At 38.9% G+C, this 57,259-nt stretch overlaps 2 protein-coding genes, 1 long non-coding RNA gene and 1 pseudogene across 4 annotated transcripts; all 4 read right to left on the reverse strand.

Annotated features, from left to right (window-relative positions):
* Positions 1-5,903: 5,903 nt before the first annotated feature.
* On the reverse strand, positions 5,904-14,172 carry LOC146647699 (SLAM family member 5-like). Its single transcript, XM_085390180.1, has 6 exons — positions 14,115-14,172; positions 10,025-10,324; positions 9,662-9,937; positions 9,312-9,416; positions 8,495-8,538; positions 5,904-6,490 (listed from the first exon to the last, which is right to left on the reverse strand). Exons 1-6 carry the CDS (start codon positions 14,170-14,172, stop codon positions 6,254-6,256), a joined length of 1,020 nt encoding a protein of 339 aa, XP_085246306.1. The 3' UTR covers positions 5,904-6,253.
* An 8,079-nt stretch (positions 14,173-22,251) lies between these two features.
* LOC146647700 (uncharacterized) lies at positions 22,252-25,264 on the reverse strand. Its single transcript, XM_085390182.1, has 4 exons — positions 25,133-25,264; positions 23,039-23,338; positions 22,679-22,957; positions 22,252-22,343 (listed from the first exon to the last, which is right to left on the reverse strand). Exons 1-4 carry the CDS (start codon positions 25,188-25,190, stop codon positions 22,255-22,257), a joined length of 726 nt encoding a protein of 241 aa, XP_085246308.1. The 5' UTR covers positions 25,191-25,264; the 3' UTR covers positions 22,252-22,254.
* Positions 25,265-34,296: 9,032 nt separating this feature from the next.
* On the reverse strand, positions 34,297-38,833 carry LOC146647701 (uncharacterized). The gene is made up of 2 exons (XR_014908608.1): positions 38,246-38,833; positions 34,297-36,061 (listed from the first exon to the last, which is right to left on the reverse strand). It is a non-coding gene; the product is annotated as an uncharacterized LOC146647701 (long non-coding RNA).
* Positions 38,834-43,742: 4,909 nt separating this feature from the next.
* On the reverse strand, positions 43,743-56,899 carry LOC146647702 (uncharacterized; annotated as a pseudogene). The gene is made up of 6 exons (XR_014908604.1): positions 56,842-56,899; positions 47,373-47,672; positions 47,007-47,291; positions 46,558-46,641; positions 45,332-45,381; positions 43,743-44,903 (listed from the first exon to the last, which is right to left on the reverse strand). The product of XR_014908604.1 is annotated as an uncharacterized LOC146647702 (transcript).
* Between the last annotated feature and the right edge of the window lie 360 nt (positions 56,900-57,259).

Below are 57,259 nucleotides of genomic sequence, written 5' to 3' on the forward strand. Positions count from 1 at the left end.
TTCAAGTGAATCAACAAATGGCGAAATGAAAAGCCGAACAAATGCTATTTTTTTTAGAGAGTCTTAGCTTACGTGTGTTTATTTCATATTTTCAGTTCTTACCCTCCCCGACTAAATCGGTTTCAGTAATGCACTGAAATATAAGAATGGACATTAGAGGGTTCTTTCAAAGAAAAAACTCAGGTAAATGTTGTTTTATATATTATGCTTTGTATGTTGTTCAGTATATTTCTATGCAAAACAAGAGGGATTTCAGTACACAGCAGGATATTCACATTTGTAACCAGATATTTACATACACTTTAGGGAGAAAACATAAAACATTTTTACTGTACAACATCAATTTAGAGTAAACTTTTGTTTTAGATAAATATTGAAATATATTTTGAATTAGTTAAATGTCAGAATAAAGAGAGACAGAGCTGTCTATTTTTTATCACTTTCATTAAATTTAGGAGTACATATACACTAAGTTTATTATTAATTAATAAGAAAACTCCAGAGGATTCCATTCTGAGCTGAAGAAGCTTCTGATAGGTTAGTAGAGTCCATGTGAGTAAATTGGTGGCACAGCTGTGGATGCATATAAGGCAAAACACAGAGCCTGTTTCTTTGACATGGGAATATCAAGAGATGTCAATCAAAACACCAGGAAAAGAACTGTGGAGCTCCATAAATGTGGCTCAATTTTGAATACAATTTGGTGCCATTTGCAATTAAGAAATACAGATAGTTTCTCTCTTTACTCTTAAAGTTAACAAATATGTTTTTTATATTTATCAATCTAAAAAAATAAGCATTTAGTCTGATTTGATCTTACAATTAAAAAAGTGTTTGTGTTTTGATCTGAAGAGTACATAAATATGTGGTTTCAACTGTATATTTGATGATTGTCAGCACAAAGAGGGAGAGAGAGGAACAGAGAGGGAGATGGAGAATGAGGACAGAACAGAGATGGAACAAGAGCAGGTGAGACACACATGTTAGTCAAATGGTTGCTTACCAAAAGTATCACTGTATCATAGGTACTCATGTATCTAGTACCTAGTGTTTCTTTTTAGGTTTGCTATTTTTCAAATTCTATATTTATTAAGTTATGCAGGCTTGTTTGCACAACAAGGCTAAATAATTATATAAACTTTTCTCAATCTAAATAGTGGACTTTGGTAGAATTAAAAAAATAAGTGTAGTGCAGGTCTATGATGATTTTTAGTGCTACTATCATCTAGTTCTGATTCTGGTTCTGTCTTGGTTAAGTCCTCAGTAGTCCTGAATTTGAACTCTTGTAGTCCTGTTTTAATTCCGGATCAGTTCTGGGTCTGGTTGAATCGGGGTTTAGTCCCTGTGTCTTGATACAGCCCCGATTTTGTTCTGCCTTGCTGCTTAATTAAAAAACTAGTTTAAGGTGTCCTGCACATGTGATATATATTTCTTCCCTATATGAAGTCATTCTTTTTTGAACAAAAGTCAAAACAGAGCCTATTAATCTTTCAGTCATTTCTACCCCCCCCCCCCCCAAAAAAAAAAAAAAAAAAAAAATCCCACATGCATACTACCCTTTAGGGCTAAGCCCCGGGTGTTTCAAATGTCTGGCTCCGCCTCTGGTGGAAACATCATGCTATGGGGCTGTTTTTCTGCCAAGGGGACAGGACGACTGATCCGTGTTAAGGACAGAATGAATGGGGCCATGTATCGTGAGATTTTGAGCCAAAACCTCCTTCCATCAGTGAGAACTTTGAAGATGAAACGCGGCTGGGTCTTCCAACATGACAATGATCCAAAACACACCGCCCGGGCAACAAAGGAGTGGCTCCGTAAGAAGCATTTGAAAGTCCTGGAGTGGCTTAACCAGTCTCCAGACCTCAACCCCATAGAAAATCTGTGGCGGGAGTTGAAAGTCCGTGTTGCTCGGCGACAGCCCCAAAACATCACTGCTCTCGAGAAGATCTGCATGGATGAATGGGCCAAAATACCAGCTACTGTGTGTGCAAACCTGGTAAAGACCTATAGTAAACGTTTGACCTCTGTTATTGCCAACAAAGGTTATGTTACAAAGTACTGAGTTGTATTTTTGTTATTGACCAAATACTTATTTGCCACCCTGATTTACGAATAAATTCTTTACAAATCCTACCATGTGAATTCATGGATTTTTTTTTTCACATTCTGTCTCTCACAGTTGACGTGTACCTCTGGTGCAAATTACTGACCTCTGTCATCATTTTAGGTGGGGGAACTTGCACAATCGGTGGCTGACTAAATACTTTTTTGCCCCACTGTACAAAGTGGACTTGGATTCAGCTCCATCTCTGCTCATCATCAGCATTGCCATATTGTCTTATAATTCTGAGAAGGATTTGGACTTCCATGGTTTTCTTTAGTGGATTGCAGCTCACTTTGAGAAGATTTGGGGTCCCTTTGTATTTCAGGAGGACAAGAGTTGGCTACTAAACATAAAAGTGATGTTAAATCACCAACATATGCTCCTCTTCACAAAGCAGGAGTAAGCAGCCACAATGCACAGCTCACTAATTGCAGAGAAGAGTCAGCTACACAAAAAAAGGCCGCACCTACTGTAAGGCAGGAAGCAGACATACAGGGTCAAAATCACAGGAACACAGTCATATATGGGATAATGAAGACAGAATCATATTTACACCCAAAAAAATGTATCATTTTAACATCAACATTGCTCTATACTCGACTCAAAACCACCCAGTTACCCTCTGACATGTGTTTTTAGGTTTTACATATAGGTGTTGGCAGTAAAACTGGTGTATATTATTATAAATCATAAGCTCTCCCCAATGACAATAAACTCATTAGCTGAAATAGTGAAGCAGTGCTATCAGACTCTGTTACCTGTTACCTGTAACAAAGTAGTTTGTTCTTACATTGGCAGTAATAACACGGTGTCAAGCATGGCTCTGCTTTCCTGATCTAATTAACTCAGAACATAAAATATGAAACAGAGTTTTCACAAAACAAATTTACTTTCTATGCAACATTAGTCCGCTTATAGTCCCTCAGATTTATGTTCTGCAACTACATCATCAGACTGAGCTCTTGATTATAGAGGCAGGGGGGACTGCAAAGCATTCTGATTGGCTAGTGGTTAATCGGAACTATTGGTCCCAGTGTAAATAATGATCAACCCATGCAGGTAATACAAGAGATGATAAGATGGAGTTTTTAAGAACTATGAATGCATAAAGGCATAATAGACATGCTGGTCCAGTGTATCCATTTCACACTTTGTCTCTCCAAAGAATGACATGACATGGACACACATGCAGAACTTCCTGAGCGAACAGGAAAGGGAAATGGATTTTGAAATGAGGAGTGGAATCGCCATTTTAAAAAGCATTTAGAAAATCACTTTATTAAATTGGAATTCAAAAAAAGTTTTTGAAATGAAGTTTTTAAAAAGCATTTTGAAAATCAGTTTATTAAACTGGAATTCAAAAAATGAATTTACAAATGCAGAATTCATTCCACAATTCATTATTTAAGCACAGAATTCTTTATTTCGATGCGTGTGACTCTTGTGTTTCTCCATAGAAACGTAAGGTCTGTAATCAGAAACACCCCACAATCTTATATATCCACTCCAAGCAGAGGGAAAGTGTTTCGGTGCAAACTAAAGGAGAAGAAGAACCACCAGATGAAGGTCCTTCGTGTGCTGTTCAAAGCAGTCTCACAAGCATCTCACTGATCACTGCTGCCGTATTGTAGATCAGCTTGTTAGTCTCGGTAAGCGTGGCTGTAGGTATCATCCATAGTGCTGCATTAACATCATCGAGTAGACCTTCTGAGGGTACTTCACGTAATCTTGGTAACCGGCTACGGGGGATCCAGGTTTCAAGCTTTCTGAAGAGATTTTAGGATCTGGGATGAATTTCTACCTGGGCATACAAGCTCTCGGGCAAAGCTTTGCTTCTGGCCTCAGTGGATCTGTTGGGTCCAGAGTGAGGTCTCACAAAGCTATAGGTGGATGTTGGAGAAGTATCACTGATTGGACTCTGTTCCATGGGTGGTGTTGTTCGGATAACCTGGAAAATAAATTATAGATAGCTTCAGACTTAATAGAAAGACTTTATTTGTAAATAGTGCCATTAACATAAGCAGGAATTTTACTGTGATTAACAAAAGATCACCTGTATCCATGACTGCAAAAGAAAATTACAATAATTTTTTTTATCCAAATACATTTTATTAAAATGTGTTCAACACATACTTTTAAGATATTCTTAATCAACAGTGCAATGACCTGCAAGTGCACTTCAGAGGCTAAGAATAATTTACAAGAATTAGGGAGAGTCTTCAACTCAGCACTAGACTTAGCCAGACCTACACTAGCAATTTGTGGCTGAGGTAATTTGGCTCTAAAGCTAAACTCCACCATTGTGTCTTTTTCTCCCACTGTCTGTCTTCCACATAAAGGAATTACTATATCTTAGACCATGCACTATTAGCTGGGAAGATAGCTCTGGAGGACTGGAGGCACTGGATGAAGGGGGCAAGCATCAGACTGGCCACAGGAGTATATCATTCTTGCAAAATCTAATGATTAAACTCCAGGCAGGCTAGATAGTCACTGTTTTGGGGTCATTTTAATTTCGCTAACACTCTGGTTCATGAAACATTCAATCAGATGCTGTCTCAGCAGTTCTCCACCGAATCTAGTTAACCAGCTAAAGAGACCACTTTGTCACTATCTTGTGCGTTGGGAGGTATAAAGTTTGTTTAACCAGATGTTTAATCTATTGAGCCAGATTCCAGCTCAAGCCCATCCTAGCAAACTCTATAGGTCATTCTCAATACACTCATGGATTATCCATTGGGCCCACACTGCCAAGTTCACCTGCCACTTGGTGGACCACTCTAGATAAGGACACCCACAAATATTTTTGCTAGAAATAAAACTGTTTCCTAACCCACCTCAGGTTAGTTACAGTCCTTGCTGACTCACATAACTTCAGACCTTGTCTCCTGCTTACTTTGATCACAAGGCAACAGCGTTATCTTCACTGTAGATTTGTATTCTGAAAAAGATCATTTCAAATCAGGTCCAAACTGAAAGACTAAATTAAGGGTTTGAAGCTGTTTTATACATGGATAGAATATGCACACAATGCTCTAACGTCTGGTGCAGCTGGTCTCTCTTCCTTTCATTCTTTACTTCCATACCAACCTTCTGTTGAAGTAACAGTTGTCTCTGTTTTCAGAAGATTTTCTTTTAAAACTACCTGCTGCCCAAATTAATGCTACATTTCATGTTCTTCCACTGAAAAACTGTCTACAGCTGCCTGGAGGCGAAGGGAAGATGTTGTAATGGTACTGCTGGGTTGGATTTGTGGCCTGTGGGGGGGGTTTTTTTTGTTGTTGTTGTTTTTTTGGCTGTCCTCCCTGTTTAACTTTTAAGTTTCAGATGAAATTGTTAGTTTTGCTTTGTGCTGGTGATTCACCAGTGAGGGGAGTCTTTTTTATTTTTTCCATGTTTTTCCATGCTTCCGACAGCTGAATAGAACAATCAAGTGTGGGTTATTCTAAGGCTGGAGGGTGCCACAGCCTTTTTTTTGGCTGTTTGTTTCAGTTAATAGTTAATAGCCTTTCTGTCCTTCCTCTAGTTGTCCAGTTAGTAACCAAACTATGACATTTGCTTGTGTCACTTGTTCTTATAACTGGATATTTGTCAATGCAATTGGCACTCTATTCTCGACGAGAAGCCTGGGTTCGGGAGAGCCCTGGAGGGACGTTCCCTGCTGGATAATCGATGGACGAGTGGCAGAAGTGGCACATCGTGTGCCTGGTTGGACTGTCTATTGAGGACATTGAAGACATCTTCCTGTTCGGAACCATGATAACGGGGTTCTTGCTGATCGGAGCTGGCTTGGCCCTGGCTTATCAGAAATTGAAGAAAGTGGTGAATGCCTTTCAAAACCCCACAAGGCTGGCCGCTATTATCGAAAATGTGGGAAGAGCTGTGAGTACTCAGACTGTTCTTACTGAACGCAATATGGGAAAGATCTTGGAGGAGCTCACGGTTCTAAAACAGATGATACAACAGGAGACCAGTGATGGACATTAAGAACAACTGTAAAATTGATACAGTTTGTTCATCCCAAAACAACATTTACAACACCCCCACCCCGACGGCGCCAGCTGGACAATGCTTGAAGGTTGATGCCGAGGAGAACAACAACAATTCTTCCCAGAGATACAATACCAAGAACGAACTGACTCTCTTGCCCTATTCCACAAGGCCACCTGCGTAGGCTGCGCACTGTTGATTTTCACCTAATAGTCGAAAGGACACTCTCTCAGGCTGAACACAGGATACACATCCCCACACAGATGCACACACGTACACTGATACTGATACGCCCTCACCCAACGCCTCCCATGCTTTCCTCCCATCCGATGTGGACATCGGCTCAGCCGGAGGCGCAATCGCGAGATTGCAGCGTCCCAGATGCAACTGTTCACACTGGAATATTTTCCCATGTACCTTGTCTGTGATTTATTGTGTTATGGTGTCATGATATCTGTGTTTTCTTTGTGTGTTATGGAGTTTTTGTTTTTTTTCCTCATGCTGACTCCCTTTTGGGGACCAGTATGAGAGGAATTTCTTTTTTTCAATAAAAGATTATAAGCACAGGCAAACTAATTCAGTGATCTGATAACACATTAACTATATGAAGAAAGGCATTTTAGATTAAATGGTTTACTTTCCAGACTGAACCCTCTGGGTTCAGTCTGGAAAGACCAAGACCAGAGGGTATCGAGACCAAGACCAAGACCAAGTTGAGACGAGACCAAGACCGAGACAAAAAAAGTCTTTAAACTGCAGCCAGATGCTATTCTATATACATATGCAGGACACCTTAAACTAGTTTTTTAATTAAGCAGCAAGGCAGAACAAAGTCGGGCCTGTATCAAGACACGAGGACTAAACCCCAATTCAACCAGACCCAGAACTGATCCGGAATTAAAACAGGACTACAACAGTTCAAAATCAGGACTACTTAGGACTTAACCAAGACAGAACCAGAATCAGAACTAGATGATAGCACTAAAAATCATCATAGACCTGCACTACACTTATTTTTTAATTCTACCAAAGCCCACTATTTAGATTGAGAAAAGTTTATATAATTATTTAGCCTTGTTGTGCAAACAAGCCTGCATAACTTAATAAATATAGAATTTGAAAAGGAACAAATGGTATCTAAAAAGAAACACAAGGTACATGTTCTGATGAGTTTTGTCAAACAACCATTTGACTAACATGTGTGTCTCACCTGCTCTTGTTCATCTCTGTTCTGTCGTCATTCTCTCTCTCCCTCTCTGTTCCTCTCTCTCCCTCTTTGTGCTGACAATCAAGCCAAACACCAACATCATCAAATATACAGTTGAAACCAGATATTTACAAACTCTTCAGATAAAAACACTTTTTAATTGTAACATCAAATCAGACTAAATGTTTATTTTTTTAGATTGATAAATATAAAAAACATATTTGTTAACTTTAAGAGTAAAGAGAGAAACTGTCTGTATTTCTTAATTGCAAATGGCACCAAATTGTATTCAAAATTGAGCCACACTTATGGAGCTCCACAGTTCTTTTCCTGGTGTTTTGGTTGACATCTCTTGATTTTCCCATGTCACAGAAACAGGCTTTGTGTTTTGCCTTATATGCATCCACAGCTGTACCACCAGTTTACTCACATGGACTCTACTAACCTATCAGAAGCTTCTTCAGCTCAGAATCGAATCGTCTGGAGTTTCTTATTAATTAACAATAAACTTAGTGTACATGTGCTCCTACATTTGATCAAAGTGATTAAAATAGACAGCTCCCTCTTTTTATTCTGACATTTAACTAATTCAAAAGATATTTCAACATTTATTTATCTAAAACAAAAGTTTACTCTAAATTGATGTTTAACAGTAAAAAAAAATTATGTTTTCTCCATAAAGTGTATGTAAATATCTGGTTTCAGCTGTGAATATACTGCTGTGTATTGAAATTCCTCTTGTTTTGCATAGAAATATACTGAACAACATACAAAGCATAATATATAAAATAACATCTACCTGAGTTTTTTCTTTGAAAGAAGCTCCTTATGTCCATTGTTGTGTATCAGTACACAATTGAAACCGATTTAGAGAGTTTGTTTAGCCGTGGAGGGTAACAACTGAAAATATGAAATGCAAGCTAAGACTCTCTAAAAAAATCAGCATTGCTGTTCGGCTTTTTATTTATCCATTTGTTGATTCACTCGAAGAGCAAGTAACGCAACCAAGTGATCAGTTTGATATCAACCTTTTGTGATACACCGTCATATTTACATTATTAGTTCAGTACGAATGATTTGCTTTGATACCTGGTCAAACTTAAGCTCTCCTCTGTCTGCAGCAAACTCGCAGGCAGCAGCTTCTCCCCCCTCCCACCCTTCTACCTAAGTCAAATCTCATTTACCACACTTACCTCAGGAACTGCATACACTGTGTTTTCAATGGTTTCCCTGGTATCTGGTGGTCAGACATGAATAAATAAATATGTAGTGATTTGCTTTAACTTATATTTTTCTTTGCAGGCTTTAACTGACGGTTTCTATTATTCTGCATTCCTAAGTCATTTCAGCTGATGTTACATTATATCCAAATTTTATCAAAATAATTGAATTCTCACACATAAACTAGACCTGGCATGGCACTCCAACCTGATATCACGGCAGAGCATGTAATAGACACACCAGTCCACTGCGTCCATTTCAAGCTTCGCCTTTCCAAAGTGTAAAAAAGACACACATGCAGAAGTTTCATTACTGTATGCGAACGCTGCAGTACCAGCAGAATAAGATAAAATATTTAAAGCAACAAAGTCAGTAGTGAGGGAAAAGGTATGATGAAGTACATTCCAGGGTTCTTAATATATGTATACACGTGTAAATGTATTAATAATGTCCATTTAAATGCTTTCAGATAATTATTTTCATGTTGGCTTGAAATAAAATATCTCCCTCTGCTGTTGTTGCAATTTCTACATGCATGTAGATTTCACATTTCAGCAAGGCAAAGCGTGGAATGGACACAGTGGTCACACATAGTTGGGATCAGTTTCAGTTTCAATTTTATTTCTATAGCACATTTAAAAGTCTCAGGTACATCAAAGTGCTTCACAGAAAAGCCACATTTGTGGGGTTAATAACAACAAGCAATGTATTTTGCAACAACAAGTATTTTGACGATTTTTTTATTTATTTACTTTTGCAATATCTTGATAAATACTTGCTTGGACTTACTTTTATGTTTCGTTCGATGATGAATATAACCTATAACGAGGATTATGATGATGGCAGCAACAACAACACACACAGTCACAGTGGTATTGTTGGCATCTATGTGGCCTGTAAAGGAAAAACAAAACTGATTACAAAGGCACTGTACAATTCTAAGTTGATATTATTAATACAAAAAATAATAATAATAGATATTTATGGCAGGTTTTTTTTTTTTTTGCTAGAGTAGAAAACTCAATCTTCAAATATTTTTATTTTTAGAGTTTGTATTTCACTAAAGTTCTGTTGCATGACATCTTTAAAAGGATATCTTTTAAATTTTCATTCGTTATTTCTTTGGCATCTAATCTTACCTGACTTCGTGTCACATTGAGATTTTAGCACCATCATGCTATTTTCCCAGCTTACTTCATTGCTATGATTACAAAAGACAGTGTCTTGCTGCAGGTAAACAATCAGAGAGGGAAGCATGTTTGTGGTGCTGGGATTTTCTTCCAACAGAGAGCAGTTGTGAGCACCACATCTAAAAGTACGGCTGATGTTCAGGTCCACTATAGTGCAGGTTACAGTCAGGTTACAGGAGTCTGAGCTGCTGGAGGTCAATGTCAGATTAACTGGAGACACTGGATCTGGGAATTAAAAGCAGGTGTGAATAGAATTAACACAGATATATGCTGTGTCAATATTTGAAATGAAAATGACAAAAATAAACCTACCTTGGACTATGACCTTGATTTCACCTACCCTTTGCTCTTTTCCCCCAGTCACTACTGCAGTATAATCTCCACTGTCATTGTGTTTTACATTTTTCAATACCAAAGAGTAATTTTGGCCAAAAAAATCAGCTCTTACTTCATAGCTGTCAAACAATACTGACTCTTTATTATAACTGATTTTACCAACATAATTACTGGTATTAAACTTCCAGAAAAAGTCAGTCTTTTTGTCAAGTTTAACAGGTTTCTCTACATCCAAGTGTAAGTCCTTTCCGTGCAGTACAAACACATGTTGGAGCCCTAAAAGAAAAGAAACCAAAAAGTATCAGAATCATGAACATTCAGCTCCAATTCTGTTAAACCAAACACAACAGTAATACAAAAAAGACCTGACACAAATATTGTTGCAGTGTTGTGGATATTTATTTTGTAGTACTTTTTTCACCAGAGCTTTTCTGCTCTTTGCACACCTCACAAAGCACTTTGGTCAGGTCTTGGTAATCTACTCACACAGTGGCAGGCATGATTGAACGATGGAGACCAGCTGTGTTGGTCAACCTCTCCTGACACCACCCACTGCTCCACCCTATCATTTGATTATTTTCATTATTGTCTAGTCACATGGGCATAGAAAAAAAGTGCTGGTGTGAATGGGTAAATGAGGCAAGTTGTGTAAAGCACTTTGAGTTCTCAGAGTAGAAAAGTGCTATAAAAGAACCAGTCCATTTACATCTAACTGCTTGCTGTCTGTGGCACCCACCAAACATTATGGGTTTCACACATCAGATAATCAGTATCAGAATCAGAATACTTTAATCATCCCTAAGGAAATTATGTTTGTGGAAAACCCAAACTTTTATGAGATACAGCTTCAATCTCACTTCAGACAGTGCAACTCTCATGTCTCGAGATATGACCAAATATATTAAACCAATCAAAACATGACCAGGGTTTGGACCAGTAAGCAGAGTCTCACACATCTCTCTGCAGCTTATCTCCTACTGTTATACACTTAAAATTCCAATCACCACAGAGACTCTGTGTGTTGGGATTTTAAGGGTATATTTTAGTGGTGGGTTTTGATAATCGATTAATCGATTAAAATCGATTCTGGCTTGGATTACGTGATATCGATTCATTAAAATCCTGAAAGGATTTTTTTAATATTAATTTATTTTGCCCAAAACACCAGAATCTCAGGTTAAACCTCACAAAATTTCAAGAACCACCAAACAGCTAAAACAGTAAATGAGAGCAGGTACACAGATTCTGCACAAAGATGTAAACACAAAGCTCGGACCTGCCGACGGAATAGAATCAGTGAGATGTCGCCTTTCTCACTCGACGGCACTGACACGGTCGGGGCTGAAAGCCGACAGCTCGCTGATTCCGATGTTTCGGCGGGTCCGAGCTTTGTGTTTACGCCCTTTTTGCGCTGATTCTAAAGCTGTTAGTTTTATCTCTCTCCAAACATTATTGACCGAACCAGCAGCAAAAGAAGATCCAAACTACGCTTCACATAAACATCGTCATGGACTCCCTCTTACTTTGCTGTTTTGCTTCCACCACACTTCATGCACAGCTCTCTCTGTATACTTCAAGAACAGTTTCCCGTCTAAAAATCTGTTTTCTGCATTATTCGCTTGCTTGTTACGCACAAGTCTACCGTTGTTACCGCTGTTTTTTTCCCTTTTACTTCCTAAAAGAAAGCCTAATTTCTGCTGTTCAATAGGTTACTGAACAAATGTAAACTTTTTAAAATTATGCAAAATGCAAAACGCTTAGCTGTGTCTGTAATAAAACCGCTGTAACTTCAGAGGTAATGTTCATATGTTGATTAATGGTTTTCTTTCGTTTTTGATGTACTGCAGAATATTTTTATAAAATCCCAGGCCAGGAAAACCTTCATGTTTTTCTGTGTTTTATCTTTAGCTACTTTGACACAAAGGCCTCTGCTGTGATGCTTACACCTTTGATAAAGTCTTGCGAGTGTCAGCTTCCTTTTTATAGATACAAAAATATGTAAATGTACTGATCTGAATTATAATATTTCTGACTGTCTGAGGCAAAATTTCCCAGATTTAAATCGAATCGAATCGAATCGTGGATCGAATCGATTCGGGACCTTGTGAATCGGAATCGAATCGATTCTAGAAATCAGTGACGATACCCAGCCCTAGCATATTTCTTGGTGATTCCAGATCAGATATAAGGCAAATAATAAAAAAGTTAGCCTTAAAATTAAAAAAATATATTTAGTTTATTTGTTTAAACTGCACCAAAAAATGGCCCTGTATTTGTATAGTGTTTTACTAGTCCCTAAGGACCCCAAAGCGCTTTACATATCCAGTCATCCACCCATTCACACACTGGTGATGGCAAGCTACATTGTAGCTACAGCCACCCTGGGGCGCACTGACAGAGGTGAGGCTGCCGGACACTGGCGCCACCGGCCCTCTGACCACCACCAGTAGGCAACGGGTGAACGACAGAGACTGCTCGAAACTGGCAACCTTCCGATTACAAGGCGAACTCCCAACTCTTGAGCCACGATCGCCCCGTTATATATGGGCTAATGGGCTCTTCAATGTCTTCTTAGTAAATACCAGCAGCAAAGGAGTTCCAACAATCTTTCACTCTATTTTATATATCAACCAAAGACCAGGTCAGTTAGGGTTACTTTGAAAGTTGCACTCTTGGCCTCCCATGCACTAATAAAAATTTGTTATATATTTTTTTTAAGTGTAGGATACTGTGGCTCCAATGAAGATTAAATCAACATCCTAGGGAGGATTCACTCCTCAGCAGGGCTCTAGAGTGCGACGCAACCTAAATTCTCAATGGTGCAACTAAAAAAATCTGACGTCGCATCGGTGCTACCAGCCGTTCGATTAAAAAAACTAAAGTCTTCTTAACTCTGAAAGTCTCTATGTGGTCAACAACAGATACACAACATGCCCATATCATGGTCAAACCAATCAGAGATAGTCAAGGGCAGGACCTCTCTGATTGGCCATGGTACAGATATTCCTTTATTCCTTTAGGCCTACGTGTGTGTACTTTCAAAAGTGCTGACGGACAGAGTAGCCTAGTATCCAGAAAACACACTATATACCAGGATAAATACATTGCCCAAATGTCCCCAAGTCTGAAATAATTCTTCACAAGAAAAATGGCTTAAACGTAAACCCCACATACATTTATTGGTGTCATCACAGACACATTGGGGAAAAAAAGGTGTGTGTGTGGAGGGGGGGGTTGGCCATCTGAGGGGCATGTGACTGCAATGGAGGATCGTCCATAAAATATCCAACTGTTCAGATATTAAGATGTTCAGTTTTAAGCCTTTGAGACACTTTGAGGTCCTTTTAATTTAGATTTACTTTTTATTTAATATATCTTGAGATGTTTTAAGTTTAAATTTCAGCTCGGTGAAACACTTGAAGCACAAGCACTTTTTCAGTAACTTATCTTTCTTGTAGAACTGTGCTCCAAATAAAGAACTTTGTGTTGACAAGATTGATAGTTAACCATTTATAAATCAATATTGTCTGTATGGACAGCAATTTTCAAAAAAAAAAAAAAGGTGAACATGTAAAACTGTGGTGTTCTGCAATGCGTTTGAAATATTTGGGCGCACCTAAGAAAAAAAGTTAAGTGCACTAATGCAACCGAGGCAAAATGTTAGTCTAGAGCCCTGCTCAATGAAATTTACAAACGAGCACCTAAAAAGCAGACCTCTGAAATTACAAAGTACAAATACTTTGTTACATTGTTAGTTCGTACTAGAAAGAAAGTACAAATACTTTGTTACCGTGTTAAGTAGACTTCTTAGGTATCTTTACTTTATTTCAGTATTTACTTTCATGATAGCTTTTTGCTTTTGCTCCATACATTTTAAGAGAAATAGCTTATATTTTAAAAACAGGCTATTACTTTTTTTTACTTTAGGTTTAAAGCACCCGAGGGAGGTTTTTATTTACCAGCATACATGCCTTTAAAAATTAAACTGATTGGAGCATGAATGATGGGCACATAAATTGTAGGATATTAACAAGTTTAAATATTAGTATAAAAACTAGCTATTTACCTTTTGTTTCAGATGAATACATCCACAAAATTGCGCCCCAAAATAAAATGCAACGCATCTTGATATGTGCCTTCAAAATTCTGGTAAAGCTTTCAAAGTTCTTGTAAAGCTTGACTCAGGAAGTTTGAACATCCTGTTTTGTTTTACACTTTCTGTGTAGGTTTTTTCTCTGACTCGTTCACGCTTCTCAACTGATCTATCGCCACTGATGGTCCCATTTACCCTCCATCTTCGAAAAAGACAGTTTTAAAGTTCCATAATTTATATAAATTTACTATAAATTTCTGAGCTTTGCTGAGAAATTGACAGTTTCTGTCAACAGAAATTAGAAAACTGAAAACACAAACATTACATTTTTAGTAAGAGCTTAATGCAGTGACTGAAACTGAAAACTTTATCATTAAATGTCTGTGAAGGTTCTCAGTCATCCAGGTCATCGTAGTCAAAGGAGCTTGCAAAGAAAAGCGTCTGGACTTCTTTAAGTTACTTGAAGACGTTTCACCTCTCATCCGAGAAGCTTCTTCATTAAACGTTAAATGTTTATCATTAAACATCATCACATCTAAAAGTACCAGAGTATTCAAATGTACAAATTTGCTCTGTATTGTAAATTGACTTGCGTGGTGGTGATGTGCATGCTTTAGTGTGTGTGTTATTTATGGGTTTGAGAAACACTGATGCGTGAGTTTGAGTGGGAGGTGTCTGTGTTCAGCAGTGATGCCTTGAGGAGAAAAAAACAGTTCCTGAGAGTGTTGGTGCTGATTTGGATAGACTGCAGTGCCTCCTAGAGGGCAATAGGTCAAACAGGTGAGATGTAGAATGGCTGAAGTCTTTTGTAACAACAGTCAATGATCTGCTGCATTTTGTTGACCACTTTTTGGAGCCTCTTATGCAGTATGTAAGTATCCTCTCAATGGCTGAGCAGTGGAGGTTCACCAGTACAGTTGGGAACTGAAGAAAATGTAATGATTTGGATTCCATTTATGATATCACTGAGTGATTGAATTCCTTATCAGTTCTCACTGGCTCTGCTTTGAGAGTCACCGCCATCGCTAAACAGCATATCAAAGACATTACAGTAGTGCTTATGAATTGCATCCTCCGTGGTAAAATGGTTGTGCATGTTGGAGGTATGTCTCCTCTTTCCCGTCATCAGTTTGGGGTTGTTACTCAAGAAATGTCATTATTACACATATTACAAAGATGACTTTTCATAAAAGTAATATAGTACACTACTTATTTCTCTCAGGAGAAAATTTTCTACATAAAATGACCAGAAATTAAACATGTCCCATTTAACCATACACACTTCAGGCTACAGTCCCACTCGCCAATTTAAATCCCTATCCTGAGGTTCTCATCATCCTCTATGTGCACAGCCTAGATACAGCAAACTATGATCTCTTGTATCCTCCCTGCTGAACTTTATGTTTTTAGCCACTGAGTTGATGTGAACAGTAAAGGCTTCTAGATCTTGGGTTTTGATTTTGATCCATGTGTAATCCAAGTATCTGTACCTGTGGCTGGGTGCTTTCCCTTTGAAAGTGCCAAGAGCTTTACTTTCCACTTCCTCCATGTAGAGGTTGGCTGCAATGGGTGACACTGATGAGCCCATGACACATTCATGTTTTTGTCTATAGAAACCCGCGTTGTATAGAGTTGGTTCTGTTTTGCAAGTACCTAAAGGGACAAGCCCCACTAGGGTTTAACTACCTGGGACTTTTTATCTGGTTTTGAAGCTGAAGAAGATAAGAGGTGAAACACCTTCATGAAACTGAAAGAAATCCAGTTGGTTTCTTTCCTTAGTTTAAGTTAGGGCTGTGGCTACCTTTACTGTGTGATGTGCAAACCATGTATGTGCGGTCAGTGCCTTTTAAATCATTTTTCATTAAATTATCTGACAAATAATATGGTTTTATTTATACTCACAGAGGTTGTGCTTTAGTTTTGGTGAGTGAAATTCTAGTATTTCTTAGTCTATTGACACTGATCTAAGCAGCTACTGAATGTATGTCAGCACTTTGCAACCACAGATTGTGATTGCAGGTTTCTAGCCAAGCTTGTTTTTAGAGCAAAGGTGGGCAATTAATTTTCTCAGGGGACCACATGAGAAACTGGGACTGCTGTGGAAACCTTTAGCAAAAAGCTGGACTCACTTTGGCTCTGTATTAATTTTCTCTTTTTCAGCTGCTACTGATGAGAGTAGATATGACAATTAGAAAATGAAAATGCAAAATGTGTATGTGGCGTGAATAAGACACGGCGGGACCACGGAGCAACGTTCAGTCATCTTTATTTACATCTCACCACACCACAACACCCCCAAACCCCTGAGTCCCCGTGTTTTTAACTAGGCGGGCGTGATTAAGGATGCCGTGCAGGTGCGTCCGCCCTCCCTGCACGGCACCGCAGACCACGCCCCACCACAGTGTACAATGAAAACACCAATACTTTATCACTTAAGTGTGACGAAGTGGTCAAAGGGGTTGTAAAAATAAATAAATGTAGCCCTGTCTGAAATTATTCAGGCTTACAGGGTAAAGGAAAAAAAGTCTACTGTTATAAAAAATGGTTAAAATATAAATAGTTGATAAAAGGTTTAAAATCATATGCTTTGGTACAAATGTATTTCATTTACAGTTAAGAGTCCAATAAATAAAAGGGTTTCATGATTTAGAGTTCATTTTCTATGCAGAATCAATATGTTGGGGTGTAACCTAAGTTTATTTACCCATCTAATGTCAGTTATCTCAATGTTGTATTGTCATTGGTTGTTGTGCTGACGAGCCAGTCAATGTCATTCTTCTCTGCTATGGGGGCGGGACGAGTGGTAAGATTTGTGTGAATCTGTGGGAGCGGACACAGAAGCTAAGTCCGAAGAGAGAGATGTTGTAAGGCAAACGTGGTGTGGATTTTGCATCTAAGTGTATCATTGAGGTCGACTACCCGTGGTCCTGATATTACTTATTTGTGATCTGCAAGAGGTAAATGAGACTGTGTGCCTTGACATTTGTACTGTAACTATTCGTTATAGTGGTAAAATGGTGTGATATGTGATGCTAACTAGCGGCTTGCTAATTAGCGCAGCTTACCGCGTTATGTGCTGTGATGCCATGCTGTATGTTTAGCTCTGTTATTTTCAGTCAAAGCATGCTAATGCTAAATCGTTATGTGATAGCATTTGGTATTGTAGCTCAAGTGTTTTAATATGTTTAGAAGCCGATGGACGCTCTGAAAGGAGAGGGAGAGAGAGGTTTCTGCCCGGATGGACCCTGCTGTTTTCTCACCCCTGACTGTTTTCTTACCCCTGACTGTCTTCACTACTGGTGAACTAACTGCCTGTTTCTGATTGCCCCACTAACAAACTCATTGGACTCGTGAGTACTAACTGGAACTAAAGTGCACGTATTTTGTTTATTGCTCAGTTTGAGTGAAGCGGCCATCAGTTTTAGGCCTCACCGCACCCGAACTTCGAATCAGGCCTGCAACAAGCACCGTGCTACAGGTGTAGTGTGGACAGGTTAAAGTGTGTGTGTGTGTGTGTGTGTGTGGGCCCACTGTTACAAATTCGGTTTAAATTGAGTAAGTGTGTAGTTTTAATCAAAGTTATTATCAAAGGTTGAAATTCATCCATTTTAAAGGTGTGAGCTGTTGTAACTGAAATAACAGTTGGCACCTAAGAAAGAGGTATTTTGTTTTGATAATCTTTTATTGAAAACCCATGTAGTCACTTTTACAGTAATTTTGTTTGTTTATTTTAATTCAATTCATTTTATAAAAGTAACTGTTTATTTTATTTCTTTTTGTCTAAATAAATACCCGGTGAGGGATAAATTTGTGTAAAATACAGTTGTGGTGGTCCTTATTATAGCAATTAGAGGGTATCAGGTATCATTATTAGTAGCACTATGAACCCAGGCCCAGTCTCATTGTACTATATACTCTAGCTTTACCATAGCTACGTGGGACCTGGGTTACATAAATAAATAAATAAGACAACGACACCTAGGGGAAAATTCACCCCTAAAGAAATCCTAAAGTCTTTTTAGAAACCAGAAAAGCTCACACAGGTTCAAAGATGCACAACTGAGTAGGGCTGGGTATCGTCACTGATTTCCTTCAATTCCAATTCACAAGGTCCCGAATCGATTCGATCCACGATTCGATATGATTCGATTTGAATCTGTTTTGCCTAGGACAGTCAGAAATATTATAATTCTGATCACGTATCAGTTCATATCCATATTTATATATCTATAAAAAGAAAGCTGACAATTATGAGACTTTATCAGAGATGTAAGCATCACAGCAGATGCCTTTATGTCAAAGTAACTGAGGATAAAACACAGAAAAACATGAAGGCGATTTTCCTTGCCTGGGATTTTATAGCAGACGACCTTAAAAATATTCTGCAGTAGATCAAAAATGAAAGAAAACCATTAATCAACATATGAACATTACCTGATGCTGCTGAAGTGAAGCAGAGCAAAGTTACAGAGGTGAGTGGTGCAGCTACCTTTCTTCACAATGGCTGGAATCAAAATAAATCGGCCATTCTACAAACAGGATGAAAAACTTGTCTCTAATAATCAGCTATTTACTATAGGCCTTCAAGCTGGCAGTAGTTACACCATTACTTAAAAAATCATCACTTGAGGTATGTTTTCTCCAATCTTCAAACTTTCTTTTATCTCAAAAATCTTAAGAGTGTAGCTGTAAAAAAAAAAAAAGAAAAGCTAGCAGATCATCTGCAGAGGAATGGCTTATTTGAAGAGTTTCAGTCAGGTTTCAGAGCTCATCACAGCACAGAAACAGCTTTAGTGAAGGTTACAAATGATCTTCTTATAGCCTCTGACAGTGGACTCACCTCTGTGCTTGTCCTGCTAGACCTCAGTGCAGCGTTCGATACTGGTGACCATAACATTTGATTACAGTGATTAGAGCATGCTTTAGATTTTAAGAAATGCAGTTTCTAGTCAGATGCTTACTATGGATGGCATTACATTGGCCTCCAGTAACACTGTGAAGAGCCTTGGACTCATTTTTGACCAGGATATGTCGTTCAATGTGCATATTAAACAAATATGTAGAACTGCTTTGTTCCATTTTTGCAATATCTCCAAAATTAGAAATGCCCGGTCTCAGAGTGATGATGAAAAACTATTTCATGCATTTATTACTTCAAGGCTGGACTACTGTAATTCATTATTACCAGGATGCCTTAAAAACTCCCTGAAAAGCCTTCAGTTAATCAAGCAGAAAGAAAGAGCATATTTCTCCTATATTAGCTTCTCTTCATTGGCTCCCTGATAAATCCTGCTCCTTACATGTAAGGTCTTGAATAATCAGCATGCATTTTTTGGAAAGCTAAATTCAGGTGAACCCAATGAGAGCCATTATACACAAATGGAGAAAAGCTGGAACAGTGCTGAAGGATCCCAGGAGTGACGGGTTGACCAACATTACTCCAAGAGTGCACCAAAGAGATCACAAAAGAACCTAGAACAACATTAAAGAACAGCAGGCTTCACATGTCTCAGTAAAGGTCAGAGTTCATTTTTCAACAATAGAAAGAGACTGTGCAGAAATGAAATCCATGGGACAGTTCAAAGAGAAATCCACAGCTGACCAAAAAGAACACAGAGGGTCGCCTCACATCTGTGAAAAAATAAATCAACTGAAATTGAGAAGTGCACACACACACACAGGTGCCAGGATCTCCCGGATATGTATGGACGAAGGGGATGGACACTATATATATATTGTAGTTAAAAGCGTCTTGTTCTTCTTCCTTTTTGCATGTAAGAGGAATCCACGTACAAGTATTAGTGTCTCTCAAACTGACTTGGTGTTCATCTCTTTATTGTTTCAACCTCTACAGACTATATACTTATGACTACTGTTTTTTCACAACCACATGACATTTTTTCTAAGTCTAGAAAATTGCCATTGATAATTTATTACCGATAGCCTCATTTTTTTAAGGCTTACATGTAGTGTGTTAGTTCATGTACTCTCCTCCTTTTTGGGACCTGTTATTTTTATGTAGCTATGAAAAGTTTCACATTTTCTAGACTGCATAATCTTAGAATATTTTTAAAGTTAAAGAGAACTGCATTAGATTTGTGTGTGATGAAAACAAAGCAGTCAGAGTAATAAAGACAGAACACTTCACATGCAGTTTTATTAATGTAATAACAGTACACACTGAAATAGGTACATTGACTCACTGGTTCTCAGCTGACTCTCCTCCCTTTGTTGGCATGTCTGTAAACTCTGTGCCTATTTCATGTTCTCAAAAACAAAACTAGGTCTGTTAATTAGAATAGAATTCAACTTTATTGTCATTGCACATGCACAGGTACAGGGCAACGAAATGCAGTTTGCATCCATCCAGAAGTGCTTTAGTGATATAGATATATTACAATATATATTAGCAATAATATAGATATGTAAGTATATTACAGAAATGGGTCTATTATGGTATGTTATAATGTACACGGTATGAAGTATGTTGTGAATATTCTATAACTATAAGTATGTACAGGCTGTAGTGAGTACAAGTTATGTGCAGGATGTGGACAGGATATAAATATGAAAAACAAATTAATTCAAATTAAGAGAAATATTCAGCTACCTTTAAGCTATACCACAGTATCAATAACTGTGGTCTATCTTTAGACACAATTATTTTGTCTATTTTGACCCCAACCCACGGGCCATGGACCGGTACCGCTCCCTCAGTTGTTTCATGCTGGGCCGCTAGAAATGAGGCTTGAGTGTGAAATTTTTGGTTTTGGGGGGGGGGGGGTTTATAGTTTTTTATCTTTATCTATCATTTATATTGTTAAGTTTCCCTGGGCCTTTTCCCGTGTGTTATGAATAAATCTATTTTTTAGTATCATACTGGTTTTATTTTATTGTATTTATCCACAACACCTTAAAGGTGTAAACCGGTCCGTAGCACGAAAAAGGTTGTGGACCACTGCTCTAAAGTGTCCTACATATGACTGAACAAACACACATTCTCATTATAATGTTTCTCTCTTGGTCAGAGTAAAATGAAAATCCACATTGTACACACAATAAACACTGTTAATCATTATAAATACAGTTATTGGTTTTCTTCAGTTTTCTTCTGGGTGTTTGTTGTTGGACTGTAGAATTGGACTTTGCAGCTCTGTCACCAGGACCATACACCGTCTCTGGCTGGGGGATGTTTTCAGTCTTAGTGGAAAATTTACCAAAGCATAAGTAGATGTTGGAGAATGACATAAGTCATGTCCTGAGGGAGTCTGATTTTGAGTCTGGACTGGAATGATGTCTTGCAAATAAATCAAAAGTGCTTTGTTAGGGACATGTAATAGTCATGATAATTTATCTTACATGCAAGAAAATATCACAAACAGTGATGTCTAAATCTGACAAGAAGCAGCAATATATATAGTTAAGAGAAGCCTTTATTAGTCTCACATGTGGGACATTTTTGGTCATGGCAGAAAGTACAAGTTTAAGAGCAGTAAAAATTAAGAAAAGAACAGCACCCATACTATTGTAATGACCACACTGTAACCTCTGCATATTTACAGAATATACACTACATATCAGTTTAACACTGACATTTTTCATCTTATATAATATTTGAGTAGTTTGAGGTATATTTATGATATATTTACGGACAACATGCATCTTTAGGTAGATAATAGACCTTTTTCTCCTCTGTCATTCTTCCTTGTGGTCTTCAACTTTTTGTTTTTGTTTTGTTTTCTAAAAAGGGGGGAAGGGAAAACAACAAAATTAATTAATGAATTTCCTTCTGAACACTTCTCCATCTTTGTTTTATAATTTTGATGGCTTTATTGTTATTTGTTTTTACTTGATATTGTTATTCATTTTTAATTGACTTCTTAAATCTCTCACTTCGGAGTGAATGAACACAGTTATAAACACACACACAGAGCATACACAAAATTAGCTCATACCTGCTGTACTAAAGTATATCTTAATCTGGGCTTCCCATGGCATTACCTAATCATAAGAGAAATGTGTATTTGTATAAAGTGTATGCTTAAACGGAAAATATAATTTTTGTGTACTTTATGTATCACCAATTCACTAAAAAAACATTGGAACTTACATTTCATGATGACACAAAGGTTATGAAGAGAGTCAGCAAGAAGAGAACAGAAGTCGAAGTTGCATTTATGATGGCTCCACTGGGAGCTGTAATGAAATTAAATTGTTATGTCACAGAAATTTTGGTTAAATACTTGGATTTATTTGCAAAGAACAAAAAATATAATAGCAGTAAATCTTTTACTGATCACTACAATATTACATTTCACACCCCTGGCTGTGGCAGTTTGCTTAAACAAGTTCTTTAAGAAGGCAATACAGATTTTGTTGACAACCATTCACAGTCAGTGGTCAGTTCACACCTACATTCAATTATCAGTTGAGTTAACCCCACAAACTACATGTCTTTGGAGAAGTAGTTCGACATGGGGACAACATGCAAACACCACACAGCAAGGTCTTTAAAATCTGGTTATTTCAGTTTTTCACAGTTTCACAGTAAGATTTGAGCACCTTCATGGTTTGCTTCCAGCTCACTTGGTTGCTGTGATTACAGAAAATGGTGTCTTGCTCCAGGTAAACAATTAGAGAGGAACATTTTTTTGTGGCCTTCAAATCCTTTTCTTCTGCATGAGAGCAGTTTTTACCATCACATCTAAAACTACTGCTGATGTTAAAGTCCACTGTGCTGCAGGTCACAGTCAGGTTACACGAGTCTGAGCTCTTGGACACAGACTCCACTGTCAGGTCAGCAGGAGTAACTGAATCTGGGGAACAACGGGTGTGAAAGTATTAAAAACAGGCCTATGATGTGTGAACATTTCAAAACAATGAAAAGAGAAACCTACCTTGAACTATGACCTTATATTCAGCTACCTTTTGCTCTTTTCCGCTGATTGTTACTGCAGTATAATCTCCACTGTCATTGTGTTTTACATTCTTCACTAGCAAAGAGTCATTTTGTCCAAACAACTCAGCCCTTCCTTCATAATTGTCAAACACGACTGGATCATTATTAAAATCATGTTTAGCTATATTGTTACTGTAATTAAATCTCCAGAACAAATCTGTCTGTTCGCCAAGTGTAACAGGTTCCTTTATATCCAAGTGTAAGTCCTCTCCGTGCAGCACAAACACATGTTGAAGACCTAAAAGAAAACAATTAAAAAATAGAATTAAAAAACTTAACAACAATAATAACAACACTAATATCAGAACCGTGTGCATGAAGCTATATATTGTAAAATTTACTAAAATGACAGAAGGTTATGTCAACTTAAGATCACAAAAAATTAATGTGGAAGAGTATTTAATTCTCCTGTCCAAAAAACATGTCAGTGCTGACTGTGAGGCAGGCAGAGTCAGACCCAAATGCGGGAGTTGGAAACAAGGGAGGTAAACTAAAAGGCAGTTTTATTGCTAAACTTAAACATAATACAGAATAATGCAGGCTGAAAAACAAGGAAAACATAAGTGTGTTGATGCATGTCAATCATCCAGGTAAGGAAATCCCAAAAAGTTCATTCTGATCATCTGGATGCAGCGTTTTTACTGATCCAAGACTGAAGAAGTCACTTGGATGAGTGACAAAATGTTGCTGAAAACGTTATATCCAGATGAACAGAATCAAACTTTTGGGTAAATCTATGAGTCTTCAGGGACGACAGACTGCAAGGAAGGACACAGCAAAGGACAAACGGAGACAGAGACGATACATAACAGAAGGGAATTAACATCATCAATGAACCAAGGACTAGAAGCAAAGATAGCAAACAGAAGAACCAAGAAACAATATCATAATCATTATACAAGGCTCAAACATAGATCACACAGTTACAAGGATCCTGGTGTAGAAAGTAATATTAAATAAATAACAACAGCTCATCAAGCTTAAACGTGCTACTGCTCCAAATGCTTAACCAGACCGCTGACAGGTCTCGCACAGCCGCTCTATCACGTGACGCATACTGCTCCGACTGCTAAGGTCATGAGCTGGGTTATGCAATGTGCAAGTTTTGTGAGGTGCTTTTGTGATATTTAATGGATCGGATTTCATTTTCCATCCAGTAATTTAGGTCAGTATCGGACCGATACCGATACTGTATATCGGCTCGGTCCATCCCTAATGTAGGCAATGCAATAGATACATTGCTGAAGCTAAACTATTTTTTTAATACTGTAAAATGTCCTGAAAAAACTATCTGAAGTACATTAACTGTGTTTTTCAAAGGGTCCATGAAAATACTGGGTAGTTTAGCACAAAGGTGACAAGTCTATAACAGTTTACAGTAATACACTATGTTTAACTGGTGGAACAGAAGCTGAGGTGTTCGTAGTCATTATCAGGTTACTTCATGAGTAGCAGAGGTTAATTTAACTTTAAGCGGATGGTGCCGGTTGAGGGCACACTAAATTCCACCTTGATGTTAAACTGTTATACTGCTTGGGAGTTTAATATCCACGAAGAACAGTAAATTATGAAGCAGCAGCACACCTCAGCTGACCACACCCCATACACCCCTTATTTACGCTTATTTCAGAAATAAATCGGATTTATTGCTACGTGATTCTTTTCGCCACTCTGAACAACTACACTTGAGCATTAGGTTAGCTGCCAAATCCCACTAAAACCCCTGACTATACAGATTATCTTGCAAATCTGCAACAGTTATTTTTTCATTCCCTTTCTTTGTTTTTTTGTTTTTTCTGCTTGTGTTTTAAAAACAGATCTTCAAACTGAGTAAAACAATTATAATTTAGGATGAAATAAAGTTTCTATTCCTACACATATTACAGCTTTAATAACGCTCCACTTTTATTCGTTTATTTATTTATTTATTTATCTGTAGTATGTCTTACGTGTAGTCACCTAGATTTCAAAATAAATATACAGCTCCAAAAACGTATTAGCATAACTTATTAGTATACAAATTCATCCTTACCTTGTATTTTACATGAACACAGCAATAAAACAGCTCCAAAAAACATTATGCGATCCATTTTGAAATGACTTCAGTCTGGAAAAATGAGCCACTCCCTGTAAAACAGGATGAGGAATTACTGCAACTTAGTCCTTGTTCATCCTCATATCATTCCCCCGCTTTCTTCCGTGGGACGGTCTTTTTTTTTTCTTTTTTTTTAAACTTTATTTAACAAACAATGAGTATATAACATACGAACACATGAAGTATACAAAACAACAGAACATGAACACAAAAAGCCAGGGGTAAAAGAAAAAGGTGATCCCCACAGAAAGTACAATTAGTATTTATGTCCCTTTTAAATTTTACCATGCAGTGACTGGCTGGATAACATTTATGTAGAATTTTAAAAGAGACTTCTTTCACCTTATTTACAATTAAATATTTATGGGGGACCATCCAGACTGTCTTCCACTTGATATCTGGAACATATCGGTTCCAATAAGATATTATATACGGGAGAGAGACGATATCTTCTTGGAATAAACTACGTATTCTCTTATTGCTGTTACCAAGTTCCTGTGAAAAGCAGATTTTTCCTATTGGTGACTCAGCTGGATCAGGGAGAGTGACTGAGGTAGATATTGAGCTGTCAGTGTTTTTATATAACATTAAAGTCCCTGAGGGTATGGCACCAAGCACCATTGAGAATTCCTGAACACTGATTGGAAAATTATATAGTGCAATAAAGTCGTTGTAAGTAAGTAGTTGTCCCTTTTTATTAACCAGCTGAGCCACCAATAGGATCCCATTTTGGACCCAAGTTTCCAGGAAAAGTGATTTATTTTTCTATAAAATATCTCTGTTGTTCCAGATGAGGTATTTGTGAGGTGAGAAGTTGTGTTTATAAATGAGGGTCCACGCTAAGAGGACCTGCTTATGGAAGGATGAAAGCTTTACAGGGAGTTTCTCAACATTGTAATTACAATTTAAAATAAAATTAAAGCCACCAAAACGAGAGAAAATATAATATGGTATAAAGTTCCAGATAGAGGTAGGGTTTTTAAGAAAATGTTTAGCCCAATTAATTTTGAAAGTGTTATTTAAAGTAGAAAAGTCTAAGACGTTAAGCCCACCTGATTCGTACTTATTCATCACAACAGTTTTTCGAATATAATGCGTACGGTTTTTCCATATAAAATTAAAGAGCATACGGTCAATATCTTTACTAATTTTCTTATCCAGATGTAAGGAGAGGGCAGCATATGTTAATCGGGATATCCCTTCAGCTTTAGTAATTAACACTCTACCTTTCAAAGACAAGTCCCTTTGCAGCCACTGGTTGAACTTTTTTAGGGTTTTCTGTATAATTGAAGTGAAGTTTGAAGAGCATCTTGATTTTTGGTCTTTGGATATTAACAGTCCCAAGTATGTGACTTCTTGTTTAACAGAGATATTACAGATAGTATTTGCAGGGCAGTCTTTAATTGCTAGTAACTCACACTTTTTTAGATTTAGGCATAAACCAGAGGCCTCAGAGAAATCCCTAATCACAGTAAGAGCTGGAGGGATTTGGTTTGCATTCTTCAAGAAGAGTGTGGTGTCATCGGCTAACTGGCTGATGACGAGCTCCTTATCAGCTATGGTGATTCCTTGTACTGATCAAAGTATAGCCGTAATTTAAGGAGCTCTAGGGGTGACTGTGGCTACAGGTCACATACTAAAGATTGGTGGCTCGCTCCTGTCTGCACCAGTCTGCGTGCCAAAAATTATTGGGTAAGATACTAACCCCCCCATTTCTCTCCGATGAGTCTGTGTGAATGTTACAGATGCACTTACATAGAAAGGCATAGAAAAAAATGCTAGTATGAACGGGTGAATGAGGCAAATTGTACAAAGTGCTTTGAGTTCTCAGAGTAGAAAAGAGCTGTATGAGAACCAGTCCATTTAACATGTGTAAGATTCAGTACATTTAGGTAACAACCAGCATTCTGGCATAAGCAGCACAAATTACTGACCAAAGATTAAGCAGACCTGATGAGGATGCATGAAGGAGAGACTGAAGGAGAATCAATACATTTTTAAATGAAGGGTAAAGTCTTCTGATATAAACTGCTGGGGACTTGGCATGAGGTTCTAAGGACTGAGACTCAGTATTTATAGTTATCCTTGTTATTCTGTCACCATGTGTCATGGTCCTGGGCCATGTGGGCCCAGTATTCTTAGTTTCTTGTATTTTTGTATTTCGTTCCTTATTTAGGCCATGTTTCCTGAGTTGTCCTGTTGTGTTGTTCCCTAAGTGTTTTCCCTTCGTGACTCTTACCCCCTGTGTGCCCCTCTGTGTATTTATGAGCCCTCGTCTCTCTTTGTGTTTATTCCATGTTTCCCCTGCCCGTTATGTCTATGTTCTTCCTGTGCTCTCTCTCTCCCCTCCTGTCTGAACCCCCGTGTACTTCCTGTTTTACTTTGTGACTCTCGCGCCTGTATACGTCATGTTATGTTCACCCCGCCCTGTCTCGTTATGATTATCAGTGTCACCTGTGTTCCCCATGTGCTCCCACTTCCCTCGTTAACCCTCTGTGTATTTATGTCTGCGTCTCCCTCAGTTCCGTGTCGCGTTCTCCCTCATGCTGTGTGGATCTCCCTGTGTCTCTCTGCGAGTGCTTAGTTTGTTGTTCCCAGTTTAGTTTTGTATTTCCTGCGATCTGCCTCTCCAGCATTAAAGCTGTGATTTTTGAGTTCATCCCCTGAGTCTGTGAGTTTTGCATTTTTGGGTCCTCATCCTGCCTGCCACACAGCGATCCATGACACCATGTTTATGGTTCTGGTTTTATTTTGCCAGGCCCTTGTCCTGTGTGTGTAACAAACCCCTCAGATTTCCTCATTTCCATTTTGTGATCTCCCTCATACCTGTGTCCTCTGTGTGTTCTATTTCCCAGTTATTGTCAGTTTTTGGGGGACTATTATGACAGAGCTACATGGCAGTACTCACTTTATAGTGAGTTCTGATGAATTCTGCTCTGTTCCAATCAAAATCACAGTATTACTGAGGAGCAGAAATAAATGGAGCTCAAATCTAAACATTCGTAATGAGGAATGAGTGAAGAGTTTTAGAATAGATGTTTTGGCACAGCGCTCACAGCTTTGATCCCTGAAAATTGTTCAGAATTTTAGTGTACTGCTCTCTATTTATGAATTCTCCTACCTGCCTTTCCTTAGTTTCCTTGGTCAAGAAAAGGAGATGGGAAGGAGCTGAAAAACTTTTCATGTACTTGTTACTTCTGTGATGGACTATTGCAATTCTTTATCACTTTCTTCTAAAAGCTCCTTGAGAAGCCTTCAATAACTACAAAACATTGCACCAACACAAACTAAAAGGAGAAGTTATATTTTTTCTATATTAGTGTCTCTTCTTTGCCTTCCTCTTAAATCACAAATTTAGTTTAAAATCCTTCTTCTCACACATGAAAAAGCTAAATGATCAGGTCTCATCACATCTTAAAAATGGGGTGGCTGTGGCTCAGGTGGTAGAGCAAATCAGCTACTGAGTGGAAGGTTTGTGGTTTGATTCTTGGTTTCCCCAGTCTGCATGCCAAGTATCCTTGGGCCCGCCAATGTGTTCATTTGTGTGTGAATGTTGGTTAGATTGCATTTAAGTATAGAAGGAAGTGCTTGTATGAATGAGTGAATGAGGCATGTTGTATACAGCGCTTTGAGTACTCTGGGAGAGTAGAAAAGCGTATATGAGGATCAGTCCATTTACTATTTAAAAATCTAATACTACAATATTATCTCAATAAACAACTTCATTCACAAACCATGACTAAGTTATGCTACTACTACTGACTGAAATTACTGGGGGTCTACCCAAAATGCAATAAGCCTTTCTTCATCCACCTTTTACTCCAAATGTGTGTATACTGCATGTCATTAGTATTTGCTTTTTCTCTCCCATAGTTTGTCTTTGGATTCTCTACACTTTAGTTGATCTTTTTTCTTGCTTCTTTTCCCCCTTTACTCAAAATCTGTCAGATAACCTCCCTGGGTTTGGCTCAGCTGGAGGTCTTGTTGTATTTGATGTATTTTTGAGGGATAACTTTCACTATGACTTTGGATCACTGGCTACGATTGTAGCAGATATTCACACTACTAACTGAACATCTCAATGTAAACTACATTTAACTGCATAATATTGAATTTTATCAGCATCATGACTAAAAATACCAGCATCACTGAAAACATACCATTTTGTATTACCAAAATATTTTTAAAAGCAACAAAACAGTAGTTGTAAAAATCAATCAATCAGTCTTTATTTATAAAGCACTTTTCATACAAAAAATGTAGCACAAAGTGCTTTACATAGTTAAAAGCAGCCCACCCCACCCTCAAACTCACTCCCCACACTCTCATTAACATAAATGATGTGAATACACACATATTCCCCCCCCCCCCCCCCCCCCCCCCCCCACACACACACACACACACACACACACACACGCGCACACTTAAAGAGTAAAAATTGGGTAAAAATTGGGCTGGGTTCGCATGAGCCAAGTGAGGAAACACTATAACAGGGAGCCATCTGCACCGGGAGCCGGTCACAGACTGGGCACACAGCAGGAGGGAGGCAAAGGAGCCCCCAGCCAGGCTGAGAGGACCCCCAGAGACCCAGCAGCCACGATCGATCACAGCCCCGGTGCAGAGAGCCCCCTCCGAGGAAACACTGGAGATATGAAACAATAGGATATATACAGGGTAAAATGATAAAATAAATAAGAACGGGATACAATATAAATATAAATATAAATAGAGTAAGAAGATTAAAAAATGAATAAGAATAAAATCAATAAATATTAGGTAAAGCCTAAATTAATAATAGAATAACAGGATAGAATAAATAAGCATAAAATAAATAAACGCTAAGTAAAAGCTAAATTAAAAAGGTGGGTCTTGAGCCTATTCTTAAAAACATGTACGTTCTCTGTGGCCCTGAGCTCCTCCGGCAGGCTGTTCCACAGATGAGGACCATACCACTGAAAAGCTGCCTCTCCGTGAGTATGTGTCCTGACTTTAGGGACAATCAAAAGGCCAGTACCAGAGGACCTCAGGGTCCGCGAGGGTTCATATGGTAAAAGCAGATGTGAGAGATAAGAAGGTCCAAGACCATTAAGACATTTAAAAACCAATAAAAGAACTTTAAAATCTATCCTGAAACACACGGGGAGCCAGTGCAGCGATTCTAAAACCGGTGTAATGTGGGCCCGCCCTCTGGTCTTCGTCAGCACACGAGCTGCAGAGTTTTGCAAAAGTTGTAAAGTTAAAATATTCTTCTTAGGAAGACCAGAGAGCAGGGCATTACAGTAATCAATACGACTAATAAAAGCATGCATCAGCATCTCCGTGTTGGCCCGAGAGAGAATAGGGCGGACTCTGGCTATATTTTTTAGATGATAAAATCCAATTTTGGTTACATGTTTAATATGTGGGATAAAACCAAGCTCAGAGTCAAAAATAACACCCAGGTTTTTCACTTGTAGCGAAGGACATAGTGAAAATGCCTCTAATTTAGACAAGAGTTTCTCTCTCTGAGCCTCAGGACTGACGATTAAAACTTCAGTCTTGTCCTGGATAAGCTGTTCAAAGTTTTCTGCCATCCAAGATCTTATATCTAAAATACAGTTAAAAAGGGCATCCATTGGTCTGGTGTCATCAGGAGACACGGAGATGTACAGCTGCGTGTCATCAGCGTAACTGTGGAAGTTCACTCCATGCCTCCTGATGACACCGCCGAGAGGGAGCATATACAAATTAAAAAGTACAGGGCCTAGAACCGACCCTTGAGGCACACCACATGTCATTCTATGGATCTTAGAGGAGCATGTATCCATACTCACCATAAAAGATCTGTCAGAGAGATAGGAAGTGAACCAGTTGTGTACAACATCAGAGAGGCTCACCATGTGTTTCCATCTGTTTAAAAGAACAGCGTGGTCTACTGTATCAAAGGCTGCGCTTAGATCCAGTAGCACCAGGACTGAGAGCTTTTGGGAGTCCCAGTTACATCTAAGATCATTTAAAACCTTTAGGAGAGCCGTCTCTGTGCTGTGGTTCACCCTAAATCCAGATTGGAATATCTCCAGGATCTGTCTATCATTCAAAAAGTCATTAATCTGAGTAAAAACAAGTTTTTCTAAGATTTTAGTTGGATACAGGTCTGTAGTTATTAAAATCATTACAATCCAAATTGCTCTTCTTCAGAAGGGGCCTCACCACCTTTTAAAGGCAGCAGGGAAGACACCCAACTGAAGAGAGCAATTCATCATGTATAAAAGCTCAGCTTCAAAGAATCCATAAAGTGTTTTAAAGAGTGAAGAAGGGATTGGATCTAAAAGACATGTGGTGGGTCTCACTGTGGAGAAAACTTTCTGAAGGTTCTCAGCATTAACCAGGACAAAGCTGTCCAGTGTCTCCTCAGGTACAATCGAGCCATCAGATGTGTTTACAAACATATCGCGATTAGATAAAATATCAGATCTGATGGCGCTGACCTTTCCCCTGAAGTGGTCTGCAAACTGCTCACAGAGCGAGTCTGTGGGGGTTCTTTGGGAGCTGTTAAAATCAGGGTTAAATAAATGATCTATGGTGGAAAAGAGGACCTTGGGATTATTTTTGTTATTACTGATTATTTTGGCGAAGTATGAATTTCTTGAGTTCCTTAATGTATTATTGTACATTTTAAGTTGCTCGCAAAATATTTGATGGTTGATAGTATTTTTATTTTTCCTCCATCTCCTTTCTGCTGCCCTGCAATTTCTTTTGAGTTTTTTGACTTCTTCGTTTCTCCAGGGTGATGCATGTTTTACGTTAATCTTTTTGGTGGTGAGTGGAGCAACGGAGTCAAGGCATTTCTTCAGTTTGCTGTTAAAATGATTAAAAATCGAATCACAGGGTGCAGGTAAAATCACAGGGGGGCATTCATCTAAAACCCTGGTAAAATTTGCAGCCACTTCAAAGGTTAGCGCCTCCTCACAGTTCGCACCGAGGTCTCCCGCTGAATAAAACCGGTGATGTTAAAAAAAACACAGTAGTGGTCAGAGACAGCCAAGTCAACAACAGAGGACACGCTGGTGGACAGCCCATGGGTGATGACCAGGTCCAGAGTGTGTCCTCTGTTGTGAGTCGGCTGCGTGACATGCTGGGTAAAATCCAAACAGTGAAGAATGTTTAAGAATTCTTTTGCTGCAGGGTCAAAAGGATTATCTATGTGCAGGTTAAAATCACCGGTTAAAATTATCATATTATATTTTGAATGTATGTTTGTTAAAAATTCTGTGAATTCCTTGATAAAAGCAGCGCTGTCTTTAGGTGGTCTATAAATTGTGACAGATAAAACTGGAGGGCTGCTGAAAACAATAGCATGGAATTCAAAAGTGGTAACATGATCAAATAAAATTTGTTTGGAGGTGAGTGTGTTGTTGGCTAAAGATGCAGTCCCACCACCTCTCTTACCACTTCTAATAGAAAAAGAGAAATTAAAATTTGGTGGGGAGGCCTCAGTGAGAACAACTGGTGCATCCGAACCCAGCCATGTTTCAGTTAAAAATAAACAATCAAGTTTATTATCTAAACTTAAATCATTAATAATAAAAGACAACAGAGCGAGTTCTTACCTTGTACTTCTATTATGTAGAGCAAAGAAAAAGCAAAAAGGACTACACAACAAGACATTCTCCCAACTGAGCAGTTGAAGAAGGAAGTAGAGTAACATTTTGACAAACCACACCTCTGGGACTAGTAAAACTTTTCTTTTCTGCATTGGTTAAATGAACAGTTGTTACTTTTTATTAAAAATGTTTCACAGAGAAATAAATTAAATAGATTTTAAAGAGGCTTGTTAGCCATAGCTATTATGAGCTTTAAAATTCAGTTGTGATTGATCTGTGTATTGGTTGAGTTGTTGCCTGATTATCTGGTTTGCTATTTCACAGCTTCATGACACCGCTGCTCCATCCTGGCCACTCCAGCCAAAATGTTCTTTATCAGCCACCAACTTCTGTCACGGCTCAACGGCACGAGGGAACAGGGATGGACACAGGCGCAGAAACCAACCCGGAAGCGAGGTGACAGAAAACAAATGATTTATTTCCGCCCACAGGTAAACAAAGGTGAAACACAAAGTGAAGGAAACGGTTTCCAGGGCCTAATCCGTGGATCGACTTCCTTCGAGGCGTGGACGTCTATCAGCAGAGAATGTACCTTCACCTATCAGCAGAGAATGTCCCTTAGTCTGTAACACAGTCAAATATATTCTCAAGTAATATTCAAGCATGCCATTCAGCGTGTTAGTACGAGCTCGGGAGCAGCTTGGGAGAACAAGAAAACAGAGACTGCTTCAGGTTGTCTTCCCAAATTGACTCAACTTTATTCACAAGTACAACAGTTTATATAGAGGGTAAAATTCATGAGACAGCAGATTATCAGTTTAAACCAGTACAGACCAAGATAAGGGAGCGTCTTCCTGCCCATGGGTGAAGAAGCATCCTTTGTGTAGTTTATCAGTTCAGCTACAATTGTGATTATCTCAGCGACATATTTTCAAGGCACAAAACGAAGAGTTCTTTCATTAGTGAAATCTGAAACAAACCATTTGGCCTTCAACAGGCATCTAAAAGATTAAGAAACTAATGTAGCTGAGGGAGTGATCTCTGTGGTATTTCAACCTTGTACCAGCCTGTGATTCTCACACATCAATTCTTGGGTCAAAGAGAAAAATAACTAAAACAAAGGGGCCTTATTGAATGACAGAGTTTTCCTGCATAATGTCACTATAAAACAATATCCAGTAAATGCTAACCGTAGTGCTAAAATACCTAACAGTTCCACTCTTTTATTATATTTTAAAATAATAACTCAAATAGAAAGGAAAAATCACAAATGTAATAACATAATATAAAAAGCAAATCATAAAATGTAATAGTTCACAACCTAATGTTCAATATACACATCAGGAACATCATTGGTAACATCTGGCACATCCTCAGGATCAATTTGTGCTAATTGCAAATACATTGAAGTAGCTGTACTGGTAGCTATATGGGTTATCATTGAGCGTACACAGGGTATCATGGTTTATTGGTGGTGTCTGTGTTGCTTTCTACTGATTTTAGAGAACGTGACGAGTGTACTAGGTGGGTGTCTTGCCAAGTGGAGCATGAGGTATTGTCAGCAAAATGTGGCTTGCAGAAATGTGAACAGGGTTGCAGTTTACAATACGAAATAGTAAATAAAAATCCTAAGGTTAATGCAGTAGATATGATTAATAACCTAAATATATAAAAAAGACAGTTCTTTAGTCGTCTCCTGGCCTGGTCCCAGGTTCGAGAGACACCGTATAAGCGTCGTGTGATGACAATGGGCATTTCATTTTCTCCATTATCAGGATGGAATGAGTCTATCTTTATCAGGTTAGACATTGTGTGGTACTCTAGGCTTTCTGTTCCTGCTGGATGTTCGAGTACCTTGTTGTTGTTCAGGCGGGGGATCAAAGGGCTTTCTGAGTCTTGGCTCTTTCAGGCGTTGTGTGTTAATCAGTGATTGTGTGTGTGTAGGTGTATTGGATCCGGGCGTTGGCTCGCCTGAGTCGTCATCTGTAGGTGTATTGAATCCGGGCGCTGGCTCGCCGGAGACGTCATCTACTTGATCCGACGCCTTAGGTGGTTTGGTGGGGCTGGTCTTAACCCTGCTGGCATGAATCCACTGAGGTTGTCCGTCTGTTAGGATGCTGGTTCTCGTCACTGCAAGTACAGTCTGGGGGCTGGAACACGCGGCCTCCCCGAATTTCCTTGGTTTTAGCGACTTCACCAACACCGCATCTCCTTGTCTCCACTGGTGGAACTGTGGAGGGGAAAGGCTGAGAGAGACAAACTTTCTGATAGTTATTATTCAGTGTTTCTACCAGGTTATGAACATAGTCAGACAATGCAGTGTCTATGTCCCCTTCCAATAGCGGTGCCCCTCTGGAGGCTGACCATGGTGTTGGAAACGGTCTTCCCATGATTATTTCAAATGGAGATAATTTGGTTGCTGCGGATGGAGTCATTCTAATCTCGCAGAGGATTTGAGGAAGTAATTTGACCCAGGTCATTCCTGTTTCTATCATTGCTTTAGTCAGGCGGTTTTTTATGGTCCTATTCATTCTTTCTACAACTCCTGAACTCTGAGGATGGTATGGCACATGATATTTCCAGTCTATTGCTAGAGTTTTAGCACACTTTTGAATTACTTCTGATGTGAATGAAGGTCCTCTATCACTGTTAATTTGGTGAGGTATTCCAAATCTGGGTATTATTTCATTGCACAACTTTTGACAGACTACTTCTGCAGTTTCTTTTGATGTTGGATAAGCTTCTACCCATTTACTAAATTGGTCCACTATTACCAGTAAGTACTTGATGCTTCCTTGTGCTGGCATATGTGTAAAATCAATTTGTAATGTATGAAATGGGAAATCTGGTTGTGGTAAATGCTTATGTTTTGCTTTTGGTTTTCCTACATTAGTTCGTGCACATGTTAGACAGGTTGCTAATATGCGTTTTACTGCGTGTGATGTTTTCTCGATTACAAATCTTGATTTTATTGCTCCTATTACCCCTCTTTGTCCGACATGACTCACACCGTGAAAATGGCGGACAAGGATTGGCAGTAGTGAATATGGGAGGGCAATCAAACCCTTAAGGTTTTTGTATAAGCCGTCTCTGTTATCTAAGGTACAATCATTACTTTCCCAGTAAATGTAATCTAAGGCAGAGGCTTGCTCTTGTATGAATTTTAGGTCAACATTTGCTTCTAAATAGTCTGGGAGTGTGACAAGTGGCAGCTGTAAAGGCAAAGATAATACTTCCTTTCTGGGTGGTTGCTGTGAGGCAGCAGCTGCTTTCGCGGTTACGTCTGCAAGAGCATTAGAAAACATAGCTGTTATCAGTATCTGCAAACATTTCACCCTTTGTGTTAAATGAAATACACAAGTTCATTTTTGCCATTAAATCTCTGCCTAATAAATTGACAGGCGAGTTTGGAAGAATTATGAATGGATGATATGTAATTTCGTCTGGTTTTGGGCCCCAGCGTGTCTTTAGAGAATGAGTTTTGGGGCATTGCACTAGAGTTCCGTTTATTCCCATGGTGTTGATGCACACAGAGGAAACAGGCCCACTATAGAATTTTCCAGACAGTGAACTTTTAGTGGCTCCACTGTCAACTAAAAAAGAATAAATCTTTTCACCTATTTCTATATCTAACATGGGCAAGCTTTCTGTGTTACGGGACAATTGCAAATGCAGCATCGTGTGTAGTGCTTCACACTGTCCCTCATCCTCACCTGGGCCTCCCTATTGTCGGTCCAGCCTTTCGTTATCATATGGGTGGGGATTAAAATGTGGATTATAAGGTTGCTGCCGAAGTGCAAAGGGGCCATTATTTTGATGTGATTCCTGTCTGCGTTGCCAGTTAACTTGTCTGGAAGAGCTCTGCTGACGCCTAGTGGCAGGAGCTGGTCCTGTGTTTTGTGGTTGAGACCCACGTGCTGCTGATTTGCATTCCCTCCTCCAGTACCCTATTTTTCCACAGTAAAAACATACGTCTCCACTCCTATCTCTCCTTCTGAGATCTCCCTGCTGCGCTTGTTGAGGGGGCGGGGCCCCTGCATACATCATTTTCTCACTTTCCTCTGAGCCTTCAACATCAAAATTTAACATCATTCTAACATTTTTAGCCTTCGTGCTGTTGGGAAAAAGATCTGCACCGGCTTTCGTTTTGACAAGTGTGATAAAGTTCTTTATCTTCATGTCATAGAGATTATCAGTGGCAGTCAGCTTCAATAGTTGTGAACATTCTGGATGAATATTGTTTAAGAATGTTGTTATGAAAATCTGATCATTTCCACCTTCAGGCATGCATGCCTCATTAGTCCAGCAGTGCATGAAACGTTTCATAAAAACTAGAATGGATTCATCTGGCTTTTGCTTACACATGGTTACTGCATTTAAATCAATTTTATCTCTAGACATTGTGAGCAGAAATTTCTTTAGATTTTGAAAAAAGGCTGTGATTTTGTCATCGTTTATCCACAAAAACGAGGTGGTGTTGGCTGCTTGGTCATTTTTAGGGTCTAGTTCCTCTACTTCTTCAATAAGCTGAGATTCAGTCACACCTGGGATTCGTTGACATAATATATATCTATAATCAGGCCCACCCAAGTGGTGGTATCTGGTACTTCTCTGTAATGCAGAAACAAAGGCTGTAGGATTTTGTAGAGGATCGGGAAGTTCTTTAATGGTTGCTGCTAACTCTGAAATTTTAGGGGGTTGAATGCAACACATGTCCCCTATTATCATGAACGGGAGGGAGGTGCTGACGTCATTAAATTGTGATCCCTGCTTTTCTTTATAACGGGTGTTTTTGTGGGGGCCCTCTTGAGTTTTTTCCTCTTTTTTCTGCTTTAAGTAGTTCCTTATTAAATTTCTGGTGTTAGTTATTGCTTTTGGCACAGTCAAACCATTCGCTACTCTAGTGTGGCGCTGAACATGATTATCTATGACAGAAACGGCTTCCTGCAGTTCAGCTTCCGTACGTTCAGTTAAAGGATCTTTCATGATTTCCTCACACTCTGCCATTAACTGTTTTGTTTGCTTTTTATGTTCCTGTAACTCTCTTTCTCGTTCAGTGTATTCTCGTTCCTGTCTTTGATCTAGGTTAAACCAGTCATCTTCTTCTGATTTAGGTGTCATTTCAGTGCCTTCCTCACTCTTTTGGGATTCTGCTGTTATATCAGGATATACGCGCTGGTGACGTGCAGCCGCCGCAGCAGCTATTAATTCTGTTTTTTCATCATAAGGCGGCGGAGCCGTAGGTTGAACGGATGGGCATATAAGGCTAGTTTTTTTTTCTGCAGTGGATTTACTAGAGCCTACACTGGCTTGATTTAAAGCATTTACGTCTGGCTCGGGTCCCTTTTTCCATAGCGGTAGCATGCGATTGGTCACATCACGACATTCTATCATATATATTTTTTACAGGACTTTTTTAATCAGCCTACTTTCCTTATCACAAATAGTATTTAACATTTCTACTGACCTGTTTTCTGGCGATAATCGTTCGGGATAGGGCTCCGGAAATACATTAGGATGCATTAAACTTATAGTTCTTAAGTTCGAGACGAAATCAGTCACGTAAGCACTTCCGCATGTTCTGGATACGTAATCATGGAAGTCTTCATTGATTCGCGAGCGTGGGTTAAACGTAACCGGAAGTGGGAGTCGTACTGAGCCGCTATTTTTATATTTTATTTTTTTCGGTTTTACAGTTAATTTTGATTTTTTATCGGACCCGTCTAAGGTCTTTGAATTATTCTGACCCATGGTCAGTGATTTCCAGAGGGGTTTAGACGCTTTGAAGGATTTAAGTTAGTTTTTATTTTTGCTGTGGCACACCTGAGGTTACTTGATTTTTTGCTAGCAATTTTATCTTTTTAGTGAGCAACTTCTCACTTTTTAACGAGCAACTTCTCGTTTTATGACCCCAGGCAACTTCCTGTGTCCTTTCTGCTGGTGAGCAACTTCTTAGTTTATGACAGCAGGCAACTTCCTGTGTCCTTTCTGCTTTTATTTACAAAACAACAGGCAACTTCCTGTGTTTCTATGTGGGCCACTAACGAAGGCTCCTCAGCGTATCCCACTTGTTACTATGTGGGCCACTGAAGAAGGCCTCGTCAGCGTATCCCGTTTCTATGTGGATCACTGAGAAAGGCATAACACAGTCTTATAAAATAAAAGACACGTGCCTACCTTCGTCAGGATCCCACTTCTGACACCAAAATTGAAGGAAACGGTTTCCAGGGCCTAATCCGTGGATCGACTTCCTTCGAGGCGTGGACGTCTATCAGCAGAGAATGTACCTTCACCTATCAGCAGAGAATGTCCCTTAGTCTGTAACACAGTCAAATATATTCTCAAGTAATATTCAAGCATGCCATTCAGCGTGTTCGTACGAGCTCGGGAGCAGCTTGGGAGAACAAGAAAACAGAGACTGCTTCAGGTTGTCTTCCCAAATTGACTCAACTTTATTCACAAGTACAACAGTTTATATAGAGGGTAAAATTCATGAGACAGCAGATTATCAGTTTAAACCAGTACAGACCAAGATAAGGGAGCGTCTTCCTGCCCATGGGTGAAGAAGCATCCTTTGTGTAGTTTATCAGTTCAGCTACAATTGTGATTATCTCAGCGACATATTTTCAAGGCACAAAACGAAGAGTTCTTTCATTAGTGAAATCTGAAACAAACCATTTGGCCTTCAACAGGCATCTAAAAGATTAAGAAACTAATGTAGCTGAGGGAGTGATCTCTGTGGTATTTCAACCTTGTACCAGCCTGTGATTCTCACACATCAATTCTTGGGTCAAAGAGAAAAATAACTAAAACAAAGGGGCCTTATTGAATGACAGAGTTTTCCTGCATAATGTCACTATAAAACAATATCCAGTAAATGCTAACCGTAGTGCTAAAATACCTAACACAAAGCGACGCCACCACACTAGTGGCGCGTAGGATTCGTCGGTGATAATGAGGGCGACCTAGACACCTCTAGGAGACGGCTGAACAGCGGGGACAGCGGGGAGGTAGAAACAGGACTAGGTAGGGGCCGGGGGCATTGGTTTCAGATGGAGGGGACAGGTGGAGCGGAAAACCCGGAAGCGGTCGAGGCGTGGGGAGGCAGGCAGGTGAGCGGTGGGCCGGCAGGCCACGTTGTGTAAGCAGCTGGCGGCCCAGGTCCAGGAGGACGGGAGCGAGGGGAACAAGATCTCCACTCCGGGTGCTATCGATGGGAATAGCAGATACTCAGGCGATGAGTGGTTGAGAGCGCAGGTCTGATATACCGCTGGCACGATTGCTCACAGGTGGTCAGCCAGGGAGGGGCAACCGGACTCTGCCTAAAGGAGGAGGAGCCGCTGTTTGAGACCTGCAGGTGCCCAACCAGACCATGACACCTTCACGGATGTCAATCAGCCCCCCCACTTCTTTTTTTTTTTTTTTTTTTTTTTTTTTTTTTGGCCTGTCCCGTTTGGCTCTTTTGCCATCAGAATTGTTGTCTAAAGGCAAAGAAAGATGCCCAACGGATTTACTTTACCAAACTGACCATCCCAGCCTTGCCGTAATGGTCCATTTGATTCACCTTTTATTGTTTATTTTATTTTCACTTACTGAATACGGGACAGACTTGACTGGGGGAAAGAAGGGGAGAAAGAAAGAGGGAAAGAGAAACAGCTGAGAAGAGGGACGGGGGAAAAGGGCAAAAGACAAAAACCAACAGAACGGGCAGAGAAAAAAAATGCATATATCAATCACCTGGATCACCTGCTGAGAAAGAAAAAAGAAAGCAAGCAGAAGAGAACAAGAGTAATAGAATAAACAGCATCACAATGATATATGGGAATATGACAGTAAATACTAAATGTTAAACATTATTGTGCAGCACATAAGATCAACAGAACACAGTGTGCTTTGAGGTAGGAGCCAAAAAGGGTGTAGTTTGTGGGTGTGATCACCCGTGTGTACACCTGTGAGCATGGACGCGCTTGTTTTTTGTTTTTTTAAAAGGTTCCTTCATGTAATAATCTGCTAGAGGGTGTGGGGGGGCCACAGCCCCGTCCTCCAGGGCGTGAAGCAGGTGTGGAGGAGATCAAAACTCCAGACATCCAGAGGCCCCCAGAACACAAGAGACCAAGGAAGACCAACAGAGGGGCAGCTGCGCCACTGTCCCGGAAAGAGCTGAGGAGAGTCCCAGATGAGGGCTCACTCAGCAGCCGCGGAGCAGAAGCCAGGGGGAGTTGCAGTGACACGCCCGTGAGCTCCGCCGGCAGCCAGCTGCGCCTGAGTGACCGAGCCCCAGGCCGAGAGGCCGGGGGCACCCTACCTCCGAAGTGGCCCGAGCGAGCCCCAGGCTCCAGGCCCCGATAAGCGGCCGCCAAGGAGTGAGCCGGTGTGTACCTGGACGCCCATCCCCGGACACAAAGAACCACCAACGCACCGATGTCTGAGGGGGTCCGCCACTGGCAGGGGAAGTGGTGGTAGGGGGAGATAGGCCTCCAAACCTTGGAGGGCCTGAGATGTCCCCAGAGAGGTGGCGCCTGACACCCAACCCAAATTTCCCAGAGAATATGCCAAACTACATGTTGACAAGCCACAAAGCTTCTGGATGCTGAGATAATGTCCTGTGGACAGATGTGGTGAAAATTTAACTTTTTGCCAAGGTACATCAGCTCTAGGTTCACAGACAGAAAAATGAAGCATATCTAGAAAAGAAAACTGTCCCTACTGTGAAACATGGAGGAGGCTCTATTATGTTCTGTGGCTGCTTTGCTGCATCTGGCACACAGTGTATTGAATATGTGCAGGGTACAAGGAAATCTCAAGACTATCAAGGGATTCTAGAGAGAAATGTGCTGGCCAGTGTCAGAAAGCTTGGTCTCTGTCACAGTCATGGGTCTTGCAACAGGACAATGACCCAAAACACACAGAAACACCCAAGAATGGCTAAGAGGCGCCCTTCAAACCGGAAACAATTGGAGCCGTTTGGTCATGAGGAGTGGGCCAAAATACCTGCTGAGAGGTGCAGAAGTCTCGTTGACAGTTACAGGAATCATTTGATTTCACTGATTGCCTCAAAAGGTTGTGCAACAAAATATTGAGTTATGGGTACCATCATTTTTGTCCAGCCCTTTTCCATGCATTTATTTTTTTAAATAATTCTTTTGAAGCATGGTTGAATGTCTGACTTTCATCGGTTAACATTTATAGAATTTTTATTTATTATTACTTTTGTGAGATTAAAGTCATTTCTGTGACCATTATGAGTTTTTTTTTTTTTCATTGACTGAAGGGTACCAACAATTTTGTCCACATCTGTAAATGTAAGTGGTCTCAGTAGAAAAGATGCTATAAAGAAACCATTCTTAAGGTAAGGGAAACTGAGAGAAACTAAGGATCTTGAACTTGGAGGACATGACAAGAGCTAACGCAGAGAACGTGACAACAAACCGGAGAAAACTGAAGACTTAATACACAGACAGGAAAACGAGAGAATGGGGAACAGGTGGGATAAATGTGACATAACAAGACAAAGGGGAGGCAAAACTAAATACAGTGAACACAGGACAAGGACTATCAAAATAAAACAGGAAGCACGACAAATAATGAGATGTGGACGCAGACACACAAGCTTAACACTGAGAACAGGGAGAGAGACAAACATGGGGGATTGACTGATCTGGAAAGACAGAGAGGGAACATGGAACACGGAAACACAAGAAATGTGAAACACAGGGACAGAAACCTAAAAACTAAAAACTATAACATAAGCACAAAACAATTAAGAGAAGTAAAATCACGAATGACACTAAATCAAAGAATATTAACCAAACTCAAAAACACATAAACACTGTGTTACCAGACCCACAACTATGATACTTCATCTAAAGTCATGTCACATGGATGTTACCAGGGTGTAAATTGTAAATGATGAATTCACTTACATCAGGACAATGCTCAAAATATCTAGTATATAGCAATGTGAAAAAGTACACTCTTATTGCCTAAGAATTAAGAGGTTAAGTAGTAGCCAAGTGATGCTAATCAGTTTTTGGAAAACTAAATTCAGTGTCACTAAACACACTCAGGCCTGATTAATGGCAGAACTGGTGATTCACTTAAAGAGAACCTGTCTGCCAAACTGAAGCAGGCTAAGATCTCAAAAGGCAACAAACCATGCCACGATCTAAAAAACCCCAAAAAAACCACACCTGAGAAACAAAGTCACTTGCATCTATTATTTTGTAAAGGGTTACAAACATTTTTTAATACTTTGGGATTAGGTGAACCACAGTGAGAGCCATTATACACACATGGAGAAAAGCTGAAGTTTCCCAAGAATGACCAGCCAGCCAACATTACTCCAAGAGCGCACCAAGAGTAATGTCACAAAAGAACCCAGAACAGCATCAAAGAACTCCAAGCTTCACCTGTCTCAGTGAAGGTCAGAGTTCATGATTTGACAAAACAAAGAGACTGTGGAATAAATAGCATCCATGGGAGAGTTCAAGGAGAAAACCACTGCTGATCAAAAAGAATACAAAGGCTTCTCTGACATCTGTGAAAAAACAAATGAAATTGAGAAGTGTATACACACACACACCTATGCACTTATAATTAGTGTTACATGCATCTGGTTTCATGTGGTTCATGTGACATATGCTTTCAGGTGCATTTACAGGCATCCAATCGTAAGTGGGAAGCATGTGATCAGTGACCTTTAGAAGATATGGGTTATCATACAGGTGCCAATGTGTATGGACAAAGGGGACAGACACTATATACTGTAGTTAAAAGCGTCTTGATGTTCTTCCTTATTGCATGTAATAGGAATCCATGTACATATGTGAAGGTCTGTCAAACTGACTTGGTGTTCATCTCTTTATTGTTTCAACTGCTACAAAGAAAACACATCATTACTGCAGTCAGTCTGACTAGACAAACAAAAAAATACAGAAAAAATTGCTTTTGTTTTCTCCGTCGCTGCCACAACTGTACACAAGCCCATACAGACTATACACTTATGGCTACTGTTTTTTACAACCACGTGACATTTGTGAAGTTTGAAAAAATGGCCATTGGTAATTTAATACCAAAGTCTATTTATCTGTATGATTAGCTGTGTTGCACAGTGTGATAAAGGGGATGTTAACTAATCTGCCTATAAATGGTTTAAATGCATTCAAATAGATTGGCATCTCATTTAAGACTTACATGTACTGTGTTAGTTCATGTATTCTCCTCCTCTTTGAGACTTCTGCCATTTTTACCTGGCTATAAATAGTTTCACATTTTCAAGACTGTAGAATATTTTTAAAGTTAAAGAGCACTGCACTGGTTTTATTATACACAAATCCAAAGCAGTTAGAGTACAATTAAACAAAAACAAAACCAACAACAAACAAACAACCTTTATTTGTCACATGCACAATCATACAAGATGCAGTGAAATGCTTGTGCGGACACATTTACTGATGCAACAACCATTATATATGATAAAAAGAAACATATACACGTGTAATGTAATGTTATTAATGTAATAACATTACAAACTAAATATTGCAGATATTTCACAATATTCTGCAGGCACATACACTCATTGGTTCTCAGCTGAGTCTACCCACTTTGTTGGTATGTCTGTAAACTCTGTGTATTTCATTTTCTCAAAAATAAGACTTTGAAAGAATAAAAATTGGGTTAACTAGCTCTGTTAATTCAAATTAAGATAAAAATTGAGCTATCTTTAAGTTAGACCACAATATCATTCAGCAACCAGCCTCTCGTGTGTAAAGTGAGCTACATGTGAGTGAACAGATCCATATGCTTTCTGATTAACATGTTTCTGTCTTGGTCAGAGTAACATGAACATCCACATTTTGCACACATGGTACATCAGTGACCTCTGTTGATCATTATAAATACAGTTATTGGTTTTCTTCAGCTCTGGGTGTTTGTTGTTGGACTGTAGAATTGGGCTTTGCAGCTCTGTCAACCTGAGCATACACTGTCTCTGGCTGAGGGATGTTTTCAGTCTTAGTGGATTTTTGTCCAGTGTGAAACTCCACCAAAGCATAAGTAGATGTTGGAGAATTACATGATTCATCTCCTGCAGGAGTCTGATTTTGAGTCTGGCCTGGAATGATGTCCTGGAAATAAATCAAAAGTGCTCTGTTAGGAAAATGTCATAGTCATGATTACTTTATCTTACATGTGTTATACAATAATAAGCCAGGAAGTCTGAATGCAAGAAAATATCACAAACGGTGATGTCTAAATGTGACAAGAACAAGCATAAGGTTGGATCTGCATCAACAAACTAGATGGAACAGTTGGTGTAGAAAGGAGATGGTGTTGATTTTAGAAAGTAGTTTGTGAAACAGTTTTGCTCATGTGTAGTTGCAGAATTTAGTCCAGTTAAAAATTTAAAGGATTTTGTACAGAAACAAATCTGTTTTCAATAATTTAATTACTCACAATTAAACCATTTGTTCCTACAGTTTGACTAGCAAAGTGGGAGAGGTTCTTCTTCTGCTTTTTCTTTTTGGTTTGTTTTTCCAAAAAAGTTTCCGCTTACCTCAGGAACCGCATATATAGTATTTTCCTGGTTCCCTCCTTTACTTTTACCTGTAAGTCAGTCATAGAAAATATAGATTGACTTGCTTGAAATTTAAGTTCTTGCAGGATAAATTTTATTTCCTTATTAAAGTGTTACATTTACATCTTCTACTAGGTGATTTCTTTAGTACATAAAAAATGATCTCACTGTAGCCAAACAGAAGTGATATATTGGACTAATACAATAATATTTATTCCCGATTTTCTATCTTAACGCATGCTAGTTAAACAGAATTTTTTGATAAAAACCCTGTTCTGTCAGTAGACTGTAAACAGATCAGTCTGCTTTAAAAAAAAAGTGAGAGAGAAAAATAAACTCATCCCTCTTTGCAGTCAAAGTTAATTTGATATTTTTATAGCTTTCATTAAGTGTGAAAAAACATGGAAAAGGAACCTGTCATAGTCACACACACACACACACACACACACACACACACACACACACACACACACACACACACACACACACACACACACACACACACACACAAGAACAGCAGCCGTACTATTGTAATGACAAAACTGTACCCCCACATAGTCACAGAATATACACTACATATCAATTTAACACTGACATTTATCATCTTTTATAATATTTGAGTAGTTTGAGGTATATTTATGATATATTTATAGACAAATTGCATCTTTACATAGATAATGCAAATTTCAATTGTCTTTAATGGGTGGTGGACATCAAGGTTGCCTTTGAATTGTTGTAACCATCATTACACGACCTCCTAAAGCTAACAAAACAATGTTTACTGTTCCAATGTTTTCCAAGTCTATACTTTAACATGTACACTGGTACAGCTAGGGACAAAATTAATTCAAGAATTTCCTTCTGAACACTTCCCCGTCTTTGTTTTATAATTTTAATGGCTTTGTTGTTATTTATTTTTATTTAATATTGTTATTCATTTTTTATTTACAGCTTAAATCTCCCATTCCACAGTGAATCAACACAGTTACAAACACACTCACACAGAACATACACAAAATAGATCTTTACTGCTGTACTAAAGTATATCTTCATCTGGGCTCCTGCCATTACCTAATCATATGAGAAATGTGTATTTGTATAAACTGTGTGCTTAAATGCAAAATATAATTTTTGTGTACTTTACATATTACCTAATATTACCTACATATTACACTAAAAAAAAACAAAAAAACATTGGAACTTACATTTCATTATGACACAAAGGGTAATGAAGAGAATCAAGAAGACAACAGAAGTCGAAGCTGCAATTATGGTGGCTCCACTGGGAGCTGTAATGAAATTAATTATATCACAGAAATTTTGGTTAAGTACTGGGATTTATTTGCAAAGAAGAAGAAAAAAGTATTATAGCAGTAAATCTTTTACTGATCACTACAATATTACATTTCACATCCCTGGATGTGGCAGTTTGCTTAAACAAGTTATTAAAGAAGGCAATACAGATTTTTTTGACAACCATTCAGTCGGTGTTTAGATCACACCTACATTCAATCATCAGCTGAGTTAACCCCATGTCGAACTACATGTTTTTGGAGAAGTAGTTCGACATGGGGAGAACATGCAAACATCACACAGCAAGGTCTTTAGAATGTGGTTATTTTAGTTTTTCATTCATTATGACCATCATTCTCACCTGTCTCTGTTTCACAGTAAGATTTGAGCACCTTCTTAGTCTCATTCCAGCTCACTTGGTTGCTGTGATTACAGAAAATGGTGTCTTGCTGCAGGTAAACAATTAGAGAGGAAAAAAATTTTGTGGCCTTCAAATCCTTTTCTTCTGCATGAGAGCAGTTTTTACCATCACATCTAAAACTACTGCTGATGTTAAAGTCCACTGTGCTGCAGGTCACAGTCAGGTTACATGAGTCTGAGCTCTTGGACACAGACTCCACTGTCAGGTCAGCAGGAGTAACTGGATCTGGGGAACAACGGGTGTGAAAGTATTAAAAACAGGCCTATGATGTGTGAACATTTCAAAACAATGAAAAGAGAAACCTACCTTGAACTATGACCTTATATTCAGCTACCTTTTGCTCTTTTCCGCTGGTTGTTACTGCAGTATAATCTCCACTGTCATTGTGTTTTACATTCTTCACTAGCAAAGAGTAATTTTGTCCAAACAACTCAGCCCTTCCTTCATAATTGTCAAACACGACTGGATCATTATTAAAATCATGTTTAGCTATATTGTTATTGGAATTAAATCTCCAGAGAAAATTAGTCTTTTTGTCAAGTGTAACAGGTTTCTCTGTATCCAAGTGTAAGTCCTTTCCATGCAGCACAAACACATGTTGGAGACCTAAAAGAAAACAATTAAAATTTTAATTAAGACTTTAACAACAGTAATAACAACACTAATGTCAGAATTGTGTGCATGAAGCTATATATTGTAAAATTTAATATAATGATAACAGGTTATGTCAACTTAAGATCACAAAAAATGAATGTGGAATAGTATTTCATTCTCCTGTCCAGAAAACAAAAAACATGTCAGTGTTGACTGTGTGGCAGGCAGAGTCAGACCCAAATTACTGGGAAAAACATTTCATCACTGATCCAAGACTGAAGAAGTCACTTGGATGAGTGACAAAATGCTTCTCTTACTAAAACCTTTATATCCAGATGAACAGAATTAAACTTTTGGGTAAATCTATGAGTCTTCATGGAGAACAGACTGCAAGGAAGGACACAACAAAGGACAAAAGGAGACAGAGACGATACATAACAAGGGAAAACACAACAGGTGGGAAGACAACTGAAACAAATAATTAGACACCGGAAGAAGAACAGAAGACATGAGACAAGTGGTCACCAAAGTAAATAAGGAAATGACTAACACTGACCTGGAAACCTGAACTTGACACAGACAGAAGCCAAAGCATGAAAAGAAGTTTGTTCCAGAAAGGAAGACTGGGACATACTGAAGACAGAAGGGAATTAATATCGTCTAACAAGGGACCAAGGACTCAAATCAAAGCTAGTGAACAGAAGGACCAAGAAACAATATCGCAAACGTTATACAAGGCTCAAACATAGATCACGCTTTAAAAACCAGAAGAGTATTACCCTGGCAGTACCCTGACAGAACATCGAAATAGTGAGAATACAACAGCAATGCCCCTAAATCAAATGCAGCTTTTTATTATTTATTTGTTTGATTGTTTTTATTATTGTTTAGTCACATCTAACTGCTTGCTGTCTACGATCTCCAGAAAATGGTGTGGGCTTCACACGGCAGATAAACCTGGTTGTTTGGAGTTACAGGTTACATCCCATGGTGGTGGTGCACCTTTAATAGCTAGAGATATGAATGAATATATCAAACCACATGAAACATATCTATGCAGGGTTGAGACCAGGAAGTAGAGAGGCAGTCTTACATATCTCTCAGCTGCTTACGTCCTCATTAAATGCCCACCAAGACCCCATCCCTACAGACACTGTGTTCTCACAGGCCACAGAATATGAACCAGAAAACAAAGTACCCTCAAAATTCATAAATAAAAATTATTCAAAATGATTTCAGATACACCAAAGAGGAAAACTGTTATGTATTAGTTAGTGAATATTTGGTCAAAGTTCATGGTGGTGAATGATTTTAATAATCAAGTCTTAGTAACTGCCAAAATCCTCAAACACATCTGAAAACAGAATTTCACTCTAGTTTATACATCAACCAAATACGGAGCCCTGAAAGGGACATGGGAGAAAAAAAATAAAGTTTTGCGAGATCTCGCAAATGTTTTGGCCGCATTCTGGGATAAGGATAAGTCCAAATTCATGGGCTGCATCCTCCTGAGGACCCGGCCTTCGCGGTCTACGTGGGTCGGGTCCTCAGAAGGTCAGGCCGGAAGTAAACGGCTGTGAGATTGGACGGTCTAGCCTTCAGATTTGCGTCACCGCTGTGTCGGTGGAGTTTATTAAACTCGACCGTCTGCTCCTTGCTATCTAAAATATAACAGGACACTGGAGTAAATTCTTGACCAATGTTCCCTCTAATTTTTCATGTGTCTGAGCGAACACACAAACTTCTTCTAATTACTTCTTTTAATTAACTGCTTTAGCCCATTTACAATGAAAATTTTAAAAAAAAATCTTGTGTAGTATGTTAACACTATTGGAAGTAAAAATAACTTACAGTCCAATTTTGAAAACACAACTTCCTATTTTATTATTTTTTTTATAAAGCTCTGACTAGTATTATGAGTATGAGTCTGTGGTCTGGGAGAGTCCTGTAACTCTCTGTCTGCAAAATACAGTAAATAATGACCAATGTTGGAAAATTAATTACATAGTTACTCCTTCAAAAAAGTTACTGAGTTATGCAAACAACAAAGTTTTTTGCAGCTGTTTACCTAAAAATGCAGCCAAGGTGTTTTGTTTTTTTTAATAAACATTTCAAACTATTTACAGAACAATCAGCTGTTCTGCATCAAATTTGATGCCACAAAAATTATTTGCGCCACTCCAAAAAATAATTTCTGTCCACTATGAGATAAAGGAGAACAATAGCCTGATACCTGCAGGCCTGACAACAGGAGATGTATCACTCCTGTAACACCTGTAACATTCAGCAGTCGCCTCATTGTTCTGACACACACAACAAAACTATTGACTACACTACACACTAACTACACAAGATTTGCGCTAAACGTCGCAAATCTCTCACATCTCAAAACACTCCTAAAACTACCCCCCCCCCCCCCCCCTTTCCTAAACAACTGTTGCCATATCATGTTTTGATTGGTTGACATGGTACATTTTCCGACCAATAGGAAAGCGTGGGGGTTTTTTTGGTCTTGGCTTTTCTCACAGCGAGAGCGCTTTCGAGCGTTTTCCTTATAAAACGCCGTTTTTGCCGTTTCTTCCCGCAGTAAATATAAGCAACGATAGTATTCAGGAAGAAAACCAAACATTACATATATTTTTATCATAACTCTGGTTTTACGTGCCCTTTAAAAACTGGTATAAAGTCCACAACATGTACAACCACATCTCCAATGGTTGTACATGTTGTCATTAACGTGGCTTCACTCCACATCAGCCACGCCGCTTTGCTAGCTAAAACTCCGGTGTCGGCACATGAGGACGCTGTCATAGCCTGTTAACTAGTGATGTGCGGATCGATCCTGAAATATCGATTCCTCCGATACCAATCATTTATGTTCTAGAATCGATTCTCACATTAAAATATCGATATTTTAGTACTTTAGGGTAAATGTGTAGTTTATCATTAACAGGAACACAGTGGAAAGAAACTACATCATTCGGATTGTCTACATTCAAAGGAACTACTTCCTCTTCCGCCTTTCATACTTATGTGTGCGAAATACGCTGCCACTGGCGTGCACTCACAACAATGGCTGAGCATAATTGGAGTCATGTGTGGACGTATTTTACCTCCACAAACAGCTGAGACATGGTTGTCTCATGTGGCAAAAAAGTGAGGTGTTGTGGCCATACATGCCAACCTTGAGACCTCAGAATTAGGGAGATATTCAAAAGGGCTGTTGCTCCTTGCTGTCTAAAATATAACCGGGCGCTGACTTAAACTCTCGACCGTCTGTTTAATCAGTTTTCTGTTTGACGTTTATTCAGCTGTGTGAAAACCCCGGAGGAACCCACCCGATGGATTAATAAAATTTAATTTAATTTAATCTAATCACTTTAATCTCAGCCAAACCGATCTACCCACGAACAAATAAAACACTGAAAAAGCCAAACAATAACATTTTTAAGTTATCAAAGTGACTTATACATCATGTTTAACCCGAGTAGCGAAAGACCGCGGGGGTTTGAAGACGATGTGTCGGTCGGCTCAGATATTTGAAGTTTACACAGCTACATTCTCACCTGAAAATATGTTAAAGGTTTTTTTGCGACCAAGAAAGAGAACTAAGAGTAATATTAAAACTAAGTAGCTGCCGTCATTGTTGGAAACTGGAATTGGCTGGGCCGCGCTATGAATTCTGCAATATGGTTTTTCAATTTTGTTGTCCTGGTGGAAAATCGGGAGAAATTCGGGAGAATGGTGGCTCCGGGAGATTTTTGGGAGGGGCGCTGAAATTCGGGATTCTCCTGGAAAAATCGGGAGGGTTGGCATGTATGGTTGTGGCAACATCACTAACCTTGTCAAACACCTCAGAGTAAATCATATCACAGAATATGAGGAGCGTATGTTGAGGCGAACTGAAGAGGAGGAGAGGGACAGGCGCTGCTAGGGCGAGACAGACGTCTCTCACTGAATCCTTTAGTGCTGCAGGCAGGCAAGGTGTTCAAATAGGGCACAACTTCAGTTTTTTTTTTTTATTTCTATGTGATGAACTCTGCATTGTTAAGTGATAAGAACAAGTAATCTGATGTCCTGTAATCATTATGACACTTGAGATGTCTGTGAAGGTTCTCAGTCATCCAGGTCATCGTAGTCAAAGGAGCTTGCAAAGAAAAGCGTCTGGACTTCTTTAAGTTACTTGAAGACGTTTCACCTCTCATCCGAGAAGCTTCTTCAGTTCTAAGGTCAAATGGTGGAGAGTCCCAGATATAAACCTAGTGGGAGTAACCCCCCACAGAGGGACAAACGGACCCCCTGATGATCCTCTAATCGCCTGAGCCAAGGTGTGAAACTGGGTGTGGGTCCCAATCAGCCAGAGTTTCGGGTGTGTTCATTGTGAAACCTGGCCCCACCTTATCATGCAAATTCCTAAGGTCAGATGGCCCAGGATGTGAGTGGGCGTTAAGGCGTCTGGGAAGGGATCTCAAAACTGGATTATAGATGGCAGAGAGTTGGTGTCGTAAACCACCGCCTGTTCAAAGATGGTCGCTCACAGTGGACATAGATGGCTTCTTTCACTCCTCTTTCAAACCATCTGTCCTCTCAATCCGAGAAGCTACTGAAGAAGCTTCTCGGATGAGAGGTGAAACGTCTTCAAGTAACTTAAAGAAGTCCAGCCGCTTTTCTTTGCAAGCTCCTTTGACTATAATTTGAGATACAATAAATAAAATAAGTTTTTGTACAAAGTATCGGTATCGGATCAGTATCGTCAATACCACCCTGAATATTACTTGGTATTGGATCGGAAAGGAAATCAGTGGTATCGCACATCACTACTGTTAACCACGTTGATTAGCTGCGTATATACGAATGTGAATCGTATCATTGGCTGGACTATGGGAAAGGTGGCATCGCTCTAATCCCATACAGGAGCAGCCAGTCACTTAATGACTAACACTGCAAAACTGAATCGTTAAAGTTTTAATTTTAATTTCAATTCAGGTTAGTTTTTTTTTTCGTGCGCAACGCAGATTTTCTGTGCGCAGAGACCGTGCCAGCAGTGCGCAATTGTGCACGCGCGCAGCTTAGAGGGAACTGCATCAAGGATTCTCCTTCATACAATTTAGAAGGAATAACCTAAAAAGGAAGTGGCTTTCCAGCAATGTGGAAGACTGTTGTCTGAAAAAAATAATAAAGTAATCATTAATATTCAGGTGGAAAAATAAGAAATAGTCACACATTTCTTTTCAACACTGTACCTTGCTGGCAAAGACTGAGAGCTCTGTTAAGCCTTGTGCTACTTATTATAAAAAATAATTAATCACAGCCTTCCCATATTTATTAACTTCGGATATATTTCTAGACTGCTTCTCTCTCATTGATCTCCCTCAGCTATAACCTCAGTAATTGCTGTTTGTTGGACCTGTTCACATAAGTCTTGCCATTAATTATTGCTTTAGTTTGGGTTTTTTTTGTTTTGCTCTGTTGTTGTTGTTGTGTTTTTTTGGGGGGGATATGATAAATTGATTATATTCTATTTTTTATTTATCACAGGCGTTTAAGATGGCTGCAAATAAACTCATAAAAGTCCCATTCTCAAAGCCTTGGCTACTTATGGATAAGTGTCATCTTCCTTTAAGAAAATACATAAATAACAAGTTGTTGTAAAAGAGCTATGTGAGCATTTGCAGAGATTCATTATAACACAAAATGGCACTAATGAATGATTCTTTGGCCTCTGTGCTTGTCCTGTTAGACCTCACTGCAGCATGTGATACGGCCGATCCCAACATCTTACCAGAGCAGGGCTCTAGAGTGCAACCAATTTTGTCGCAAATGGGACCTAAATTCTCAATGGTGCGAATAAAAACAAACTCATAGGTCACACTGGTGCGACCAGCCATTCCAGTTTAAAAAGAAAAAGTCTCTGCAACTCTCAAAGTCTCTGTTTGGCCAACAGCAGACAACTTGACCATTTCGTGGCCTAAACCAATTATGAAGGTGCTGCTTAGATTAGCTGAATGAGCCGCTGAAGCGTCGCAGCACCGAATCCGTGCTGCACTGTTCGATCAATTTGTGTGTCACACGTGTCTCTGCACAGATGCGCAGAAAGAGGAAATGACGTAGGCAATTGCCACAACAATCCAAAAGCACGCAACAACAGCTGCACATTCCACCAATGTGCCAATGTTCTACCAAAAAAATCCTAGGTCGCACCAGTGCATCTCCTCAACTCGGAAAGTCTCTGTGTGGTCAACAACAGACACACATCATGCCCATATCGTGGCCTAAATTAATCATAGAGAGCCAAGGGCGGAACTTCTCAGATGCCCATGACCCATGATAAGATGTTCAGTTCGAAGGCTTTGAAGCATTTTTAATTCTGACTTTCTTTTTATTTTATATATCTTGAGATTTAAGTTTAAATTTCAGCTCAATGAAGCACTTAAAGCACAAGAGTTTTTTAGTACCGTATTTTTTGACAATAAGGCGCACTTGAAATCATTAAATTTTCTCAAAAGGACGCCTTATGTATCAGTTCTGGTTGTGCTTACTGATCACAAAGTGATTTTATATGGTACACGATGCTCAATAATCTGTCAAAATGTTTTAGTACGACTTTGGTAAGCTGCGAAGCCGCACCGCTTGACGGATTGTCGGAGCAACATGGCTACCGCAGTCAGGAGCCTCTCGGAGCCGTGCTTCCACATAATATTACCGTATTCTATGTTCATAAGGACCCCAAAATGGCAGCTGTTAAGAGACATGCTTACGAAGCGGATTTCAAACTCTATCAGTCACGCAGTAGAACATGGGAATAGAAGAGCTGTGAGAGAATTCAACATTAATGAATCAATGGTACGGAAGTGGAGGAAGCAAGAAGAATGAGTTGAGTAAAGTTTTGTTTCGCTTAATGCGTCTTATAATCCAGTGCGCCTTGTGGTCCGAAAAATACGGTAACTTATCTGTCCTGTAGAACTGTGCTCCAAATAAAGAACTTTGTGTTGACAAGATTGTTAGTTAATCATTCACAAATCAATATTGTCTATATAGACAGCAATTTTGTTTTAAAGTGAACATGTAAAACTGCGGTGTTAAGAGATGTAGTTGAATAATTTGGGTGCACCTAACTTCTGTGCTGGCGCACCTAAGAGAAAAAGTTAGGTGCACCAGTGCAACTGTGGCAAAAAGTTAGTCTAGAGACCTGTACTACAGATATCAAAATATAGCAATAGAATACCTACTGCACTGGGTTCATATTTATTTTATATATGAAACACTGGATTTATTTTTATTGTTATGAAGATGATACCCATTTATTGTTAATCGGTGAAAGCAGATCATATCCCTAGCCCTATATGAATGGGGTTACTGTGGTCTCCAGTAACCCAGTATTGCACTCATTAAAAAAAAAAACGTAGGACTGCCTTATTTCATCTATGCAATATTGCTAAAATAAGAAACTTCTTGGGTCATTTCAAATAGTCCATTTTGCTTAAGAAGGTCCCTAAATGACTCAAGTGACCTATCTGAGTATCTCTGTGGTGGACATATTAAGAATTGTTTGCTCTGTTCAGTTCCAAAGGAAAAGAAGCTTCAGTGCTTCCTTTATTAATTTATTACTTTAGCAAAGGATGCACTGTGATCATACTTTATTAAATAAGAGGAGAAAATGCAGTCCCATAATTGATAATGTCAGACCAGCTGAGCATTCATGAAAACAAATGATTGGACGGTGGCGCAAAGTAGCACAGATTATTCAAACATTAACTGTAACTCCATATTCAAATTCCTTCCATAACGTGCTAAATGATATAAAAATTTAAAAAACAATATGTTAAATTAATGCTGCTGTAATAAAAGCTGCTTGTTGTCAAGTTGTTGTCTTGCATTAACAAGATTGATGTAAGATTTCTAAAATAAGATTAAGATATTTATTAACTGATCAAAGTGTGTTTAAGGCTCAGTATAATACAGTTTGTATCCTCATAAATGCATTTTTGCCTCAGATTAGCTGAGATAAGAGATAAATCAAGAGAAGATTGAGACAGTGAGGTAAATTACTGTGATGCTAAAGTCACAGGGTGATACTAACTTTGAGCCATAATTTAAGGAGAAATAAAATCCAGCCTGTACACGTCAGTAATAACCAGCATTCTGGCATTAGCAGCAAAAATTACTGAATAAAACTCCAGCAGACCCGATAAAGATACGGAAGAGAAAGCGCTCTCTCTGTCTCTCTCAGTGAGGTAATTCAGATCAAGATAGAATCGTTATGTTTTTAATAGAGAAGTAAACCCTTCTCATACAAACTGCTGGGCACTGAGACTCTGGTCGAGCTCAAGATTTGTTACGAGGGGAGCAGCATTATTACAAACTAAGCCACCAAATAAACCTTACAGGCTGACCTGTGCAAAGTGTAGAAGAGGACCAAAAAATTTTTAGCGTCAGCTCATGAGTCTGCTGTTTGTTAATGAAGAAATTTATACTGTGCCTGTCTGACTGGTTATGAATTGGTGCTATAAAAATTAAAAGAACATCTTCTGACAGTCATGCCAGCAAACGTACAGCTGGTTCCACTCAAATGTGTAACAATTCTGAATATTTTTTCAAACAGGGCAAAGGAAATACCGAAATGTGCAGAAGAAAAAAAAATTTTTCCAACTCGTTGGGTTTTTGCTGTGCAGCAGCAGAAATTCATTTGACACAGAGACAAATATAATATACATATAATATGCACAACATACAGCCAGACATACAGATACTGATATGAAACAGAAAAGATTATTTTATTTTTCATTTTTTCATAAAGTTTATATTTGTAGTATTTCCAGTATCTAGTGTACAGAGTTATGATTCATTTGTGTTTCTACGTCATATTTTAAGTACATACTACATTTGAACGACTGTATTATTTCAAAGCAATGTTGATAATATTGAGTAGATTATCCTAGTAAGGCAGTATTGATATGTTATTGTTCCCCCCATGCCCCAACAACAAATGTGAGCAGATATTCACACTACTAAATCAACATCTCAGTAGAAACTAAATTTACTGTATCATTTTGAATTTTATTAGCATCATGACTAAAATAAAGGCATTACTGAAAACAGCATTTTTGTTATTTGATTTGTATTGTGTAAAGTTCTTTAAAAATAACAACACAGTAGCTGTGAAAAAAGAACAAGTTCTTACCTTGTACTTCTATTATGTAGAACAAAAGTAGCGCAAACAAGACTACACCACAAGTCATGATTCTCTCAAATGATCAATGAGGAAGCAGCATAACGTTTTGACAAACCAGACTTCCTGTCAGCTTTTCTTTCCTTTTTTGGGTTGGTTTAATGTTTATTTGTTTTTAGTTTTTATTTAAAAACAGATGGTTCCACATGAGCATAGCTGACTAAGACCTATACACAATCATTTTAATTATGTATATCAGAGGCAAGAAACGCTGTTTAGTAGTATGTGGATTAATAAACTGACTAAAATAAGAGCATATCTGTCACAGCTAATCATATAACTGGAAGACTCACAACAGGCTCAGAGATAAAAATGTTTACAAAAGACAGGAAAGTACAAAATGAGATGAGAATTCCCTGACGAGCAGCGG

The sequence above is a fragment of the Rhamphochromis longiceps genome, linkage group LG18, assembly GCF_057381845.1.
Source record: "Rhamphochromis longiceps isolate RC_006_pf linkage group LG18, R_longiceps_female_GT1.1, whole genome shotgun sequence".
Classification (NCBI taxonomy): Eukaryota; Metazoa; Chordata; class Actinopteri; order Cichliformes; family Cichlidae; genus Rhamphochromis; species Rhamphochromis longiceps.

What these genes read in the sequence shown, in the direction of transcription:
- LOC146647699 (XM_085390180.1), bottom strand. Translation starts at nt 14,172, where the DNA reads ATGCGTTGCATTTTATTTTGGGGCGCAATTTTGTGGATGTATTCATCT. An exon ending in GTATTCATCTGAAACAAAAG is followed by an intron (nt 10,325 to 14,114) that starts GTAAATAGCTAG and finishes CTTTTCTTTTAG; the next exon opens with GGCTCCAACATGTGTTTGTA. An exon ending in CAGTGTATGCAGTTCCTGAG is followed by an intron (nt 6,491 to 8,494) that starts GTAAGTGTGGTA and finishes AAAATATTCCAG; the next exon opens with TGTGAACAGTTGCATCTGGG.
- LOC146647700 (XM_085390182.1), bottom strand. Translation starts at nt 25,190, where the DNA reads ATGGATCGCATAATGTTTTTTGGAGCTGTTTTATTGCTGTGTTCATGT. An exon ending in GTGTTCATGTAAAATACAAG is followed by an intron (nt 23,339 to 25,132) that starts GTAAGGATGAAT and finishes GTTTTCTTTTAG; the next exon opens with GTCTTCAACATGTGTTTGTG. An exon ending in CAAATCTTACTGTGAAACTG is followed by an intron (nt 22,344 to 22,678) that starts TGAAAAACTGAA and finishes AATTTAATTTCA; the next exon opens with TTACAGCTCCCAGTGGAGCC.